This window comes from Ranitomeya variabilis, chromosome 2, assembly GCF_051348905.1.
Source record: "Ranitomeya variabilis isolate aRanVar5 chromosome 2, aRanVar5.hap1, whole genome shotgun sequence".
NCBI lineage: Eukaryota > Metazoa > Chordata > Amphibia > Anura > Dendrobatidae > Ranitomeya > Ranitomeya variabilis.
In genome coordinates this window covers 1,017,398,801-1,017,470,889 of record NC_135233.1, presented here as the reverse complement: position 1 = coordinate 1,017,470,889, position 72,089 = coordinate 1,017,398,801, and the positions used below count along the sequence as shown (strand labels likewise).

At 45.8% G+C, this 72,089-nt stretch overlaps 1 protein-coding gene across 2 annotated transcripts; it reads left to right on the top strand.

Annotated features, from left to right (window-relative positions):
* The first annotated feature begins 12,379 nt into the window (after positions 1-12,379).
* PCCB (propionyl-CoA carboxylase subunit beta) lies at positions 12,380-62,294 on the top strand. Of its 2 annotated transcripts, XM_077291308.1 has the most exons (15): positions 12,380-12,610; positions 13,583-13,702; positions 23,391-23,459; positions 23,560-23,616; positions 24,029-24,142; positions 25,111-25,221; positions 28,392-28,500; positions 28,799-28,919; positions 29,611-29,692; positions 39,298-39,421; positions 42,128-42,235; positions 42,982-43,082; positions 55,789-55,887; positions 58,033-58,132; positions 61,184-62,294. In XM_077291308.1, the coding sequence occupies exons 1-15, from the start codon at positions 12,422-12,424 to the stop codon at positions 61,303-61,305; spliced, it is 1,626 nt and encodes a 541-aa protein (XP_077147423.1). In that variant the 5' UTR covers positions 12,380-12,421; the 3' UTR covers positions 61,306-62,294. The 2 variants fall into 2 exon arrangements, with proteins under 2 accessions (XP_077147423.1, XP_077147424.1); XM_077291309.1 differs by lacking the exons at positions 12,380-12,610; positions 13,583-13,702 and adding an exon at positions 14,747-15,628 and having other exon boundaries at positions 22,830-23,459.
* The last annotated feature ends 9,795 nt before the right edge of the window (positions 62,295-72,089 follow it).

The following is a 72,089-nucleotide window of genomic DNA, read 5'->3' as shown; positions in this document are numbered from 1 at the left end:
TGGAGAGATGTCTCCAGCGACTAGGAGAAGGAGGATAGAAACAGTGAGCAGATGGTTAAGTGATTTGTGAGAGCGTCTTTTGTGTTGGATGGTGGGACTGAATGGATCTGCGCTGTTAAGCAATGTGAACAGAGCATGAGTGCTATACATAGGAGAGGAGAGGACAGAGGGGCCGATATGGATGGAGTTTAAAAAGTTTATGCAAGGGCGGTGAGTGAATGCAGCAGCCAGGATATAGATTATACAGATACATATGGTGTGTATTTGTTCTGTTTCAAGTGAATAGGGAGTAGGTTTAGATTGTCTTACCTGTCTCCTGCCCTGTCTAACTGCCATGTTATAACTGCGTCATACTTAGAAAAAAAATATACTTTGAAAAAAAAGTACACGAATAATAGTGCACGGATGCCACCCCTGCATGAATGCATCCCCAAGTTATGTCCACATAAGAGTAATCAAACCACGGTATAGATAGATGTCCACTGATCTAATGTCTAGTCCTTTTGTCTCCTCTTCTTATTCGTAATACACAGTAGTGGATTCTTTGAAGCAATTCAACCCATAAAGGACTGCGTCTCACAGACTCCCTTGGACAGTTGATATTGCTATGTTATTTGATATCTGTGCATCATTTATGAAGGAAATCTGAGTTACTGTCAATTTGTTTTCGGCGGCTGCTGAACTTATCCTCTGCAGCAGAGGTAAAGTGTTTGGTGGCCTTTTTCTGAAGCAGACTTCAGAAGAGTCAGCGTCATAATAATTGATGGTTTCATGACTGCAACTGAGGATACCTTCAAGGTTCTAGCAATTTTCCATTCCTTACAGTAATGATGGACTGTTATTTCTCTATTATAGGATTGGTTCTTGCCATATTCTCTGTCTTAGTACAGTTATAAAATAGAACAGAGCGCTGTGTAGAAGCAACACAGCCTCTGCAATATGCACCTGATGATTGGAAACACATTCTAGATGCTGGTGACTCCACAAGTGGAATTCTTTACCGAAAAAATAGCTTTGGAAGTCACTCGTACACTGGTGGTATTATACCAGTTACTGGAACTGTCAATACAACCTGTAAAGACCATTTTCCATTAATTAATAGCCTTCAAAGTTTCCAAGCTCGATTGGATGGAGTATGTACAGAGGTACCCTCCCCTAGAAGCATTAATTGTAGAAAAATATATTTCTATAAACATGAGCCTCATGTAGCCTATTGAGGAGGGTTCCTTTTGCTCTCCTCAAAGCCCGGCAATCGCAGTTTCACGCCTTCCGTATTCTACCAGCACTACAGCTGCTGGAACTTCCATTTTCTCACTTCCCAGCATGCATTGCACCTGTGTCTCGCCTGCTCTGAACTGAAAGCCCTCCCCGTTGCACCTATTCGCAGTTTGGTAGACAGGAGAGCAAGAACAGGTGTTTTTTATCGTTATATCATCCATTAGAGGAGTCAAAGCTTATTTTTTTGGTAGCTAGAATAGTATAAATCTGCTGAATATTACTCAGTAGAAGAAAATAAAAACTTATTGAATCTCTTTAACGCAAATGAGATCCATTATAATTTCTGACTTGTTGGAGATGTGAACAGTGGCTAACCAGTTCTGAAACAATGGGCTTACAGATCTTGGTGAAACTTGACACTGGAAAAGGAGCTGTCCAGCGTCTCAGGTGCAAGTAATGCCGGAGGGGAAGACGTTAGTCAAAATGAAATGGAGGATTGGATTTCGCAAACTTTCCCCCTGTACTATCTAAGCATAGTACAAAGGATTGTCTGAAACCAGGCATATCCCTCTGCTTTATAGGATAAGGATCCAAGATATTAAAACACATCGCAGCTGCACAGACAAACGTGCCACCACAGCAAACTGGTGGAAAGAGCAAAGGTGCGGCCTCTATGGTTCCACTTGGACTCCTATTGTGCAGAGGGGCTGCACAAGGACCTGATTGTGACAGCCGTGACATTATTAGGGCAGTTTACCCCTATGTGTAAGGCAGCTATAATCTAGCGAGCATGACGGGAATCCGTGGGCACAGAGTCAGAGCCCACCAAACCGCCTCATACCCGGTGAAAGCCCCAATGTGGCCTCATTGATGCAGAACAAAACACGTATGATGTCGTGCTGGGTCTATTAGAAGAAGCACTGTGGATTCTGGCAGGTAGGAGGCAAGTCACAAAGTTCTGGCCATGCAAAACCCATATGGCTGCATACCAGGGTCCTGCAAATGTTTTTGATCATCTCTACAATATATGATGTGCAAAAAAGGGTAAACCCAAACCATAATATCCATGTAGGACAAACTTTGGTTCCAATCAACATATGGCAGTATATCTATATAAACTCCATTTGGACAAGACAGCTATAATAAAAAAAAATCATTTACGTTTACAAATGGACAAAAGCAATTAAAAAGGTGAATCTAACTAAAAAAAAACAAAACAAACAAAAAACCCGAGGCATCAGACACCTGGTTATAAAATAATCAAAATACAGCACCCCTAAAAGAGCATACATACATAATGTTCCAAATTATTATGCAAATGATATTTTTCTCGGATTTTCCTAAATGGTTGGTGCAAATGACAGTCAGTCTAATAAAAGTCATCACCCGATAGAGTATACATCGAATTTTATTGAAGAAACCTCCCAATGATAACAGTATAATCTCCAAGATGAATAAAACCTTAAAATGCACTGTTCCAAATTATTAGGCACAGTAGAATTTCTAAAACATTTGATATGTTTTGAAGAACTGAAAATGCTCATTTGTGGAATTTGCAGCATTAGGAGGTCACATTCACTGAACATAAAAAAGCTATTTAGCTCCAAAACATCCCAACAGGCCAAGTTACATGTTAACATGGGACCCCTTCTTTGTTGTCACCTTCACAATTCTTGCATCCATTGAACTTGTGAGTTTTTGGAGAGTTTCTGCTTGTATTTCTTTGCATGAAGTCAGAATAGTCTCCCAGAGCTGCTGTTTTGATGTGGACTGCCTCCCACCCTCATAGATCTTTTGCTTGATGATACTCCAAAGGTTCTCTATAGGGTTGAGGTCAAGGGAAGATGGTGGCCACACCATGAGTTTATCTCCTTTTATGCCCATAGCAGCCAATGACTCAGAGGTATTCTTTGCAGCATGAGATGTGCATTGTCAGCATGAAGATGATTTTGCTCCTGAAGGCACGTTTCTGCTTTTTATACCATGGAAGAAAGTTGTCAGTCAGAAACTCTGTATAATTTGCAGAGGTCATTTTCACACCTTCAGGAACCTTAAAGGGCCCTACCAGCTGTTTCCCCATGATTCCGGCCCAAAACATGACTCCTTGACCTCCTTGCTGACGTCACAGCCTTGTTGGGACATGGTGGCCATCCATCAACCATCCACTACTCCATCCATCTGGACCATCCAGGATTGCTCAACACATCAGTAAACAAGACTGTTTGGAAATTAGTCTTCATGTACGTCTGGGCCCACTGCAACCATTTCTGCTTGTGAACACGGTTTAGGGGTGGCCGAATAGTAGGTTTATGCACCACAGCAAGCCTTTGAAGGATCCTACACCTTGAGGTTCGAGGGACTCCAGAGGCACCAGCAGCTTCAAATAACTGTTTGCTGCTTTGTAATGGTATTTTGGCAGCTGCTCTCTTAATCCAATGAATTTGTCTGGCAGAAACCTTCCTCATTATGCCTTTATCTGTATGAACTCTGTGCTCTGTTTCAGTCAAAGATCTCTTCACAGTATGATGATCACTCTTAAGTTTTCGTGAAATATCTAATGATTTCATACCTTGTCCAAGGCATTGCATTATTTAATGCTTTTCGGCAGCAGAGAGAACCTTTTTATTTCCCATATTGCTTGAAACCTGTGGCCTGCTTAAGGGTATGTTTCCACGTTACGGATGGGCGGCGGTATCGCCGCAGCGGCGAAGCCGCTCGGCGCTAAGCCCCGCCCCCTTAATGGGACGCGATGGTGCCGGATGTGTACAGTACACATCCGGGATCATCGCACCCCTCGCCATAGGGCCCTGTGATATGCCTCGCGGGGATGCTGCGTCCCCGCAAGGTGTACGGACATGCTGCGATCTGAAAAGACGCGCAGCATGTCCAGAGTCGCAGGGCCGCCGCGTGCAGGTTTACACGCATAGTGGAGACGGGATTTCATTATATCCCCTCCACTATGCTGGAACATCTGGACGCTGCTTGTTTGACGCTGCAGCGTCAAACAAGCAGCGTTTACTTACCGTGGAAACATACCCTAATAATGTGGAACATCATTTTTAAGTAGTTTTCCTTTAATTAGAATCACCTGGAAAACTAATATGTGGTTAAGATTGATTTCAGTGATCCATTAAGCCCTGAGACACAATACCATCCATGAGTTTATTTGAAAAACAAAACAATTAAATCTTTATGACACTTAAATCCAATTTGCATAATAATTTAGAATATGGGGTACACTTCTACTCCAAGATCCCTCTGGGAGGCTTGTAGAATGAATAATACATAGTAGTAAATACATTAAGAAAGTAATAAGATAAATCATTCAGAATGCTACAAAATGGCAACCAGTAGGCAAGAGTAGTACGGCATTCTTAATACAAAAAGTGAAACTCCTATATTATATAGTCGTTACAAACAGAGTGATCTATTTCAAGTGTTTAATTCTGTTAATATTGATGAATATTGCTTACAGCTAATGAAATCCCAAAAATCATTATCTCAGTAAATTAAAATAAGTAAAAAAAAAACCTACAAAGGCTTCCTAAGCATTTAAAAAGGTTCCTTAGTCTGTTTCAGTAGGCTTCACAATCATGGGGAAGACTGCTGACTTGACAGATGTCTAGAAGGCAGTCAATGACACACTCCACAAGGAGGGTAAGCCTCAATAGGTCATTACTGAAGAAGCTTCACAGAGTGCTGTATCTAAGCATATTAATGGAAAGTTGAGTGGAAGGAAAAAGTGCGGTAGAAAAAGGTGCAAGAGCAACCGGGGTAACCGCAGCCTTGAAAGTACTATTAAGAAAAGTTGGGGGAGATTCACAAGGAGTGGACTGCTGCTGGAATCATTGCTTAAAGAGCCACCACACACAGACGTATCCAGGACATGGACTACAAGTGTCACATTCCTTGTGTCAAGCCATTCGTGACCAACAGACAATGCCAGAAGTGTCTTTCCTGGGCCAAGGCGAAAAGGAACTGGACTTGCTCAATGGTCCAAGGTGTTTTCAGATGAAAGTAAATTTTGCATTTCATTTGGAAGTCAAGGTCCCAGAGTCTGGAGGAAGAGTGGAGAGGCCACAATCCAAGCTGCTTGAGGTCTAGTGTGAAGTTTCCACAATCAGTGATGGTTTGGGGAGCCATGTCATCTGCTGGTGTAGGTCCACTGTGTTTTATCAAGACCAAAGTCAGCGCAGCCGTCTACCAGGAAATTTAGAGCACTTCATGCTTCCCTCTGTCGACAAGCTTTTTGGAGATGGAAATTTCATTCTCCAGCAGGACTTGGCACCTGTCCACCAATACCAATACCTGGTTTATAAACAACAGTATCACTGTACTTGATTGGCCAGCAAACTCGCCTGACCTTCACCCCACAGAGAATCTATGGAATATTGTCAAGAGGAAGATGAGAGACACCAGACCCAACAATGCAAACGAGCTGAAGGCTGCTATCAAAGCAACCTGGGCTTCCATAACACCTCAGCAGTGCCACAGGCTGATCGCCTCCATGCCACGCCGCATTCATGAAGTAATTGATGCAAAAGGAGCCCCGGCCAAGTATTAATAATAATAATAATAATAATTTTTATTTATATAGCGCCAACATATTCCGCAGCGCTTTACAACTTATAGAGGGGACTTGTACAGACAATAGACATTACAGGTATTGAGTGCATTTACTGAACACACATTTCAGTAGGCTAACAATTCAGTTTTTAAAATAATTTTTTCAAGCTGGTGTTATAAAGTATTCTAATTTACTGAGATAATGAGTTTTGGGTTTTCATTAGCAGTAAGCCATAATCATCAACATTAACTGAAATAAACACTTGAAATAGATCACTGTTTGTAATGACTATAAATAAATATACAGTGAAGGAAATATAATTTATACAATGTGATTTTCTGGATTTTATTTTTGATATTCTATCTCTCAATGTTAAAATTAACCTACCCTCAAAATTATAGACTGCTCATGTCTTTGTCAGTGGGAAAACTTACAAAATCAGCAAAGGATCAAATACTTATTTCCATCACTGTTTAAGTTTCACTTTTTGTATTGAAGACCTGAAATAAATCAACTTTTTGATAATATTCTAATTTAGTGAGAAGCACCTGTATTTGTTGGTAGAAATTATAAGCTGATCGTGTTAGGAGGTGAATAGTGATTGCCATTGTTGATGAATGATTAGCGGTAACAGCAGATGTAATGGAATAACGTGCGCTGTATTTATGTCTAGGGTATTGTTCTAATTTATTTGGAAAACCTCCGAACGGCAGACGGCCATTACCGATACTTTTGTCTGTTTACAAACGCACAGCACTTTTCTTTATTTGTGTGTGGGAGGTAAAAAACCTGTTTATTGAAGTAGACATGACTGCCGCATAACACAATATATTCCTGCATGATACTTAAATTGCCATGTGCTGCAAAAAACATATACATATACATACACACACACATTAAAAAGGTAATCGTCAATTTATATAGACCCTCTTCTCCCCCCTCATAGCAAATCTGACCATGGATTCTTTATGCTTAGACGAGACTATCAGGTATAGTTACATTTACATTGTATAGTCGCATTGGGTGGTTGAGGGTCACTAACTTTTTTGTTATAGCAAAGATTGGTCCTTTGGAGGTACTTTAGGGACAGTTTTCTTTATAGTTTTTAATAGTCATGTTTAGAAAAGTCGCCTATTTTTTCTTAATGTGAACCACAGCTGATTGATGCTGCCTGAATAAAAACACGTCATAAAAAAAAAAACAGTTAAAAATAACCTGGGACCATGTAGTTATTTTTACAAGAAGTCAGTACCCGGCTGCTTCTGTCCACTCCTTCAGTGACAGCTCTCCCCAATATGTAAGGAGAGACCTGTCACTCAAGGGGAGCTGGGAGGGGAAAAGCCACCTTGGACTAATCACCCAAGCATTTCATAGTAAAAGAAGATGCCAGATTCCGATTCATATACATCACTATAACCGTTTAACCGGTCACTCTTTCCACCAGAGAAACCAGTGAGCCCGGCGTAAGGCAGAGTTCAATAAAGGTGTCCAAGACGCTTCACATAAACAGATAAAACACAACTTTACTGCATCAACGATCTGTAGCGCAGAATCCACATCATCCTTCTTTGTCACACTTCCAATGTTGGTGTATTCTTCCAATTATGTTGACATTTGTTCTGCTGACACCAGTATTTCCACAAGCAATCAGAACCAACAATATTGTTCTTTAACCCCTTCATGACCTTGGGATTTTCCATTTTTTCCGTGTTAGTTTTTCGCTCCCCTCCTCCCCAGAGCCATACATTTTTTATTTTTCCATCAATATCTCCATGTGAGGGCTTATTTTTTGCAAAACGAGTTGTACTTTTGAACAACATCATTGGTTTTACCATGTCGTGTACTAGAAAACGGGAAAAAAAATTCCAAGTGCAGTGAAATTGCAAAAAAAGTGCAATCCCACACTTGTTTTTTGTTTGACTTTTTTTGCTAGGTTCACTAAATGCTAAAACTGACCTGCCATTATGATTCTCCAGGGCATTACGAGTTCATAGACACCAAACATGTCAAGGTTCTCTTTTATCTAAGTGGTGAAAAAAAAATTCCAAACTTTGCTAAAAAAATATAAATAAAGTGTGCCCTTTTCCGATACCCGTAGCGTCTCCATTTTTCAGGATCTCGGGTCTGATGAGGGCTTATTTTTTGCATTCCAAGCTGACGTTTTTATTGATACCACTTATGTGCAGATATGTTCTTTTGATGCAATGTCGCGGCGACCAAAAAAATAGTAATTCTGGCGTTTTGAATTTTTTTTCTCTCACTACGCTGTTTAGCGATCAGGTTAATGCTTTTTTTTTTATTGATCGGGTGATTCTGAACGCGATGATACCAAATATGTGTAGGTTTGATTTTTTTTATTTTATTTTGAATGGGGCGATTTAAACTTTTATATATTTTTTTTCACTTTTTTTTTTTACTTTTGCCATGCTTCAATAGCCTCCATGGGAGGCTAGAAGCTGGCACAACTCGATCGGCACTGCTACACAGCAGCAATCATCAGATCGCTGCTATGTAGCTGAATTTCAGGCTTGCTATGAGCGCCAACCACAGGGTGGCGCTCACAGCTATCGGGGGATCAGTAACCATGGAGGTCTCAAGGACCTCTATGGTTACTATACAGATGCATCGCTGACCCCCGATCATGTGACGGGGTCGGCGATGCGCTCATTTCTGGCCCGATGGCCGGAAGCGATGGTTAAATGCCGCTGTCAGCATTTGACAGCGGCATTTAACTAGTTAATAGCGGCGGGTGAATCGCAATTTCACCTGCCGCTATTGCGGGCACATGTCAGCTGTTCAAAACAGCTGACATGTCCCGTCTTTGATGCGGGCTCACCGCCGGAGGCCGCATCAAAGTGGGGGATCTGACCTCGGACGTACTATCCCGTCCGAGGTCAGAAAGGGGTTAAGGAAAACTTGTGAGTAGTGTTGGCGATGATTGCTTGTGGACTAATAGCAACATTGCTGGATGAACACAGCGACACTGGAAGCGAGAGGGTCCGGATGACGTGGATTCTGCTCTAAAGATGGTTGATGTGAGAAAGTTTTCAACTCCGATTAATGGTTCTCATGGTTTGGGCAGTATGAATGAGCGGTCATATTCTTTTTACATAAATAGGCAGCCACGAGAACCACACATAGGCATTGATGGGAAGGCAAGTACATACGTACTATCATACACACATACAAGTGTATCTAGGTTTTCTGGCACCCGGGGTAAGAATTCAGTTTGGTGCCCCTACCTCCCCTAGCACATAAGCTATTTGCACACTCAGTCACGCACCGACGACCTGCTCACCATAATTCAATGTTCAGTGAAAAACAGAGGAGCTCATTGTCACGTAACAGCTGAGTATTATAAGCGCACATGAGTGAAGAGGCCATGTGATAACTCCTAGAACCTGCAAACAGAGCTGAATCCTGACTGAGTACATTTTAGGCTGTTCGGATTGGCTGCAGGGCTTCATGTTATAATTAAAGGGTGCGTTCAGGATTGTGATGAAAATCTGCAGTGACTATAGATGGCTGCAGGCTTCTGAATTCTCATAGTGAATGCACTGCTCACTTCGGGTTCTCCCTTGCACAAGCATGTGATTTGTATACTTCTGGCCACATTCCGACTAGAGGTGCCCGGCCTCGCTCAGTTCGTTTTCACTGAGTGAGGCCACACATGTCTAGTCAGCACGTGACCGCATGTATGCAAATCACCAACACGAGAGAATCCTGACAGCGTGCAGTGCGCACCGTAAGGGTATGTGTCCACGTTCAGGTTTGCTTCAGGCTTTGGTCAGGATTTTATGCAGGTAAAATCCTGACCAAAACTGCACCTGAGGTCACTGGCAGGTCACCTGCGGTGTTCCTGCGTGTTTTGCTCATTGTAGCAACATGCTGCGTTCTGAAAAAACGCAACGCATGTGCGTTTTTGCGGGAAAAACGCATGCGTTTTTTAATGCACAGTGGAGACGGGATTTCATTAAATCCCCTCCACTATGCTGTAACATCTGGACGCTGCGTTTTTGACGCTGCGGCTCAGCGCTGCGTCGAAAACGCAGCGTTTCCTGAACGTGGACACATACCCTAAAAATTCAAAACAATGACTGCAGACTTATCACAACCATGGACTGCACCTTTAATATTTCTAACAACTAAAAATGTTAGTATCACAAAAAACATTTACATCCAGGTACCTTATAGTTGACAGTCTCTGGAGTGGTTCTCTCCTTTTTCTTCACCTTGTCCAGACTCCATGAGTTCTCATGCACAGCAGTCTCTGCAGGCTTCCATCTTCTGCAGCACATAACACCCTTAAAAATAGCAGTGTCATCATGCTCCCAAAGAAAAATATCTGCCTACACTGAGCCACTGAATAAATAATTGCCCCTCACTATATTCCCTGCACAAAATATGACCCCACACTGTCCCTCTTATGGTACACGCTCTCCACACTGCCCCCTCCTTTCCATACAGGAAAGGTTCCTCACGTTTCCCTCTACCTCCTCATACATTTACTCTCTCACTTTCCATACTGCCTCTTCATACATCCCTCCGACTCCCCATACTGTGTCCGCACCCATCACATCACCCTCACTCCCTATACATTTTCCCTTTGCTCCTCATACGGAGACTGCACCCATCCCCCCATACATGCCCCATCTCATACCTTCCTCCTCACATTGTGTCTTCAGATTTCTCCTGCTCCTCATTTGGTGCATAATCTTGACTGTCAGTGGTAGGATTACCATTTTAGTTGCATAGGTTAAGAAGAAAACTTGTGCATAGTGTGATAACTCATTCTGCAGCCAGCAATAGACAATTAGGACTTTTAAAAAGTTCAGTTTGTTGCTAAAGTACCCCAGCTCCCTCTTGGAGTGAAGTTAGGTGCGCCATTTCTCTAAACGTTTGACTTTTTGTGGTAAAAAAAAGTTGCATAATAGATTTAAAAAAAAAAAAAAGTCAATTTTTGATTATTCACAAGATACATAAACTGCGTGCATCTTTTTGAAGAACTTCCCTAACATGGCAATGAATACCAGAAGACAAATGACAAGGAACTTAAAACCTCACAAAATAACACATTGGGCCCATAGAGTTTAGTGAATGTCAAATATTACGGAAACATACGGCAGAAATGGTTTTCATTTTGCTAAAAGTCTTATAAACTAAACAAAATGATATCCTTAAAAAACAAATAAATATAGGGAACAGATCACAAATAACATTCTGAATGAGGGAAGATACTGGAGGAAATGTACCAAATGAAAGCTTTGAGCTCTGTGAAAAAAACAAAGCGTAGTACAGTGCGCGGGGGGGATTTCTTGTGATTTACAGGTTTTTTTTAAAGTATCTTGAAGTGCTGTAAAATGCAAGAGAAATATTCGTCCTTTCCAGACTTATGAGCGCCAGCGAACAGACAGAAAAGGGCCTCCTTGGAGCACAAAAAAATGCAAAATTCCACATGCTTTGGAGGTAAAAATGGCCCCAATGATAGGACATAATAGTGTATAACATGTCAGGGGTTAGCATACAGCGGGCTCAGGAGCGGAGCCTGCTCCACAGTTCTATCGCTGTCTCACAAGCCCAGTAAGTGGCCTGTTCAGGGTCCACCAGGTGCTGATAGCTTCCACGGCAGCCAGGGGTCTGCTGAAGAGGCCCCCTCAGTCACTGCCATCTTGGTCCTCCTGCTAAGCCCGGACATTGGCCGAGCTTCAGAAGAAACACAAGTCCCTCAGGAGAACTACAAGATAGAATGTTAAAAAACAAATAAATATGGATTCCAGATCCCGTCCTCCAGCAAAGAAAGACATAACGGTATCGGCTCATCCGTAAAAGTCAGATCAGTCCAAACAGAAAATTATTTAACCCTTTTAATAAATGGAATTAGGGAGAAAAAAAAATAAGAAAACCCAAATTGCTGGAGCTTCGTCCAAACAACAGCGATAAAAGCAATCAGAGCATGCGAAATAGCACAATACTAACTACAGCTCACCAAGGAAAAAGGAGCCCTCACCCCACTCCGTCATCAGGAAAAGAGGCGCTGCAGCGCCCAGGAAATTATTACTTTTATTACAAATAACTATTTTTCCACCAAAACTAGGAAGTCATGTGACCCGGTAACTTACCGCACAACCGCCACAGTCACCACAACACATTATTATTTTTTCATTTGACACTTTTCATCCTACGTTACAGTTTTTGCTGATTTCTCAGTACATTACATGGTAAAATGGACGAGATCATTCATAACTACAAGAAGCCGTCACTGCGGCCAGCCACTCATACCCGCGCCTCTCCACACCTGCCGTGTGCGCCCCGGGCAGCTATTAAGCAGCATACTGTATTACCGGTGAACCAGGCGCGGGCTTTTATAATATCTTACAGGGTCACGTGACCGACACCCTGCTGCCTCCAGAATGGTACGTTCAGTAACGCAGCTCGTGATTGGTTTCCGACCCTCACCTGTCCTGTACGCACTCAGTTCTATGCTGTGATTCGGCCACTGTCATCTTGTGCTCTTCCGATTGGTCAGTTGTCAAAGCACCGCTCTGCTATTCGTCGACCTTTTCACATTGCTGATTATGATTGGCTATTGGGTCTTAGTAGCGTTTTATTGGCTGAGGAAGGAAGAGAGGATTAGTCATGGCGGCCGTCCGCGGTGTTTCCCGGCTCTTGGCCGGGTTCTTGTGTCCGGGCGCCCGGTGGACGAGTCGAGTCCCAGGTCGTCTGTACTCGGTCAGTCACCTGTCCGTGCCGGAGAGGATAGAGAAGAAGCGGAGAGAAGCGCTGCAGGGCGGCGGAGTGCAGAGGATAGAAGCCCAGCACCGAAGGGTGAGAAGGGCACAGTGTCACCTAGGGGCTGCCTGTAGGGGGCAGCACTGTGTCCACCTGCCTGGGACATGGAGCTGTGACAGTGAGGCCTGGATGGTGCTGGATATATATATATATATAGCGCTGTGGAGCCATGTACAGAGGCAGGAGGGAGACAAGTGGCCACGGAGTGTCCTGTACATGACCCTGCAGGCGGAGCCGTGCGTGAGGAGCGCCGCAGAGCCGTGCGTGAGGAGCGTGGCAGAGCGCAGAGCCGTGCGTGAGGAGCGCTGCAGAGCGCAGAGCCGTGCGTGAGGAGCGCTGCAGAGCGCAGAGCCGTGCGTGAGGAGCGCTGCAGAGCGCAGAGCCGTGCGTGAGGAGCGCTGCAGAGCCGTGCGTGAGGAGCGCTGCAGAGCCGTGCGTGAGGAGCGCTGCAGAGCGCAGAGCCGTGCGTGAGGAGCGCTGCAGAGCGCAGAGCCGTGCGTGAGGAGCGCTGCAGAGCCGTGCGTGAGGAGCGCTGCGGAGCCGTGCGTGAGGAGCGCTGCAGAGCGCGGAGCCGTGCGTGAGGATCGCTGCAGAGCGCGGAGCCGTGCGTGAGGATCGCTGCAGAGCGCGGAGCCGTGCGTGAGGAGCGCTGCAGAGCCGTGCGTGAGGAGCGCTGCGGAGCCGTGCGTGAGGAGCGCTGCAGAGCGCGGAGCCGTGCGTGAGGATCGCTGCAGAGCGCGGAGCCGTGCGTGAGGATCGCTGCAGAGCGCGGAGCCGTGCGTGAGGAGCGCTGCAGAGTGCATGAGGCAGCTCCAATGTTCCATGGAGGACACTTCTCGGTACATCTCGGTGTGAGCTCCGTTCTGGCTCTCAGATGTGCGTTGAGCTCTTGTGACGTAACTCCTGACTTCCGGTCAATCAGAAGTTACAGGCACAAACTGGCGCTCTGTCCATACTGTCAGGGTTACTGAATTGTTTGCACATGCCTGACTTTTCTATGTCTTCCAGGGGAAGTTGACGGCGCGGGAGAGGATCAGTCTGCTGCTGGATCCCGGCAGTTTTGCAGAATATGACATGTTTGTGGAGCACAGATGTGCAGATTTCGGGATGCAGGAGGACAGGAACAAGGTAACGTGTTCAGAGCAGAGGGGTTTAGTGAGCGGCGAATCCTACCATACCATAGTGATTGTTAGGTGTGTCCTGCTACCTGCAGAAGAGCTCCAGTCTGGGATATACTGCCGGGATCAGAGTTGACCTCCCATCCTGGTTATTTAACCCTTTAGCTGCCGTGGTCAGTAGCCACAATGGCAGCTAAGAAGTATTAAAGGGGAATATCCGACTTTCTCCCTGTTAATTATAATCTGAGATATTTAATGAAGCTGCTTATTGGGTTTCTACAGCGTTAGATTAAATGGTTGATTTCTTCCAAAAACAGCACCAAATCTGTCCCAGGTAGGATATAATAGTGAGTCCAGTCCTATTCATGTGAGTGGATCTGGACTGCAATACCACAGACAGCCTGTAAACATGTGCGGCACTGTTCTTAGTGTTAGTCAGTCGGACCAGGCATGTGATCTCATAGTATGTAGCTTATGCCACAAAAAAAAAAAAAAAGCCGTAAGTCATCACCTCCATTATTTGTACGTCTCGAGTTGAGTCCTCTGTGCTCTTGGCAAATTTGGAAAGTGTCTAGAAAAACCATCTTGGCTCTGATTAAGTGGTTTTTGGGTTCAAGACCGATTTATTAAAAGAGTCTTGCTGTTACTTCTCAATAGGATTTTGGTAACTTCCTGATCCCTGGGGGTCCGGTCGCTGTGACCTTTACAGATTTTGAGAACTTGCTTCCACAGAGCCCCATCTGGATGGAGTGGTGGTCAGATATCAACTCCTCCATCCTTCTCTTTCCTCATCTATCCATCGCCATCCCATAGAGAATAAATGGAGCCTGTCTGACCACCAGTTCATTCAGATGGGACTCTGCAGAGCTCGGGATCGGCGGGGGTCTCAGTGGCCGGACTCGTGGTGATCAGCCAGTTGTCACCTATCCCGTCTGTCTTATAAGAGCCGCAAGACATTATAATAGAAACCCTAAAGGCGACACTCATACAATGGCGTTCTTACATGTCATCGCTCGTCCCATGACGGTGCTGGTGTGCAGCCTGATAGCGCTTATATAAGAGCACTGAGGGCGGCACTCACCCGTCACACAGTGATCTCCGCAGGGCAGGAATGACAGCTCTATGCAAGGTTTTATAACGCAGAAACCTCTGTTGTGGAGCTTTATAGCCGATTTATGAGGTCTGTGTCTCCAGTGTTATAGCCTGACCTAAGTAACAGTAGAAATATCCATATATCGGCAAAATAAAAAATCATCCCGTGTGCAGGAAAGACCATATTGCTGTCTATTGTTTAAAGGGAATGTGGCATCAGAAAATGGCCTTTTTAAATGTTAGGGGTTTTTTAGTTATATAAAATATATAAAAACAAAAACAAAGTTTTCACACTTTAATTAACTTCTATAATTAACTTCTGGGTCATAGATACATTAGGAGAAGTAGACAGACCCTGTCCCTATTAAATTGGATTTAATAAGCATGCTGTCATCAGGAGACAGGCCATTGAGGGGGAGGAGGTGAGCTGTAATACTTTCTATTGTGAATGGCAAACCCTGTGTTTTCTACTTTATACAGAAGTGTTATCTTTTAATGTAATCCTGTCTGTGATGACAATGAGACTCCTGAAAAATATATATAGACAGGAAGCATGAGTCTAAAATAAGGCCAAGTGGCCAGTGGGAAAGGTTTTATTTTTTTTATATGCGTAGTTATCAAAAAAGTTGAAAAATATAAAAAAATTTTCTTTAAAAAAATGTATTTAATGGAGTTTTCTAACCACAAGATACCGATGACCTACCTCTTGAATGAAAACTGTTCTGTACATTCAATGGAGGTTTGTGGTCCATCTATGTGTTTTAACCCAGCCGCCACGGCATATAGCAGTCGGTTGCAGCTAAAAAAAAGAAACATTTTGGTGCTCGTGTAGGGTTGATATAAGGTGTTGAGTCCTCTCCGTCCCTGGCTTCCTGGATGGGATCCAAATAAATGACACGCAGCACAAAGGTTGTGTGTTCATACATAGGGATGGCCTCAGAGCACGCCTCTCCTCACTGGGCACGATCCCTTCTTTATATAGATAAAAAGTTTAGACATTTTTCAGACATGCGCATAAGCGCTCATATTTCATAATCACTTACAAAGCAAGTCTATTCTAGTGTAGAGTTACAATTATTTGGTATGTGGATAAAAAAGCTACAATTTCAAGGAGGAATGCGCGCGTGATTACTAACAAAACAAAGAAGATGTCAAGTTTGCAGAAATATACTTCTTGCTGTATCTATCAGATTTCTCAGGAGGAAGACAAAATGGATTCTTTGGTTCAGTCTGATCTCTACAATTCCCCCCTTTGACATATTCTTTTTATATATTACCACAGGGCCAAAGAAAAAGCCTTTATTTTTGGTATTACACATATATACGCTTATATTTTAATAAGAGAATCAAATCTAGTAGTAATTCTTCTATCGCAAATTATTTTCTTCTTTAGCAGTATACTAAAATATAAAAACAAAAATTAGTACGGTAATATTAATTAGAATCACTAGAGGATAACATAAGAATAAAGAAGAAAATTTATACTCTTGCATCTATTACACAAAATTTATCTGTGCATACTGAGATACCCTTGAGCACAATCTTGAATAATACATATATAATTACAATAATTATAGCTATATGTATTATGCTCTGCATAATCCCAGCAATCCACCCACTGATCCCTCTGAACCAGTTGGCTGGGTTAAGAAATGAGAAGGTATCAGACCACCAGCTATCCTTGTTCTGGTCATTGTCTTTGTCATACTGATCTCTGAGCCGTTGTACGTCTTTTAATTTAAATGTCATACTCATAATACTATTCGGGTCTATATAATGACAGCAGGTGGGTCCAATGATTTGACACATACCCCCTTGTGAGGCAGTTAGGTAATCCAATACCAGAGTATGTTGGTTGATGACTATTATAAGCTGATTCTGTACAGCTATACTAGTGTTTAGTATATCCAATATATCCCAAATTTGATCATCTAGATAATCCGTGGCTCTAACTAATTTATCCCACATTTGTGTTAACATAGGATAAATAAAAATGGTACTAGCAATTTTGTTAGAAATTCCCATCTGTACTATATGTGGCCTTCCCGAAGGACGTGGTGAATTGTCTGCAGCTCTTTTATACAGTGTGTGCTTGGGCACGGCTTGCATATTCACTTGTTTATTTGAAATTATGAAAGTAGCCGGTGTTAGGCGTCCTAATGTACAAGTACCCTTTATACCTACGGGAAGCCATTTATATGCTCCTTCTCCGCATATCCAAAATGTACCTTCAGGCAGATCCCATAAAGCTGAGTGCTGTAATACCAATCTATGAGCCAAATCCACAAAACTAGATACATTCTGAAGCATACACCAAGAGGGTTTTTGTCCCAAAGGACTACAGTACCTGGCTGCGGGATTCCCACATACAGGCATTCCTTTGACATACTCATCGGATTCATTACAAATCAGGTTCCCTGGCTTACTTGTACAACTGTTTGCATCACCTTGGGGGAACAACTCAGAATGTTCCCATTTTCTATTATGTATGTATCTTTCCAATACTACAGGTTTAAAAGCATCAGAGGAAGGGACGGTTGTACTGAAACTGAGCTGTAGATTTTCTGTGGGGACCTGTCCTAAATCAGTTAATCTAGTCTTATCTCTAGGTACCCATTTTCCTCCCCTGAATGCTAAATATTGTAGATGTGTATTACTCCCTGAGAGATTACCCTGCCACCAAGGAAATTCTACCCATCCCACAATTGGTATGGCGATTGTAGTATTCCACAGCCTAGTATTACCAGTTTGGTGGTTGGCCAGTTTGTCTGAACAATCAGGCCAAGCGAATATTTCTTCTGCTGACACGGGAACTGCTAGAAAAGGTATACTTGTAGCTGATACTGGTGAATGGGTACAGATCCAACAATCTGCCAAAGGTTGCATATTATTTAACAAATCATGCACTAATTTTCTATGATGTTGTACGAATCTATTGTTCAAAGGGGTTAGAGAATTTAGTCTTTCCCATGCCTTCGTTGTGGTTAATACTATTAACATCAATATCATGAGTTTTATACTGCTCTTTTGCAATGGCTTGCATGTATCCATGATGCCTTTCCTTCAAGCTTGACTGATGTAGGTGTTGTCAACAGGACTTGGAAGGGTCCGTCAAATCTTGGTTCAAGAGCCTTTCTGGTGTGTCTTTTTACATAGACTTGATCACCTGGTTCCAACTTGTGACTTCCTTCAGTGTTGTCAGGATCTGGAAGGGAAGCAAAAACTTGTGCATGCACCTTAGTTAATTGTTTCTGAAGATTTTGTACATAAGAAGTCAATGACTCAATATTTAATACAAGTTGTTGTGGAAAATAACATCCTAAATTGGCAGTCCTGCCAAATAAAATTTCATATGGAGACAGTTTAGTCTTACCCCTTGGGGTATTGCGTATTGAGTACAGGGCCAGTGGAAGGCATTCTGTCCAAGGCTTTCCTGTTTCAGCCATGGCTTTCTGTATTTTTAATTTTAAAGTTCCATTCATGCGTTCCACCTTACCAGAACTTTGAGGATGATACGGAGTGTGTAACTGACTTTCAACACCCAACATTTTCAGTACATTTTGAAATATTTCTCCAGTAAAATGAGTACCCCTATCTGACTCGATCACTTCAGGGAGACCGTAACGGGGTATCAGTTCGGCAACTAGCTTTACAGCAGTGTTTTTAGCTGAAGCCTTCCGAACTGGATAGGCCTCTGGCCACCCTGAGAACATGTCCACACACACCAGCACATACTCATACCCATTACTTTTTGGCAGCTGGATAAAGTCTATCTGTAATCGCTGGAACGGGTAGAGAGGTCGGACGTGGTGCTTCATAGGGGTCTTTGTTGTCTGTCCGGGATTATGTGCCAGGCATATAGCGCATGCAGCACAATAGTCTCTTGCATAGTTGCCAAAACCTGGAGCCAACCAGACTTGCTTTGCCAGCAGTGTCATTGCATTTGCAGACACATGAGTAGGGTGGTGCAGTCCACCAACTACAATCGGGTACCAGGCTCTAGGTAGACATATTAGTCCATCTTTCTTCCAAATTCCTGCTTGTTCTTCTGCCCCTTCCTTTTTCCACCTGTCCCTCTCCTCTTCTCCTGCATCTTCCTGTGCTTGTCTTAGTCTATCTTCAGTATTTTCTGTGGGGTTTACAGTATGGACCTGTTGTAAGGGTTTAACTGCCGCTGCTTTGGCTGCTTTGTCAGCCCTATCATTTCCCCTAGATTCCCTAGTGTCGAGTCTCACATGTGCAGCTACCTTAATTACTGCTACTTCTTTTGTTTCTTGTGCAGCCTCTAAGATCTGTTTGATCAGAGAAGCATGTTTTACAGGTTGTCCTGACGCTGTCATGTAACCTCTAGCTCTCCAGATTACTCCAAAATCAAACACAATACCATGTGCATACCTAGAATCAGTGTATATATTAGCTGTCTGATTCTCAGCTATTTTTAGTGCTTCAATCAATGCTGTTAGTTCTGCTTCTTGTGCAGACTGTTTCGGTGGAAGCGGTTCTGCTTTGAGAGTTTCAGATTCTGACACAACTGCATACCCTGTATGGAAGTTACCTGTGTCATCTGCAAACCTACTACCATCTATAAACAGCTCTAAATCTGGATTTTGAAGTGGTGTTTCGGATACATTGGGTAAGCCTACCGTTTCTTGTAAAATGAGCTCTGTACAATCATGTGTGTCTGTAGGGAAAAAATGTGCGTGTGGATCAGTGTCCTTATTCCCCCCTTCAGACTCGAGAGGTAGCAGTGTTGCTAAATTAAGAGTCTGAAGCCTTGCAAATGTGATAGTAGAGGGGAGCAGCAAAGAACACTGTAGCCGCAAATGTCTGGCCATGGAAATGTGTTTTGGCTGGACCTGGTTTAATATCCCATAAACATCATGCGTAGTTTGAACTGTGAGTGGATACTCTAGGACAATTTCTGATGCTTTGTCCAACAATAGTGAGACAGCAACAACTACACGTACACAGGTTGGCGCTGCCCTAGCTACTGGATCTAACCTTGCTGAAAGATATGCAATTGGTCTTTGTTTCCCTGCATGCTTCTGAGTAAGAACTCCTGTAGCATGAGAATCAACTTCTGCAGCCATAAGCTGAAATGGTTTGGTGTAGTCTGGTAGCCCTAACGCTGGAGCTGAAACAAGGGCATCTTTTAATTGTTGGAACGAAATCTGACCTTCTTTTGTCAACAAATAAGGTTCACTTTTTACACAGTCATACAGTGATTGCATTAGTTGACTGGCATGTATAATCCATTGTCTACAATGAGACACTATTCCTAGAAATGCTCGTAGCTGTTTATGATTTCTAGGCTCATTCATCTTGTCTTATTGCTTCAGTTCTTTGAGGTGTAAGATGCTTTTTACCTTGAGAAATGCAATGACCTAGAAAGACCACTTTGATCCGACAAACTTGTAGCTTTTGTCTATTCACTTTACACCCTTCTTTTTCTAGAAAACATAGTAAACTTACAGTGGACCTTTCTGCGGTTTCTAGATCTGGGCAGCAAAGTAGTATGTCATCCACATACTGCAAAATTACTACCTGTGGTTCGGGTTCAAACCTCTGAAGGACTGTTTGTAGGGCATTTGAATAAAGAGTAGGGGAGTGTATCATTCCCTGTGGAAGGCGTGTCCACGCCAACTGTTTGCCCTTAAATGTAAATGCAAACAAATGCCAACTATCTTGGTGTAAAGGAACCGAGAAAAATGCATTTGAAAGATCTATTACAGTAAACACTTGAGAACTGGCTGGTATCTGTGATAATAACGTATGAGGATTGGGTACAACTGGGGTGATTGGATCTAGAACCTTGTTTATTTCTCTTAGATCATGTACCATACGATATTTGGGTGTAGAACTCTTATCAAGAGTTCTCTTCTTGACTGGATACAGAGGAGTGTTAGCAGGTGATTGTATCTCTACCAAAACTCCTTTCTCTCTATATCCCTCTATCTGTTTTGTAATCGCTAGTTCCTGTTGGGCACTCACAGGGTATTGTCTGAGCTGTGGGAGAACAGTTCCTGGTTGCACAGATAATTTTACAGGAGAGATATGCAATAATCCCACATCAGTGTCACCCTGTGCCCACAGTGTTTCTGGGATCATTGAGAGGTCTAGATCTGTGGTGTATTCTTTCTCTTCCGTAAAATCCTCAAAAGCCTGAATTCTGACATATTGTTCTAATGATTCTGCATCATCAGGGATAGTCAACATAACTGTGCCATCTTTCCTAAAATTGATATTAGCTTCTAATTTCTTTAGGACATCAGTTCCCAACAAACATGTTGGGGCACCTCTGGCATACAAAAATCTGGATGCAAAACATTTAGGTCCTAATGAGACCTCTAGGGGCACAGTATATGGCAGTGTTCGAATTACCCCATCATAACCCTCAGCTATTCTGACAGGCTTATGATTTTCTTTTATATCCATGGCTATTCCTAAACATCGTTGTTTCACAATATTTGGTTGTTCTAACGTCCTCCAGTCTGGAGTAGCGGCTTTGAACTTTTCCTTTTGTTTCTCAAACATTGTAACAAAAACTTGGCAAAATGCCAAATGCTAATTTTTTGCACGAAGAATTATCAATCAAAACATATCACTTTGATAAAAACAGAACTTCAAAATTATGTTCAGACAAAAAGTTATAAGGATTTCTAAAAAATTGGCTTTGCGCCAAAAAGAAATAATCTTCCAGCAACTTAACAATTTCCTTTGTCTAGACAATCAAACTTACAAAAATCCATCTATTACCTCGTTCCTTGCTCATTCTTTCCCATTCTGTGCTGAACACAAGTGCTTCTGAAATTCCCAATTTTTCTCTTACCCTTCTAATCTGTCTTCTGACTGTCTTCCCACATCTTTCCTGTATGATATCTGCTGCTTCCACTTGTCCTAAGACAGTTTTTGTCTGTTTATTTCCCATTTTTCTTTTCAATATTAGCTATGACTACCCTAGGTGACGTTTGGACAACCACTTACTCTGTGGTGATGTCTCGTTGCCTTCTCTCCTAGGGAGCTAAAATATTGAAAGGCTCGTCTGCTCCGTTTCTTCTAATATGCAGGACGTACTTGAGTGCTATTGCACATGCAAACAGACTCAGCAACACCATACAGATCACAAAACTTTCTGTCTCAGTTAGCATACTTGTCCCAGGCTCATGAAACCGCGTCCTGGGCTCATTCTATCAAACCTTATCCAGAAATGAAGGAGGTTAAGCACTTAATGAATAGTCAAGCATGGGCGGAGGTCACATGACCCAGTTAGGCTGACTTCCGTGTATAAGGCTTATACCCCAACTATTTCGGCTTATTTTCTACGTACTTTTGCTCTTCTTTCACAACATGCCACAACCTTCACACTGTTCACACACTGCCAGGGACAGGACTTATAAATCTATACAATATGGTAACCCGAGTTTTATAGGTATCTACTCACTACTAGACTAACCCAGCGTGACACGGCTCATAGAGATCTTTCGGATAATACAGGGCAGATAAAAGAGAACTAATAATGTCTCTTACCTGGCCAGGTTTTTCAGTTCATTTGCCGTCCATTATCCCAGATCTCCGTTGTCCGTATCCACAGGTGAATCTTGAGTAGATACTCTCGCCTCGGGTCCCTGTTCAGGCGCCAAAGAATGTTGAGTCCTCTCCGTCCCTGGCTTCCTGGATGGGATCCAAATAAATGACACGCAGCACAAAGGTTGTGTGTTCATACATAGGGATGGCCTCAGAGCACGCCTCTCCTCACTGGGCACGATCCCTTCTTTATATAGATAAAAAGTTTAGACATTTTTCAGACATGCGCATAAGCGCTCATATTTCATAATCACTTACAAAGCAAGTCTATTCTAGTGTAGAGTTACAATTATTTGGTATGTGGATAAAAAAGCTACAATTTCAAGGAGGAATGCGCGCGTGATTACTAACAAAACAAAGAAGATGTCAAGTTTGCAGAAATATACTTCTTGCTGTATCTATCAGATTTCTCAGGAGGAAGACAAAATGGATTCTTTGGTTCAGTCTGATCTCTACATAAGGGAAATGTTACTTCTTAACTTTTTTTGTGTGTGTGTGGTGTGACTATCATACTGTATCTGGATTTTAGGTATAAACATTCCAAATGTGAAAATCGCTACTCTTAAAAAAAAAAAAAAAAAAAAAAACGCCAAATTTCTGGCATTTTCATAAGTAATAGCAAAACCTATTGACCAACATTTACCACTATCTCGTTAAGTATGATGTGTCATGAAAAGAAAACCAGTCTTAATCGCTGGGATATATGGAAGCATTGCAGAGTCATTACTACATGTCAGATTTGAAAAATTTGGCTTAGTCATTAAGTAGTTAAAAACGTTTCACGGCTTGAGTTCTTCTACAGGATCTGTTTTCCTGCACATGTAAGATTGATGTAGACTGTGGTCACAAATCAGCTGAGAGGAGCTAAGAAAAAAGACAGATAAAAGAGAGAAACTGCTGGTCAGACTGTTAGAATGAGCTCACTGACATATTTTCAGTTGACTCATTCTGCAGCCATCAATTGACAGTGAGTGTGAGTAATAAATGTTCTCTAAATGATGGCTCTTCCCCGTTTATTGCAGTATCCTGGAGACAGTGTGGTTACCGGACAAGGCCGCATTAATGGCAGGCTGGTCTACGTGTTTAGCCAGGTAATCGACACACACAACTATATACATAGCGAGTATCCAGACGTTCATGGTTTGTTTTTTCATGTTCTTATATTTTATTTATATATTTTTTTTCTAACAGGATTTTACTGTGTTTGGCGGCAGCTTGTCTGGAGCTCATGCTCAAAAAATCTGCAAGGTATCAAAAACCTGATAAACCATATACTCGGTGGCATCAAGTGGATATCATCAGACTAACCCTCCTCCTATAAACTGTGCAGATCCCTGCATATAATATCTACCAGATCCTAAAGCCCCGGGGATCTCCCGACTGAACGGCCTCTGGGGGAGTCCTCCCGACTGAACGGCCTCTGGGGGAGTCCTCCCGACTGAACGGCCTCTGGGGGAGTCCTCCCGACTGAACGGCCTCTGGGGGAGTCCTCCCGACTGAACGGCCTCTGGGGGGGGGGGGGGGCACGCCGATGAGGTCTCCTGACTGATGATACTGGTAGTTCTGATCCATTAATATTGTAGCTATGAAGTGATCAGAATTTTTTTTTCCTCCGGTGGCTCTGAGTTGTCTCATGCGATTTCCTTGCTTTTTCCTTTAGATCATGGATCAGGCGGTCCTGGTGGGAGCCCCCGTGATTGGACTTAATGACTCTGGCGGAGCTCGTATCCAGGAGGGTGTGGAGTCCTTGGCCGGCTATGCTGATATCTTCTTGGTAAGACACATGTAACGTATGGATCATTACCATTAGGGCTAATTAACACGGCCTGATAGTTGGGGTCACAAGACTTGCTCCCAAGTAGGTACAGCTCGGTTGCTTTTCTCTACTGTGATAAACTGCAAAGTACATGGGTGCTTTGGGGGCTAAGAAAATAGAGTATAGACTATAAAAATGTACAAAAAAACAACTTTAATATTTGCATCGCCAGCTCCCCTCACCCTTTTCTAATACAGAAAGAAGTAAAAAAAGCATATTTGGTATTGTCACGTTCTGTAAAGTCTGATGTATACAATTATTTAACCCATACATTAGACGCTAAAAAGCTGGAAGATTGAAACGTCAAAGTTTCCAGTTTTTGCGGTAACAATCCCCAAATCAAAATGCAATAAAAACCTCCTATCTACAAAAAATGGTATCTAGAAAACACCAGTCGCCACCCGAAATATAAGTCCTTACACAGCACCCTGGACAGAAAAATAAAACCATTATGGGCCATTGAATCTGGTGACACAAAGCAGAATTTTATTTTTTTTTACCAGCAAAGGAAAATAAACTAAAACTATACAAGTTTGGTATTGCTGTATGAGTGCTGACCTGGAGGTTATTTTTACTGCTGCAAAACAATGTCAAATTGTTTCTTCCTTTTTTTTTCTTTTCACCTAATATAATTTTGTCCCATTTTCCAGTAAAATTGTCCTCCCAGGAAAAATAAACCCTCATCTATCTGTCAATGTAAAAAATGAAAAAGGATATGACTCTTGCAAGTAGGAGAGGAAAAAAACTAAAGCAAAAATATGAAAATTGTCTTTGGGTTTAAGGAGTTAAACAGCTCCAGAGAAGGATGTGTGCTATAGATATGTATAAGGGCCACTGCCTATAGAAATGCTGCAGCTTTACAGAAGACGCCACATTTTAGCGAAAGTTGTGTCTCCAGTTATGTAACGTAGTTTCTCCATTGTCAGAGGAACGTCCTGAATTCGGGAGTTGTGCCGCAGATCTCTCTGATTATGGGACCGTGTGCTGGGGGCGCAGTTTATTCCCCAGCACTTACAGACTTCACTTTCATGGTTAAGGTAAGACATCTTCTTAATAAAAGTGGCTTTTTTTTTCTTCAGAAGTAGCACCACTTTTGTGAGTGAGCTGAGTTTGAGATTCCAAAATCAGACATGTCTATAAAGATTCTGTAAGGTTACAAATGGGGATTAGTGGACCCAGGGATTCTGGTTCTGGTACCCAACCCCTACGTTATTCCAAAGTTCGGTTGTGGTATCAGAAGTGTATACTAACTTGAACCAGAACCGAACCCCATTGAAAACAATGGGAACCCAAACTTTTGAGCTGGGAAAAATAAAATCTCTTTCGTATGAGGGTGTTTAAAGAGGTTGTCCGATTTGAGACATTTATGACCTCCACACAAGAAATATCCTAAATATCCCTCTGGGACCCGCACCAGACTCTAGTACGTGGCCCTGTGTCATCACCTGGAGATGACAAGGTGCTTGTACATGCGCAGTTTTCTCTGTACTTCTACGACAGTGTGAAAAATTGGCAAGAACAATTTCTTAAAAATTTTTTGTGGATATCCCATGAATGTCCAAGATGAGAACAACTCTTTAAATCTTTCTTTAAAAAAGCACCAAATCTACAAGCTGAGCCCCCATCAGATGATTGTGAGTCTAAGTTCCCTGAGAGGACGAACAAATACAGTGAAAAGTAAAAGTTTTTGAAAAATAAAAAATATATAAGTTCAAATCGCTCCCCTTTTTTTTTCTCCCCTTTAAAAATGAATAAATAAATTGCACATTCTTGGTATTGCTGCATAAAAGTACGACCTATAAAACAAAAATCATCTACCCCAAAATTATATCAATAAAAACATCAGGTGCAAGAACCAGGCTTTTACACAGCTCCAAAGCCCGAAATTGTAAACGTTACAGGGCTCAGAAAGTGGTTACCCCATAGCTGTGCCATATAGTGCTCTGCACCATTGCCCCATAGCTGTGCCATATAGTGCTCTGCACCATTGCCCCATAGCTGTGCCATATAGTGCTCTGCACCATTGCCCCATAGCTGTGCCATACAGTGCTCTGCACCATTGCCCCATAGCTGTGCCATATAGTGCTCTGCACCATTGCCCCATAGCTGTGCCATATATATAGTGCTCTGCACCGTTGCCCCATAGCTGTGCCATATAGTGCTCTGCACCGTTGCCCCATAGCTGTGCCATATATATAATGCTCTGCACCATTACCCCATAGCTGTGCCATATAATGCTCTGCACCATTGCCCCATAGCTGTGCCATATAGTGCTCTGCACCGTTGCCCCATAGCTGTGCCATATAGCGCTCTGCACCATTACCCCATAGCTGTGCCATATAATGCTCTGCACCGTTGCCCCATAGCTGTGCCATATAGTGCTCTGCACCGTTGCCCCATAGCTGTGCCATATAGTGCTCTGCACCATTGCACCATAGCTGTGCCATATAGTGCTCTGCACCGTTGCCCCATAGCTGTGCCATATAGTGCTCTGCACCGTTGCCCCATAGCTGTGCCATATAGTGCTCTGCACCATTACCCCATAGCTGTGCCATATAATGCTCTGCACCGTTGCCCCATAGCTGTGCCATATAGTGCTCTGCACCGTTGCCCCATAGCTGTGCCATATAGTGCTCCGCACCGTTGCCCCATAGCTGTGCCATATAGTGCTCTGCACCATTAACCCATAGCTGTGCCATATAATGCTCTGCACCATTGCCCCATAGCTGTGCCATATAGTGCTCTGCACCGTTGCCCCATAGCTGTGCCATACAGTGCTCTGCACCGTTGCCCCATAGCTGTGCCATATAGTGCTCTGCACCATTGCCCCATAGCTGTGCCATATAGTGCTCTGCACCATTGCCCCATAGCTGTGCCATATAGTGCTCTGCACCATTGCCCCATAGCTGTGCCATATAGTGCTCTGCACCGTTGCCCCATAGCTGTGCCATATAGTGCTCTGCACCATCCATTATTGCCCCATAGCTGCTGCTGCAATAAAAAAAAAAAAAAACACATACTCACCTGTCTTGCTTGCAGCTCCTCGGCGCCATCTTCCCAGCGTCTCTCTGCACTGACTGACCAGGCAGAGGGCGGCGCGCACACTATATGCGTCATCGCGCCCTCTGCCTGCACAGTCAGAGTGGAGAGACGCCGGGAAGATGGCGCGACGCCCGGCGTGTGGAACGCGGACAGGTGACTATGAGATACTTACCTGCTCCCGGCGTCCCGCTCCTTCCCCCAGACAGCTGGTCTTCGGTGCCGCAGCCTCTTCCTCTATCAGCGGTCACGTGGCACCGCTGATTAGAGAAATGAATAGGCGGCTCCGCCCCTATGGGGGGTGGAGCAGCCTATTCATTTCTCTAATGAGCGGTCCCACGTGACCGCTCAGGGGAAGAGGCTGCGGCACCCGGAGACCGTGGGACGGGCAGGGGGAGCGACAGGAACGCCGGGACTAGGTGAGTATATGACAGTGCTCACCCGCCGTCCCCACCACCGATCATGACTCGAGTATAAGCCGAGAGGGGCACTTTCAGCCCAAAAATTTGGGCTGAAAATCTCGGCTTATACTCGAGGTATATACGGTATATATATATATATATATATATATATATATATATATATATATATATATATATATATATATATATATATATATATATATATATATATATATATATATATATATATATATATATATAATTTCATTTTATCCCAACCAAGAAACAAAAGGCAAGAGGTTATTGCTCAGGGATTAAAGGGAAGGAAAAAAGAAAACCAAATCGCCCGGTAACTTAAGGGGTTATGTATGAGACAAGAACAGAGTAAGCTTTTCATTTATACTTGGAATCCTGGTTCTCTAGGTTGCTGAGAACTACAATTCTGGCAGATTTGAAAAGGCATTTCCTTTTAATGAAAAAAACAAACAAAATTTCTTGTGAGAACGAAGGAACTTTTGGGAGCGAAGGCTATTTGGGTGCAATACCCGACAGGTCTGCAGAGTTTATGGAAGTAGCGGGAGATGTAATGGCAGCCATATACGATATGATTTCTCATGAACAGAACCTCATGGCAGTACAGGAGGTCTCTGGCACTTCTCGTAGGTGGACATCCTTTGTAATATCCCTGTATAATATATTATCTAATATGTCGGAGTCGTTCTGCTAAGCCCATGGATCAGCCGCTGTCCCTGCTCTTGTCTCCCCAGGACACGTCTTACTTGTTCATTACTGGTCCGGATGTCGTAAAATCTGTCACCAATGAGGATGTGACACAAGAAGACCTTGGAGGAGCCAAAACCCACACTGCACTGTCAGGTTATTATCTCTTCTACTCCTCTCTGCCCTGTAAGTGTGGCTATAACGATGCAGTACTGAGACGTCCGTGGGTCATGGTCTGTAGTTGGGCATCCGTGCTGTAACATCAGGGCCACCTCAGGAGCACACAAGACCTTTGGCCTCGATTTCCATTAAGCACAGGCTGGAGTTTTGTCTTGTGAAAATGTAACAGGATTGAAGCCATCCGTCCTCCAGAAGGAAGAAGGCCGTCTGTCTCCAGTGATGCCTTCATGGCGGTGGCTAGCTCCTAAGTCCGTGTCTGACTTGTGCCTTGCAGGGGTGGCTCATCGAGCTTTTGAGAATGATGTTGATGCTCTATTAAACCTGCGTGAATTTTTTAACTACCTCCCACTGAGCAATAAGGATCCAGCACCTATCAGGGAATGCCACGACCCAAGGTGAGTGTTTTGAAAAACTCACATTCCCATTTCTGCCTATCTAGGCCATGTGCTTCAAAACGAAACCTGTATATGTTCGCGCTCCTTCAGACGTCCGAATTTCTCACGTACTAGAAAAACAGACCAATGTTAATTTTTTTTTTTTCCCCTTCTTCACATACATAGATTTGTATTACCAATGTTTATCAGACCCTCTGATCAAAATCGGACATGTCTCCTCGGACAGCATTCGTACGAGAGCTTTGGACATACGAGTCCTTCCATATACTCTGCCCGATCCATATCACCCTGTATATCCTAATAGGAAATATATGCATGAAATTCACATTCTGACACGTGGGTCATACTGAGGGAGGGAGTTCCCACAGTGTTGGATTTGAGAAGCGTCTTACACCGCTGTTGTACTGCAATTTTTAGTGCAAAACTCGCAGTGTGTATGTGTGTGTGTATATATATATATATATATATATATATATATATATATATATATATGCATTTACAGCTGATTATATCTGTCCGTGTAACCGAATACATATGATTAACCCCTTAGCGACCATAGATTTTTATCATGGTGAGGCCTAATGCTTAAAACATATCCAGAGTTCTCTGCAGCTCAACAAAGCTCACTTGTTTTATTCATTTTACAAATTACAATTTTAATTTCTTTTATTTATTTTTTTTTGTGTCGCAGTGATCGCCTCGTCCCCGGATTAGATACTGTAGTTCCCATGGAATCCACTAAAGCCTATGATATGCTGGACATCATTCATTCGGTAACTTTTTCAGTGTCTTAAATCTTGTTAAAAAAATAAATAATATGGTATATATTACACTCCAGAACATTGAAACTGCAACGCCAAGAAGGAAAAAACGTGGTGTTATAGACATGTCAGTGAGCTGCCATTGATGAAAGATTAGAAACAAAATGTTCAAAACCTCTCGATCTATCCAGTATGAAGTAAGAGTGTGATGTGCAGAAATCCCCGCACTTACTGCCCCGGCTGCTGTCAATGAGATTATAAGAGAACCTGTCATCTGATTGTGCATTACCCAAACCTTGAGCAGCCTGAATCACAGCCATGCTGCACAACTGCAGCCAGGTATATTGTCCTCTGAAATGCTCCAGTATTTCAGAGAAAACATACTTTAAGGCTCCGGGTAATGATCATGGACGGAGACAAGACTTTTCCGGCTGGCTCTTCTAGCACTGCTAGACGTGATGCCTCATGAGAGACCTGGCAATCTTCTAGAGAGGCACTGGGAAGAGATGGCCGGTGGCAAAGCTGGATTGGTCTCGTCTCTATGGTCCTTTGCTGGATATTTAAAGTATATTTTCTCTGACACTTCAGAGTATTTCAGAGAAAACATGATTGCAATCATGCTGCCAGGCTGTGATTCATGCCGCCTGTGGTTTGGGCAGCATGAGTCAGGAGAGTGGTTCCTTTGTAAAGGTTGTCTGACTGCCCTTGGACTAATCATCAAAATCTGCTGCTGTCGGCTCCCTTTGCAATTGCTGACCAATGATGTGTTCAACGGTTTCCAAGTACAGAGTTGCTGCAGGCCTTACAGGCTGCTCACAGTAGCACTAACAACATGTGGCCCAGCGTGGTCGTGTTGTAAAGTGGCTCCTGGCCATAAGAATGTATTGTTGGACACAGCTAGTGACACAGTATACAAAAGCTTTATAAGATTCTCAGCACAGCAACATCTATCTTCATTACTCCGAGATGTTATTGTACCTGTGATGAAGACTAAATGTTGCTGTATTCTGTGTCACTAGTCGTATCCAACCATCTAGAGATGCTGCAGCTCATGGTCACACACGCATAGCGAGGGGAGGCAACCACAAGTGACTACCGATGTCACGGGCAGGGCTGCTTTCAGCGGCTTCTTTGTATGAGTTTTCTCATTTCCCTACTTTTTTTTATTCGGACTACATTCCCTCTACTTTTCTGTTTTTTATTTATTTTTTTGGGGGGTATTTGGCTTTGATAGATCTCGGATACACTCAAGTGTGCGGATTATGTTTTTTTTGTTTGTTTTTACCTGCAGATTTTTGGCATTTAATGCAATTCTTTGGGGAAAATCCACACAAAACTCAGTGAACCCGCAAGAGAAATTGGCACATGGATATGAGATTTCTGTAAATCCCATCCACTTTGCTTAAACTTTAAGATGCTGTATTTTTTACATCAAAAACTCATCATGGAAAGTTGGACTCAAAGCAGACTGCATCTGTTCCATCACTGGTCCTGTGAGGTCCTCTGTATAAATCAAGTGGTGAAGTACGAGATCTTGGCCCATCGGACACCTACACTGAGCATACACCTCATCATTACAGTAAAGGAGACGTTCAATATTCCGGTGTAGTAGTGTGTTCGTTTAGTCCGCTGGTGAAAAGAACAAGCTAGGAGATGAGGAACGTTGTCATTCACTCAGTGACGTCTCGGGTTCAGCTGTAATAATGTGCTGTGTGCTCAGTTTAGGTGTCTGGCCTGCTGAGCTGCCAAGTCACTGACTTATCTAAAGGAGCTTGCAGGACCAGTGAAACAGAAGCATTCACTCTTCCAAACAAGCAGCTGAAAGAATCCTGAAGTGGCATCAGTATATTCACTCATGTTTCCTCCCCTTGTCAATAGTGATGTATAGTGACATGTAAAAGTTTGGGCACCTCTGGTCAAAAGTACTGTTTTTGTGAACAGTTAAGCAAGTTGTGTGACCACCAGCTGCAGCATCTCTACATGGTCGGACATGGCTAGTTACACAGTATACAGCAAGGGAGCCCTGATTACTTTTTTTTTTTAAATTCCATTTCTCCTTCGCCACATTGGGGGACACAGGACCATGGGTGTTATGCTGCTGTCACTAGGAGGCTGACACTAAGGGTACCGTCACATTAAGCGATGACGCAGCGATATCGACAACGATGCCGATCGCTGCAGCGTCGCTGTGTGGTCGCTGGAGAGCTGTCACACAGACAGCTCCCCAGCGACCCCCGGGTAACCAGGGTAAACATCGGGTTACTAAGCGCAGGGCCGCGCTTAGTAACCCGATGTTTACCCTGGTTACCATTGTAAATGTAAAAAAAAAAACAGTACATACTCACCTTCTGATGTCCGTCAGGTCCCTGGCCATCTGCTTCCCGCACTGACTGTGAGCTCCGGCCGGCCGTAAAGTAAAAGCAGAGCACAGCGGTGACGTCACCGCTGTGCTGTGCTTTACGGCCGGCCGGCGCTCACAATCAGTGCGGGAAGCAGACGGCCAGGGACCTGACGGACAGCAGAAGGTGAGTATGTACTGTTTTTTTTTTTTTTACATTTACAATGGTAACCAGGGTAAACATCGGGTTACTAAGCGCGGCCCTGCGCTTAGTAACCCGATATTTACCCTGGTTACCATTGTAAAACATTGCTGGCATCGTTGCTTTTGCTGTCAAACACCACGATACACGCCGATCTGACGACCAAATAAAGTTCTGGACTTTCAGCAACGGCCAGCGATATCACAGCAGGATCCAGATCGCTGCTGCGTGTCAAACGCAACGATATCGCTATCCAGGACGCTGCAACGTCACGGATCGCTATCGTTATCGTTGCAAAGTCATTTAGTGTGAAGGTACTTTAAGTTGAGACAAAAAAGGTTAGCTCCTCCCCTGCAGTATACACCCTCATGCTGGCTTCCAGAGACCCAGTTCAAGCTTAGTGTCCGTAGGAGGCACACTGTATTTAACACTTTTTTTTTTCTTTTCTTTTTTTTTTTTACCGGACGAAGGGGGGGCGGAACCTTTCAAGGTTCCGATCTCCCCGAACCAACAACAGTCGAGCACGGGAGTTTTACCTCTCCGTATCCTCTCCTGCGACGTGGGATGCCACTGCCTGAGCTGATTCTTTGGGGGCGACGGGCCCCTTTCAAGGGACCGATCTCCCCCCTCCTTACAGACGAGCACATGGAGTGTCCTCCACGTATCCTCTTCTGCAGCCAGGCCTATTGCCGGACATTCTGCCCTGCCCACCAGGTTTTACCCTCGGCTGTTCAGAGGCTCCTTTTCATTGTGGCGTCTGTGCAGCCCCCACTGCATCACAACTGAGAAAGCGGATGATGGAAGGAGGCGGACGGTTCCTCTCCACCCACCTCTTATGGGGATGGTGGATAGCGGCTCCCCCAACCCTGCACCGTCCTAACCACCCCGGGCACAGCTAACCTGCTGCAAGCTGCTCTGCAGTCTCCCTCCATTCGGGGTAAGTGCCACCTGGGGGGGGGGGTCGGTCGTTTTGGCGGTCTCGGAGGGCTCTTTTCTCAGGGTCTCCACAGGGCTACTAGGCGCCGGCGCTCTGCTGCCGCGAGCCGGGCCGAGGCCATAAATTTAGTCCCCGGCTTCGGCCTAGTGCGGGCCGCATCCCGATAGGCCCCGCCCACTGTTCACATCATCATGCGGCTCCGCCCCCGGTCCTGGCGCTTCTCGCTCTCTGTGAGATTACCCTCCCAACCCCCGGCGGCCATCTTTTTACACTGCACACCGCAGCTCCATCCACAAACCTGCACGTGCTAGCGTTTTTCCTTTCTGGACGCCGGTCGTCTCTTCCATCAGCGCCGCCTCACCTCTTGTGGGACACAGGACCCGAGTAAGGAGATCGCATTTAGGTGCTTCCCTGCAGCGTTACCCTCGCTTCCATATTACTTATATTGGGGTACATCATGTCGCAGTCAAGGGCCAAAAAGATCACCAAGGTGCATACTACCTTTTTCACTGCGTGTACCACCTGCCAGGCTCCACTCCCTCGGCCTCAAAGCTCCCCTCTCTGCTCAGCCTGCGATGCCCTAGGTACCCAGGAGCCCTCCGCCGCCACCGACCCCAGTGTATCTAGCCCCCCTGTGTGGGCCACGTCACTGTCACAGTCCATGGATTCTTTAGCCAAAGCGATTAAATCCCTTCATGACCCCTCTGGGGAGCGAGGCACTCTTTTTCATGGGTTAAGAGATCCCTCCATAACAGGGGAATCGTCGGCCAGCAGGGGCCGCTCTCACCGGAAGGAGGCACGGTCATCCAAAAAACGGATCCGCACTACCTCTCCTGAGCATTCACCACGTCATTCAGCCTCTGGTAGCTCCACTTCTCGCTCACCCTCTCCAGGGGCTCGCAGAGATCACGACTCTGAGTATGAGTCTGATTCATCCTTAGATCGGGATGCTCCGGAGTTTAGATCTACTGTTGACTTCCGAATCGAGGCAGTCAATCATGCGCTAAAAGTGGACGACGACCCTAATTCTGCTCCGGACCATTCTGTCTCCTTTACGAGAACCAAGCTTTCCCATAAGGTGTTCGCCCCTCACCCAGATTTCCTGGATATAGTCCGGAGACACAGGGAGCGTCCGGATAAGCGTTTTACGGGCAAAAAGGCCCTGGAGTCTTAGTATCCCTTTTCTGCAGATCTTGTTAAAGATTGGACGGACCCTCCACTAGTAGATCCTCCGGTATCGCGCTTGGCTACCAAAACGCTCTTATCCGTACCTGATGGTGCTTCAATTAAAAATCCCACAGAACGCCAGCTAGATTCCCTAGGTCGCTCAGTGTACGAAGCCTCAGGTTCCTCTCTATCTCCTTCCTTCGCTGCGGCTTGGGTTTCCAAAGCAATGGTTTTCTGGGCAGATGCTCTTGCAAAATCCATTCAGGAACAGGAACTCCCGCCGGAGGCGGCAGACCTTGCCAAACAAATTGCCATGGCTGGAGTTTATGTGATGTATGCGTCTTTAGACGCAGCGGACTGTGCAGCAACTGCGGCTTCAAACGCCATCACCATTTGGCTTAGAGAGTGGCGCTCAGATTTCTCCTCAAAAAGTCTCTGATTTCCCTTCCTTTTCAGAGTGGACACCTCTTTGGAGAAAAATTAGACCAGTTTATTTCCGATGCTACAGGAGGGAAGAGCAAGTTCCTCCGGCAACACAGGCCTAAAGCTACCTTTCAGCGCCAACAATATTTTCGTTCTCGGCCCTTTTGCAGTAGCCCATTCTGGTCCAATTCCACTGCCTCGTCCAGATCAGAACGATCCTAAGGCACAGACAGAGACTCTCGACCTTCATACAAGCCGAATCAGTCCTGGCGAGGAAAGCCTAGGCAACCCAGAACCAGAGGGTCCAGACCTGCCAGATTCCCTTCGCAATGACTCGGGGACAATGCCAGTCGACACCTCCAAAGTAGGCGGACGCCTGCTTCTTTTTCAACAAGTCTGGCTTTCCGTTGTCCACGACGAATGGGTCAGAGATCTGATGTCTTCTGGTTACAAAATAGAATTCTCCACCTCCCCTCCAGCAAGTTTTTTCCCCTCTCGTCTCCCAAGTTCGGGGGCCCAATCTCGAGCTCTTCACCGCGCCATCGAATCCCTCCGCCACAACGGGGTCATTGTTCTGGTCCCAGAGCACCAGAGATTCAGAGGTTTTTACTCAAACCTCTTCGTCGTTCCGAAAAAGGACGGGACGGTGCGCCCTATTTTGGACCTAAAGTTCCTAAACAAGTATGTAAAAGTTCGACACTTCAGGATGGAATCCCTGCGGTCAGTCGAAATTTTCCTAAATGGAGACAGGCAAGTTCCTAGCATCAGTAGACATCAAAGATGCCTATCTCCATATCCCAATCTTCCCGCCACATCAAAAGTTCCTCCGTTTCGCCATCCCAGAGGACCACTTTCAATTCACGGCCTTGCCACTGCGCCCAGGGTATTCACAAAGGTCATGGCGGCCGTCATGGCCATTCTTCACTCCCGAGGAGTGGTCGTGTTGCCATACTTAGACGACCTCCTGATAAAAGGTCCGTCTTATCAGGCCTGCGAAAGAAGCGTCCGCATTACCTTGGATTCTCTTTCGCGCCTGGGCTGGTTAATCAATTTGGACAAGTCCTCCCCCGTTCCTGCCCGACGGATCTCCTTCCTAGGCATGATCCTGGACACGTCAAAGGGACTGGTCTTGCTCCCTCGGTCCAAGGCCTAAGAGCTTCAGCAGGGAGCTCGGACGCTCTGTCATCCTCGTCCACGGTCCATTCGGTTTGCCATGAAGATCCTGGGGAAAATGGTGGCCGCAATAGAAGCGGTTCCTTTCGCTCAACTCCATCTCTGCCCCTTACAACAGGCTCTGCTGGACAATTGGGACAGGAGTCCCTTATCCCTCGAACGGCCATGTCCTCTGTCCCCACGGATCAGGGAAGCCCTCACATGGTGGACTCTGGGATCATCTCTCCTCCAGGGGAGGTCTTTTCTCCCGATCCGCTGGCTGGTGGTAACTACCGACGCCAGTCTCCTCGGTTGGGGAGCGGTGTTTCGACACTACACTGCCCAGGGGCGTTGGACAATTCGGGAGTTGAGGCTCCCTATAAACATCCTGGAGATTCGAGCGATCAGACTCACCCTGAGACGTTTTCACTTCCTGCTCGCGGGTCACCCAATTCGAGTTCAATCGGACAACGTCACAGCGGTGGCGTATATAAACCATCAGGGGGTACCTGCAGCAGGGCGACGATGCAGGAGGTCTTCCACATTCTCCGTTGGGCCGAGGCCAACCACTCCACCATTTCCACGGTGGACATTCCAGGCGTCGAGAACTGGGCGGCGGACTTTCTCAGCCGTCAAGGCCTCACCTCGGGGGAGTGGGAACTCCATCCAGAGATTTTCCGGCAAATCTGCTTTCGCTGGGGAACTCCGGACGTGGATCTGATGGCGTCCAGACTGAACGCCAAAGTTCCCAACTTTATAGCACGTTCTCGGGATCCCCAGGCCATCGGAGTGGACGCACTGATATCCCCGTGGCATCGGTTCCAACTCCCGTACGTGTTTCCTCCGCTTCCCTTACTACCGAAGGTGATCCGAAAAATCAAGACTGAGGGGGTTCCGGTGATTCTTGTCGCCCCGGATTGGCCACGTCGCGCATGGTATGCGGAGCTCGTTAAACTCGTATCCGACGTCCCATGGCGGTTACCAGACCGTCCAGATCTGCTTCGCCAAGGGCCGATCTACCACCAGAGCTCAGGGGCCCTACGTTTAACGGCGTGGCTGTTGAAACCTGGATTCTAACTCAAGCTGGTTTCTCCCAGCAGGTCATTCCCACCAAAAGTGCTCGCAAAGCATCTTCCGCTTGCATCTATCACCGCACCTGGAAAACCTTCTTCTCATGGTGCAGGCTCCGAGGTCGCCCTCCGCTTGTTTTCTCAATCCCTGCCATTTGGGATTTTCCACAGTCCGGCTTGGATTCCGGCCTGGCGCTCAGTTCCCTCAAGGGTCAAATCTAAGCGTTATCTGTGTTCCAACGTAAGATTGCTGCCAACTTGCAAGTCAGGACCTTCATTCAAGGGGTCTCCCATGTGGTACCCCCCTACAGAATGCCGTTAGAGACCTGGGATCTCAATTTGGTTCTGAGCATTCTTCAGGAACCTCCGTTTGAACCTCTGCAGGACGTCCCGCTAACTGTCCTATCCTGGAAGGTTGCCTTCCTTGTGGCAGTAACATCTATCAGATGGGTCTCAGAGTTGGCCGCTCTATCCTGCCGGGCGCCTTTCCTTGCCTTCCACCAGGACAAGGTAGTCCTACGCCCATCTCCGGCCTTTTCTCCGAGCCACTCATTGGGGGACACAGCACCCACCCTGTTAGCCTGTTCAGCTCGTTACCTTTTTGGTTCTTGACTTTCTCTGACATGTTATACGCTAATGTTATGTAATATATTGTTATTAATCTCCTACTGCTTTTGTACTGAACTGGGTCTCTGGAAGCCAGCATGAGGGTGTATACTGCAGGGGAGGAGCTAACTTTTTGTCTCAACTTAGTGTCAGCCTCCTAGTGACAGCAGCATAACACCCATGGTCCTGTGTGCCCCATTGAGTGGCTCGGAGAAAAGGATTTTACGGTGAGTACAAAAAAATCCCTATTTTGGAACTTCTTAGTATTATTATTATTTATTATAGCACCATTTATTCCATGGCACTTTACATGTGAGGAGGGGTATACATAATAAAAACCAAGTACAATAATCTTGAACAATACAAGTCACAACTGGTACAGGAGGAGAGAAGACCCTGCCGGCGAGGGCTCACAATCTACAAGGGGTGGGTGAGGATACAGTAGGTGAGGAGTATTCCATGATCTATTGATGAAATGTATTTTTGTTTGTGGGACAACCCCCTCTTTAATTAAATTCTGATTTGGAATTGGAGGCAGTTGTGCTCCCGTGGTAGGTGACATTCCTGCAAACAGTAGTGGTACTGTTAGTAATTGAAACTGACTTTGCTGAGGAATTGGAAGCGTTAATTGGAGGCGTTAAGGATAGCTTGGAGGGGTTCGAGTGTTAGTTGGGATGCCAACGAGGAGGCTATTGCAAATGTACTAACATTTTTTTTTTTTTAATTATTATTATTCAGAATTGAGGAGAGGGTGAATTTTGGAAATATTTTTGAGTTGAAGGTGTCAGAAGGTCATAATTGCTTGGGCACATGGTTTGAAGGACGGCAGAGACAAAGGGAACATGCAGGCAGGGGACTTGTGACATGGGACAACTCGGAGTCATTTACTGTGGTAGGTCTTGTAAGGGTTGAGTGAGATGAAGCAAAGATGATGAGTTCAGTTTTATCCACATTGAGCTTTCGAAAGTGTTATGAGGAAAAGGAGAATATGACTGACAGACTCCGGGGTTCTGGACAGCAGAGAGGTGGATCAGAGTGTACTACACTCATCATGTAGTTGGTACTAGAAGCTGTGGGACATTGAGTTGTCTAAGGCATATACATGGAGAAGAGTGGGGGTTTAAAGGGAACCTGTCACCTGAATTTGGCAGGACCAGTTTTGGGTCATATGGGCGGGGTTTTCGAGTGTTTGATTCACCCTTTCCTTACCTGCTGGCTGCATGCTGGCTGCAATATTGAATTGAAGTTCATTCTCTGTCCTCCGGAGTACACGCCAGCGCAAGGATATTTGCCTTGCGCTGGCGTGTACTCCGGAGGACAGAGAATGAACTTCAATTCAATATTGCGGCCAGCATGCAGCCAGCAGGTAAGGAAAGGGTGAATCAAACACTCGAAAACCCCACCCATATGACCCAAAACTGGTCCTGCCAAATTCAGGTGACAGGTTCCCTTTAAGGGTCCCAAGATAGAGCCTTGAGGGACACCAAGAAGAGAGAGGGTGGGCTGAGGAGGTAGTGTGGGAATCGTGGATGGTAAGTGTGCAGTTAGTGGTGTATAAGGAGATCCAGGAAGGGGTCACGTCTGTGAAGCAAAGGGCTAAGAGGATTTGTAATGGGATGGAATGGACGAATGCATAGAAGTTATTGAGCATAAAGAAATATTAAAGAAATACTATTTCATAAGAAATCATTATGTTGTACTTTTATGATTTCTGTTTCTTAGATTGTTGATGAGCGAGATTTCTTTGAGATTATGCCAAACTATGCCAAGAATATTGTGGTGGGCTTTGCCAGAATGAATGGAAGGACAGTTGGAATTGTTGGGAACCAACCAAAAGTTGCATCAGGTACTGGGCCTAAAAATAAACTAGATGTGAAGAATCTAAAAACAATGTGTCGTCCGAATATGACCTATTGCTTAAAGGGAACCCGTCACCAATTTTTTAGTATCCCAACAAATGCCACCACCTTTTTCTGCTGTTAGGCATTTCACAGATGACTACGCTGCCTCCTGACTCTCCCAGCACACTTCAAAAATACCATTTGATTTGGTCTCTCGCTGTGTTTAAAAGCTGGTCCGGTCCGATGGGTGTCCTCCTTGTGGTGTCTGTTCCTCCTCTCTGCTAGAAAAACCTGTTCTGTGGGTCTGATTGATGTGGATGACGTGTCCTGCGCTATCCACATAGCTGAACGAAGTATTGCGCAGTAGCATCGCCGGCTGCTCACGCGCCCTTTGCTCTTCCCTACTGCAGGCATGCACATTGATGTCCTTTGCTCTGCCCACAGTAGGGCAGAACCGAGTGCGCCTGTGCGGTCAGCGGTGCTACTGCGCAGGCACAACACTGTGTTCAGCTATGTGGATGCCGCAGGACACATCATCCACATCAATTAGAACCGGAGGACGACTTTTACTAACAGATAGGAGGAACAGATGCCGCATGGAGGACGCCCCTGTGACTGGACCAGCCTCCTTTAACCCCTTACCGACATCGGGCATAATAGTACGCAGATGTTGTTATCCCTCCCTTTGATGTTGGCTCTGGCGGTAAGCCAACATCTTTTCTGGGACATGTCAGCGGTATTGAACAGCTGACATGTGCCCTCAATAGCCGCGGGTGGAATCGCAATCCACCCGCAGCTATTAACTAGTTAAATGCCACTGTCAAACTCTGACAGCGGCATTTAAATAGCGCTTTCTGTAATCGTGCCGGAAATACGCACACCGGTGACCCGGGGGGGGGGTGTATGTCATCCGATAGTCGGCATGACAACCAGAGATCTCCTGGAGACCTGTATGGTTGTCAGTGCCGGATTGCTATGAGCGCCACCCTGTGGTCGGCGTTCATAGCAAGTCAGTAATTCAGCTACATAAAGGCAACCTGATCGTCGCCTGTATGTAGCAGAGACGATCGGGTTATTGCAGCTTCTAGTTTCCCATGGAGATTGTTGAAGCATGCCAAAAGTTTAAAAAAAAAAAAAAAAGTTTTAAAAAAATATATATAAAAGTCCAAATCACCCCCCTTTTGCCACATTTAAAATAAAACAGTAAAAAAAATCAAACATACACATATTTGGTATCGCCGCGTTCAGAATCGCCTGATCTATCAATTTAAAAAAAAGGATTAACCTGATTGCTAAATGGCATAGCGATAAGTCAAAACACCAGAATTGCGTTTTGTTTTTTGTCGCCACGATATTTAATTAAAATGCAATAACGGACAATCAAAAGATCATTTTGGAGCAAATACGTTATCATTAAAAACGTCAGCACGGCACGCAAAAAATAAGCCCTCACCAACCCGAGATCACGAAAAAAAAATTTTATTTCATTTTTTTTAAGCAAAGTTTGGATTTTTTTTTTCACCACTTAGATAAAAAAGAACCTAAACATATTTGGTGTCTATGAACTTTTAATGATCTGGAGAATCATAATGGTAGGTCAGTTTTAGCATTTAGTGAACATGGTAAAAAAGCCAAACAAAAAAAAAAGTGTGGGATTGCACTTTTTTTTGCAATTTCACCGCACTTGGAATTTTTTTTCCTGTTTTCTAGTACACGACATGGTAAAACCAATTGTGTCGTTGAAAAGTACAACTCATACCGCAAAAAAACAAGCCCTCACATGGCCAGATTGATGGAAAAATAAAAAAGTTATGGCTCTGGGGAGGAGGGGAGCGAAAAGCGAATATGCAAAACCGAAAAAAGCTCCAGTCATGAAGGGGTTAAATACAGTGCAAGACCAAGTCAAATGGAATTTTTGCTGTTACGGAGGGAGTCAGGAGGTAATGTAATCATTTGTGAAATGCCTAACGGCAAAAAAACTGGTGACAGGTTCCCGTTAACCTCTTACCAACATGTGATGTTCTGGTGCGTCACATGCCCATCAAGAAGGGGATAAATCATGTTTGTTAAAAAGTAATCATAGTTTTAATTTATTTCATGAATTAATAGTACACATGATAGAAACTTTGTAATGTATCTCATCAGAGAAATCAGCTTCTTTCTATCTCAGGACTGGTCGTTCAGTCTCAAAATTCTCATTTCACAGGTAAAATCTGTTGTTAATGTAGACAGATTGTTACTTTAGGGGATGGCAGTTGTTTACTTATAAGATTTTAGGAAGAGTTGAGAGGCGGTAGAAATAGAGGTTTTCTTTTATTGATGTTAAAAAAAATCCTTTCCTCATCTTAGCCTAAAATGAATACTAGACGTTGAGTCTTCCACCATGCTACATTCTGGGCTGGTTTTTGTAGGGTTTCTCTGGTTGATCTCCTCATCAACCAGTGGCTTGGTATATTGAATAACAAATGCAGTGACTCTTGGGTACGACACTTTCCTGGATCCAGTGCAGGCCACTCCATGTTCTGCGTTTACACCAGAAGAGAAATGTCGCCACTTAGGAACTGGGGCCTCGGGGCCCTATGACTGGCTGTAGGGGTCTGGTGACTTCAGCAGCGCGTGACAATGTCAGTCTGTTACATTTGTGTTGTAGGTTTTGCTTTACCTTTCCTGTGTAAGAACCTAACTGTAATCCCATGTTGTCTACCACGCAGGCTGCTTGGACATAAATTCATCAGTGAAAGGAGCTCGCTTTGTCAGGTTTTGTGATGCCTTCAATATCCCCATCATCACTTTTGTCGATGTACCAGGATTTCTGCCAGGTAATTGTAGCTTTACTTGAAGGGTGTTCATTTACGTTCAATATTTTGACGCCTGTCTCCCCCCAATATCCACATGCAGATGTGCCCTTTGTTACTTTTCTGCACAAACTCCAATATTTCCTGGTAAATTAAATTGAATACCTCATGGCAACATGCTATCAAAGCCGTCATCAGACAGAAGTCCACATCACGTGTTCTGGGCGGCAACATGTAGCATGGGCATCTCTCAGAATTGTGATAGTATTATTATTAGCATAAAAAGTAAAGTATATAGGTAAATTTTATACAATCTACACTGGTACCAATGTCTGTTCTTGGCGGTGCAGCCAATCTGTGTGCTCAGCTTCTTGTGCCGTCAATTCTGGCCAAGCCGCTAGTCTGAGATTGATAACTGATGTTGGCTGCATTGCTGTCAGTGACATCAGAGGTACGGACAATAACAGACACCAGGAGCAGTGGTGGAGACTCTTCTCTGGACCCAGGGAGGGTGAGTGAAGCGCAGTTTGTTTTTTAAACACACACTGGCTATTAAAACTGGGGGAAATGGGTTTTGGAAAACCTCTGACTGTGACAAAGTTCAGATGTCTGTTATTTTGGGACCCTGCTTGTCACCAGATATGTGGCACGTAGACGTACGGCTGTGTTTGGTAGCTTTTAGGAGCTTCCTGTAGCTGGTGATGTGGTTATGATCCCATGTTTTGTAAAGAGGTGAAAACCTAAAGCTGTACATTTTTGTCATTTTTCAGGCACTGCTCAGGAATATGGAGGTATTATCAGACATGGGGCAAAACTTCTGTTTGCCTTTGCAGAGGCTACTGTTCCCAAGATCACCATTATTACCAGAAAGGTAAGATCAGAAGGTGTCTAGAATAATCTATTGGGGCAGATTTACTAATCATGTGGGATAGATAGGCTGATATTTAGACTTTACAGTTTTAAATATGTACCAAACTTATCATACTGGCTCTTGCTGCATGGTGAGACACTTCTTCTCTGAATTTATACCCCTGGATGTTGTACTATTTGCACCCAAATTTGCTGCACCTCTTGCAGCTGACTGAAAAGCAGCAAGATTAAAGAAGCCTCCTCCTCCCATTATAGTTTTTATCCTCTTAATATATTTCAATCATCATATTATTTGGCACGTTGGGGGGCACAGGACCATGGATGTTATGCTGCTGTCCACTAGGAGGCGACACTATGCATAATCTGAAAAAGATTAACCGTGGCTCCTCCTGTGCAGTAAACACCCCTGGACGGCATCAGCCTTCTCCAGTTTTTGCTTAGTGTCGCATAGGAGGCACACCTAAGATTTTTTTACTCCGTTTTTTTTTTTCTTCCGACGGATTACAGATGAAGAAAAGTGGGTCTCCTGTGAGACTCCCGGCATGGCTCCTTCCTCGGCCCCCTATTACAGGGTGCCCGGTTGAAGTAGAGATGGCTATTCCCCATGTTGCTCCTTCCCCAGTCCCTCGGGTGCTGGTTCGAAGTCGAGACCCCCCCCTCCTTCCCCAATTCCTCTTGGTTTCTGGGTTGAGGTCGAGGCGAGGATAAAGGCCCCTGAAGGTGACAACAGCACCCTCCCTATTCCCCCTCTGGGGGCATTAGGTTGAGACACCTCAGGTAGGGCCTGTACAGGCAGCACTCTGCAGCTCCCAGCAATGGGCCAGCACACTGCGCCTGCATCCAGGGACCCCAGCCCAGCTAAGGGCTCTTGTCGGGGCCGGGAGGAGTGCAGGCAGGCATGGCACATACAGACACAGGGTTCCCTGCGCCCCTGTCTCTGCGGCAGCACCAGCTCTATACTGCCTCAGGGGGACCCCTCACAGGGCCCCCCTTCCGCTTATAGCCCCACTGCTATCCTGCCTTTAAATCAGGGGGGGGGTCAGGTTCAGATCCGACACCCCTCCCGGACTTCCGCGCCGGCCTAGAGCCTTTCTGGGCATCAGGCATCTAATTTGGGCCCCGGCTTGGGCCTAGCTGAAGCTGCCGCCTCCTCTCCGCCCCCGGCTCGCCCCGATGACAAATATGACACTCTACAGTGTCATAGAGGGGGTGGATCGAGACAGACAGAGCGCGTTTTTACACAGCTTTGCTGCCTTTTTTCTCAGCTCTCCGCCCCCTTCTCCCCCTGCCTCTTCTCCTCGGCGGCCATTTTTACTGCAGCAAGGCTTAACCCTGCATCTCCCGGTCAGCAGGACCAGGCCAGCCAGTCTCCGGGGGGCACAGGACTGTGGATCTTCGGCGCTGGACCTAGGGGCAAACTGGTGGGGTAAGATCACAGCTGGGTTGTTTTTACTCGGCTATGAATCCATATTCCCTATAAGGCTCCCCTATAGGGTCCTCTGCATAGCTACCCCTGTAAGGTCCTCTGCAGGTCCTTCTGCACTCTGTGCACTATGCCGGGCTCAAGGTCCAGGAGAACCAGGCAGGACTGCTATTATGCATTCTGCACAGCCTGCAGGACCGCTCTCCCCAGTGGCAGCACGTACGCACTGCCAGGACTGCATCCAGACTACTGCGTCAGAGCCCCAAGAAGCCAATGCCTCGGTGTCTAATGCCACGCCGGAATGGGTCACTCAGAGGTCGCAATCTATGACGCAGTCTATAGATAACAAACATCCACATTACTTCAGGCTCTGCAGAGTCATGCCTTGGCTATGACCGTTACCCAGCAAAGGGAGAGCTTGACTCAGGACCAGAACGACCTGGCTCATCCACGTCTAGGTCAGGACGCAAGCAGACCCATAGGTCAAGTCCATCTGCGTCATCCCATAGCACACGGTCATCCCCTTCTAGGGAGATACACCGTAGTTCCAGGTCAGTTCCAGGTCATCTAGACCGTCCCCTTCCAGGGGCAGACAATGCAGATCTCCGCAATCCCCGACCAGAGAAGGCCTCCTCCCCAGCTCACCCAGCAGGGGACGCCTCAGTGATACACAGGATTCGGAAGGCATCTATGACTCCGACTCAGACAGGGAAACGGAGGGGTCCCTTATCCCAATCCCCCCTAGCAATACAGCGCTAGTCGAGGACATAATCTCTTCCATCCATCGGGTGCTGGACATTTCTAATCTGCCACCAGAGGCCCCAGAACAAGATTTCCTTTGAAGGACCTCTGAAGCCACCTAAGGTTTTCTCTAACCACCCAGAGTTTAAAGCGATCCTTAAAAAGCAGCTCTCACAGCCTGAGAAAAAATTCGCTAATCGCAAATATCTGGAGGTAAAGTACCTTTTCCCACAGGAAAAGGAATGGACAGATCCACCCGAAGTGGACCCCCCCCTCAGTCTCTAGACTAGCAGCAGAGACCCTCTTTTCACTGCCAGATAGCTCAACCCTCAGGAACGCAGCAGACCGGCAGGTAGAACGCATGGCTCGTTCAATTTTTTCGAGGCGGCAGGGGCCTCCCTGGCTCCCGCGTTCGCTTCAGTTTGGGCTGAAAAATTTACAAGCTGGCCTCCAAGCATCTGCTCCTGAGCTGTCGGACCAAGCGGTTCAAACAGCAGTTGTAGCAGATTACATGCTTCATGCAGCTCTGGATTCAGCAAGGGGTGTAGCGGGGATAGCTTCAAACGCCATCACAATTCGGCGTTCAACTTCCAACCCACCGAACCGATTCTTCCTCTCTGTTCCCCCAAAACCGCCAGCCAAGGCTAGTGCCTTTCACCAAGCGGTTTCCTCGCTTCTTCAAGCAGGAGTCATAGTACCGGTTCCCGCGACCGGGTGCTTCCGAGGGTTCTACTCCAATCTATTCATAGTCCCCAAGAAAGGAGGCAGAGTACGGCCCATACTGGACCTAAAACAACTCAACAAATACGTACGTGTTCGTCACTTCCGCTGGAGTCCCTTCGGTCCATCATTGCATCCATGGAGAAGGGAGAATATCTCGCCTCCATAGACATACAAGACGCATACCTGCATATACCGATTGCACCTGCCCATCAGAGTTTTTTCTCAGGTTCGCAATCGACCAGGACCATTACCAGTTCATGGCTCTCCCGTTCGGACTCGCCACGGCTCCCAGAGTGTTTACCAAGGTCATGGCAGCCACCATGGACGTTCTGCACTCCAGAGGCATAGTAGTCGTTCCATACCTGGACGATCTACACATCAAGGCTCCTACCTTCAAGGACTGCGAGCTCAGCGTCTCAATCACAACCGACACTCTGAGTCGCATGGGCTGGTTAGTCAACCTACAAAGGTCATCACCAACCCTGAGTCAGTCTCTGACCTTCCTGGGAATGCTATACTACACCTCCAGGGGTCTAGTGCTCTTTCCCAGGGACTCGCATCCTCCTCCGCAAACCCTGTCGATCTCTCCGGTTTGCCATGAGAGTCCTCGGCAGGATGGGGGCAGCAATAGAAGCGGTCCCATTTGGCCCAGTTTCACCTCAGGCCTCCAACTAGCCATTCTAAAGTCCTGGGACAGGAATCCTTTTTCCTCTTGACAGGGAATTCCAGCTATTGTCGTCAACCAGGAGGTCACTGCACTGGTTGCTCAAGCCAACCTCGCTAGCAAAGGGGAAATCCTTTCTCACAGGTCAATGGAAGGTTCTGACCAACGATGCGAGCCTGACGGGTTGTGGTGCAGTGCACCTACACCACAGGGCACAGGGCAAGTGGTCCCCAGTGGAAGCGACCATGCCCATCAACATCCTGGAAATTCGTGCCATCCTCCTGGCATTGAGGGCCTTCCATCACTTACTGGCAGCCTCTCACATCAGAATACAATCGGACAATGCCACGACTGTGGCATATGTGAATCACCAAGGGGGGACCCGCAGTACCCAGGCGATGCGAGAAGTGTCACACATCCTCCACTGGGTGGAGGGCACAGGCTCGGTTCTCTCGGCGGTCCACATTCCGGGTTTGGACAACTGGGAAGCAGACATCCTCAGACGACAAGGAATAGATTCGGGAGAGTGGTCTCTCCATCCTGAAATTTTTTGCCAAATCTGCCATCGCTGGGGGACCCCAGATGTGGACCTAATGGCATCCCACTCCAATGCCAAGGTCTCCAACTTCATGGCCAGAGCACACGATCCGCGGTCACTCGGAGCAGACGCTCTGGTTCAGGACTGGACCCAGTTCCAGCTTCTGTACATTTTTCCACCTCTCCCCCTGTTATCCAGAGTGGTGAGGAAGATCAAGCAAGATGGAGTTCCAACCATCTTAATCGCACCGGTCTGGCCCAGACGTACATGGTACGCCGATGTCGTACAACTTTCAGCAGATGCCCCCTGGCGCCTCCCCGACCGCCCGGATCTTCTATCACAAGGCCCGTTCTACCACCAGAACTCAGGGGCTCTCAATTTGACGGCGTGGCCCTTGAAACCTGGGTTTTAACCCAGGCAGGGCTTTCGACGGACGTCATTAGGACCATGATCAGGCCACGGAAGCCAGCCTCTGCCAAGATCTATGACCGTACCTGGAAAGCTCTCTTTACCTGGTGTGAATATCATGGCCAGACCCCATTCCCTTCTTCCCTCCCCCAAACTACATGTTTTTTCTCCAATCGGGTCTGGAGGCCAGGCTGTCCCTGGGCTCGCCTAAGAGCCAGGTGTCAGCCCTCTCAGTGTTTTTTTTTTTTACAAAGGCACATTGCTACCAAGCCGCGAGTAAGGACTTTTCTTCAGGGGGTTTCCCGATTGGTTCCCCCTACAGACGACCACTAGAAACGTGGGACCTCAACCTGGTCCTGACAGCATTGCAGGAACCACCCTTCGAACCCCTTAAAGAGGTCCCGCTCCGCCTTCTCTCCCAGAAGGTGTTTTTTTTCCTGGTGGCAATCACCTCGCTACGCAGGGTGTCTGAACTGACAGCACTCTCCTGCAGACGGCCCTTCCTGGCTTTTCACCAGGACAAGGTAGTTCTCCGTACGGTCCCATCCTTCCTTCCGAAGGTTGGGTCCAACTTCCACCTCAATGAGGAAATTTTTCTGCCTTTCCTTTGTCCGGTCCCGGTTCATAGAGTGGAGAAGGCTCTGCATGCGCTTGACCTTGTCAGGGCATTGCGTATATATGTGTCTAGGACTGCGTCCTTCCGGAGGTCTGATCCCTTTTCCTTCTTCCGGAAGGCGGCCGCAAGGGTCTGCCAGCTTCCTAAGCTACCCTTGCCAGGAAGATCACATCCATCATACAAGAGGCCTACCGCCTTAAGAATTCTCCTCTTCCAGCCGGTATTACGGCACACTCTACATGGGCGGTAGGGGCCTCCTGGGCCATTCGGCTCCAGGCTTCGGCACAACAAGTGTGTAAGGCGGCCACTTGGACTAACCCACACTCGTTTACTAAATACTACAGGGTTCGTACCCAGTCCTCAGCGGAAGCAAGCCTGGGTAGATGTGTTCTGCAGGCGGCGGTGCCCCAAGTATAGGGGCCTGTCTGCACAATATTCGTCCATTGCTTCCCACCCAGGGACTGCTTTGGGACGTCCCATGGTCCTGTGTCCCCCAATGAGGCGACAGAGTAAAGGAGATTTTTCTGTACTCACCGTAAAATCTCTTTCTCTTAGCCTCTAATTGGGGGACACAGCTTCCACCCTGTTGCCCTTTTCGGGCCGTTGTTACTGTTGAGTTCTCATATTGTTCTTTGAGCTCGTACATAGTGGCCTTCTTATAGGCATGTCTATATTATTCATGTTACATTCCTCCTACTGCTTTTGCACAAAACTGGAGAAGGCTGACGCCGTCCAGGGGTGTATACTGCAGAGGAGGAGCCACGGTTAATCTTTTTCAGATTATGCATAGTGTCGCCTCCTAGTGGACAGCAGCATAACACCCATGGTCCTCTGTCCGAATTAGAGGCTAAGGCTACTTTCACACTAGCGTTTTTTGCAATACGTCGCAATGCGTCGTTTTGGCGAAAAAACGCATCCTGCAAAAGTGCTTGCAGGATGCGTTTTTTCACCATTGACTAACATTAGCAACGCATTTGCGACGCATTGCCACATGTCGCAACCGTCGCGCGACGGTTGCGCCGTGTTGTGGCGGACCGTCGGATGCAAAAAACGTTACATGTAACGTTTTTTGCTGCCGACGGACCACCATTTCCGACCGCGCATGCGCGGCCGGATCTCCGCCCCCACCTCCCCGCACCTCACTATGGGGCGGCGGATGCGCTGGAAAAATGCATCCGCTGCCCCCGTTGTGCGGCGTATACAACGCTAGCATCGGTAACCTCGGCCCGACGCACTGCCACGGGCCGAGCCCGACGCTAGTGTGAAAGAAGCCTAAGAGAGAGAGATTTTACGGTGAGTACACAAATCTCCTTTTTGCCCTTCTACCCAGCTGATTTCTTCTCTTTTCTATTAGGTTTATGGCCTCTCGTGATTAAACAGTGACTAGCTGAATCCTTCTAAGCTCTATGTAGAAACAGGAGGTCAATTTTGTCTGCACAAGTCATGAGTCACTGCATACAGGGAAGATGTATATCTTTGTACAGTGTTAGCCAGTAAATAGAAAAATATTTAGGTTTGAGTTCTCAGTGGTTGTTACCATCTTTTCAGTTAGCCATTAAAAGGTATCAATCACTGAGGCCTCTCAATTCTAAATATGAGTCGCTGCGAAAGTCAATGGTGGATGGAGGAGCTGGGTCAGGGGTTGAAGAAGGGAATGATAAATATAGGGCCATGAAACTTTCTGTTTCTGCGTAGAGCAGAGAAAAGAGTAGAATTATCTGGGTAGACAGGAAAACTGAGCAATTGTAAGTGCACAGTGCCGTATAATATGGTTGCAGTATATTAGTAGGGCCCTGGGCAGCCCGATGCTCTGCATTACAGTCACAATCTAGTAACTACTTTGCACCTGCTTCTCTGAGATTCAGATGCTCACGCTGAATGGTGGAAGAAGGAGCCCACAGCTCCCTGTTCCGCCATGTTAATCAGTGGTAATGTGCGTCTTGACAATGCAGATGACATAGAGACCCTGGATAAAGGAGCAGCCATATGGTGCAGTTTCAGGAACAGCCTAAGGGCAGGTGAGGCCTGTGGGCCGTATTGTGTTCAGGTCTGGTCTAGATGAACAGCAGGTGTATTCACACTTGTCGCTTTCTAGTGAACAAACCTTTTTAGGAACTCTCGTGTCCCGCTAATCATCCAGTGTAAACAGTCTGCCAATTGCCTGAATAACAATTATTTGCCAGCTGGCATGATTTCTAAGTTTAAAGGGAGGGTGCCGTGGTTTTAGTTTTTGTATTAATAATTATTGATTATATAATCAATTATTTTCAATACAAAAGTAAATGTACCTCTTTCATACTTTTTTATTTATTCACTTTTACTTTCACCACTGGAGGCCGCCATTTTCATTAGTGTGGGTGTAAGTGTCTGGGCACGACACTTGCACATCTCACTTACGGCAGCCATGTACATAGGAAACTGCAGTCGGGCCCCGACCGCATCTCTTTCATTGAGGCCGCTCCTCCTGCCTCTCAGCTGTGACTTGGCCACGCCCACTGAGCTGCCTCGTCACAGCTGTGAGAGGAGATCGCGGCCATTTTGTTTTTCCCTCTGCCATCGCACACACAGCTCAGTGCGTGCGATGGCAGAAGCTGCTGCTGGGAAGCGAGGGTCCGAGGTGAGTATCTGCAGCAAGGAGCTGTGATTGCAGCCTGTACTTAGTATTACAGTACAGGCTGCAATCACTGCTCACTACCGACCTGTTCAGAGCAGAGCAGGGAGATCGTCACACTGCTCTGCCCTGAACATGACTCAGCATTTCCTGAGAGAGGATGGAAGGTAAGTACAGGGTTTTTATTTTCTTATGCACCTACCACTGCTACCAGCCCCTATATACCACCTAGCACTGCCTGCCCCTATATACCACTGCCTGCCTGCCCCTGTATACCACTGCCTGCCTGCCTGCCTCTGTATACCATTGCCTGCCTGCCTCTGTATACCACTGCCTGCCTGCCTCTGTATACCACTGCCTGCCTGCCTCTGTATACCCCTGCCTGCCTCTGTATACCACTGCCTGCCTGCCTCTGTATACCCCTGCCTGCCTCTGTATACCACTGCCTGCCTGCCTCTGTATACCACTGCCTGCCTCTGTATACCACTGCCTGCCTGCCTCTGTATACCCCTGCCTGCCTGCCTCTGTATACCACTGCCTGCCTGCCTCTGTATACCACTGCCTGCCTGCCTCTGTATACCACTGCTGCCTGCCTCTGTATACCCCTGCCTGCCTCTGTATACCCCTGCCTGCCTGCCTCTGTATACCCCTGCCTGCCTGCCTCTGTATACCACTGCCTGCCTGCCTCTGTATACCACTGCTGCCTGCCTCTGTATACCCCTGCCTGCCTGCCTCTGTATACCCCTGCCTGCCTGCCTCTGTATACCCCTGCCTGCCTGCCTCTGTATACCACTGCTGCCTGCCTCTGTATACCACTGCCTGCCTGCCTCTGTATACCCCTGCCTGCCTCTGTATACCACTGCCTGCCTCTGTATACCACTGCCTGCCTGCCTCTGTATACCACTGCTGCCTGCCTCTGTATACCACTGCCTGCCTCTGTATACCCCTGCCTGCCTGCCTCTGTATACCACTGCCTGCCTGCCTCTGTATACCACTGCCTGCCTGCCTCTGTATACCACTGCCTGCCTGCCTCTGTATACCCCTGCCTGCCTGCCTCTGTATACCCCTGCCTGCCTGCCTCTGTATACCACTGCTGCCTGCCTCTGTATACCACTGCCTGCCTGCCTCTGTATACCCCTGCCTGCCTCTGTATACCCCTGCCTGCCTCTGTATACCCCTGCCTGCCTCTGTATACCCCTGCCTGCCTCTGTATACCACTGCCTGCCTGCCTCTGTATACCACTGCCTGCCTGCCTCTGTATACCACTGCCTGCCTGCCTCTGTATACCACTGCTGCCTGCCTCTGTATACCACTGCTGCCTGCCTCTGTATACCACTGCCTGCCTGCCTCTGTATACCACTGCCTGCCTGCCTCTGTATACCACTGCTGCCTGCCTCTGTATACCACTGCCTGCCTCTGTATACCACTGCCTGCCTCTGTATACCACTGCCTGCCTCTGTATACCACTGCCTGCCTGCCTCTGTATACCACTGCTGCCTGCCTCTGTATACCACTGCTGCCTGCCTCTGTATACCACTGCCTGCCTGCCTCTGTATACCACTGCCTGCCTGTATACCACTGCCTGCCTGCCTCTGTATACCACTGCCTGCCTCTGTATACCACTGCCTGCCTGCCTCTGTATACCACTGCCTGCCTGCCTCTGTATACCCCTGCCTGCCTCTGTATACCACTGCCTGCCTGCCTCTGTATACCCCTGCCTGCCTGCCTCTGTATACCACTGCTGCCTGCCTCTGTATACCCCTGCCTGCCTGCCTCTGTATACCCCTGCCTGCCTGCCTCTGTATACCACTGCTGCCTGCCTCTGTATACCACTGCCTGCCTCTGTATACCACTGCCTGCCTCTGTATACCACTGCCTGCCTCTGTATACCACTGCCTGCCTGCCTCTGTATACCACTGCTGCCTGCCTCTGTATACCACTGCCTGCCTGCCTCTGTATACCACTGCCTGCCTGCCTCTGTATACCACTGCCTGCCTGCCTCTGTATACCACTGCCTGCCTGCCTCTGTATACCCCTGCCTGCCTGCCTCTGTATACCACTGCCTGCCTGCCTCTGTATACCCCTGCCTGCCTCTGTATACCCCTGCCTGCCTCTGTATACCACTGCCTGCCTCTGTATACCACTGCCTGCCTCTGTATACCACTGCCTGCCTGCCTCTGTATACCACTGCCTGCCTGCCTCTGTATACCACTGCTGCCTGCCTCTGTATACCACTGCCTGCCTGCCTCTGTATACCACTGCCTGCCTGCCTCTGTATACCACTGCCTGCCTGCCTCTGTATACCACTGCCTGCCTGCCTCTGTATACCACTGCCTGCCTCTGTATACCACTGCCTGCCTGCCTCTGTATACCACTGCTACCTCTGTCCTGTGTAGCTAATCTAGTCCTGGGTAGCTAATCCTGTCCCGTGTACTGTGTCCTCAGCAGTCAGTATCACACAGGACAGGATTAGATACACGGCTCAGCAGTCAGTATCACACAGGACAGGATTAGATACACGGCTCAGCAGTTGGTATCACACAGGACAGGATTAGATACATGGCTCAGCTGTCGGTATCACACAGGCCAGGATTAGATACACGGCTCAGCAGTCAGTATCTAATCCTCTCCTATGCACTCTCCCCCCTGCGTGTCTTTTCCCATTGTGGTTTATTATTTTTGTTGTGGGAGATGTGGGAGTCGAGGATTATGCGTTCGGTATGGTTTAAAAAAGATTAATAAAGGACTTTATTCTGGCCGAGTCTTTATTTACAATACAACTATAGGATTAGTAATGGATGGGTGCCTTATAGACGCCTCTCCATTACTAAGCTGTGGGCTTGATGTCACCGGACAATATGAAGGTGACATTAACCCCACAAATATGAACCCCACTTGCTACCGCTACAGGGCAAGTGGAAATTGCCAGGCAAATCGCCAGAAAAGGCGCATGTAAAAGGCAGCTGAGAGCTGATGTTTTTAGCCTGGGGGGGGGGGGGGGGGCAGTATCCATGGCCCCTTCCTAGGCTATTAATGTAAGCCCGCAGCTGTCTGCATAATATTTCATGGTTATTAATTATAGGGGGCCCCACGTCTTTTTTGGGGGGCTGTCCCCCATTTTAATAGCCAGTAAAGGCTATAAGTATACAGTTGCGAGCGTGTGAGTGAGCACACCCTCCCACCCACAGACCAGTACACTGCTCTTCTGAAATACTGTGCTCCTGTCACCCTGCTCCTTCCACCATACGTCTCTCACCTCCCTAGAGCAGCACAATACCATATGGATCACGTATAATGCCTATATATATATATATATATATATATATATATATATATATATATATATATATATATATATATATATATATATAATCACATATACTCCCATAAAGACCACACATTATGCCGGGATATTATAATATACATATAATATCACACATTATGCCACCAAGTATTGTGTGATCTATGTGACGGTATTATATGTGATCTATATGGCAATATTATGTTTGCTCAGTGTTGTGGAATGATGTAAAAACTATATGACGGTGGTATATGAGAACTATATTGTGGGATTATGTGTGATCTATGTGGAAGTACTAGGTGAGAATTATATGGCGGTATTATGTGTGATCTATATGGTGGTATGTGAGAACTGTATGACAGTATTGTGTGATCTATTTGATAGTATTGTGTGTGATGTATATGGCGGTATTATGTGTGATCTAATGTGTGAGAACATTATGGCAGTATTATCTTCAGAAAGTGGACCCATTCTATGGTGGTTCTGGCTGAGCACCTGCACGTGGGTCTGGGGTAATAGAGGGGGCAGCATGACCTCCAGTTAGGTGCAGTCAGGGCTGGTGAGGCAGCTGAAGAGGGGTCTCATTTTTATCATTACTCTATGGCTACATTTCCCCCAGCGTCACCCCGGACTGCTCCTGTCGTCTCACTTTCACACATCGCCAGGACAGGATGGAGAAGACAGGATGTGAGGAGGGGAATGGGGTCTGCATGCAGAGTCTGGATCAGAACAGGCCATCAATCCACAGAAATGTTTCCTGGATTTCTGTAGAGCAGACGGCCCATCCATGTGTATAAAAGACAGCGCTCTATGTACAATCCCTGGCTGCACTGAACATGGTGCCCCCCCATAGACCAGCACACTGCTCTCCTGAAATACTCTGTGCTGCTGTCGCCCTGCTCCCTCCACCACATATCTCCCAGAATCCTTGCTGCCTGCCATCCTCGGTGACTGTCTACTTGTCAGTATAAGGCTGCCGTCACACTAGCAGTATTTGGTCAGTATTTTACCTCAGTATTTGTAAGCCAAAACCAGGAGTGGGTGATAAATGCAGAAGTGGTGCATATGTTTCTATTATACTTTTCCTCTATTTGTTCCACTCCTGGTTTTGGCTTACACATACTGAGGTAAAATACTGACCAAATACTGATAGTGTGACGGCAGCCTTACTCTGCAGTCACCAACAAAATGGCTGCTCACTGTGTTCCTGAATCCTCTCTTATCCCTTAGCAAACACATGGAAGGAGAGGAGACATCACACACGTCAGCAGACTCCGCCCATAATTACTGCAGTGCAGTAATGTGAGCTAGTTGTACACTAGGTTTTTCTGAAATTTCAGCAGCTGCTCCCCCTAGTGTTTAAAAGAGGAAATTGCAAAACTTTTCAAATTATTTACTAAATTATAAACAAATGAAAATATTTTTAAAGAAAATTTAAACATTAATTCTTTACATTTTTACAATTGCTGTAAAAAATTTTTTTTTGATGGCAACTTCCCTTTAAGCAGGACCAGCAATGCCAAGAATGATAGTCTGTGCTCTAAAAGGACTGTTAGATAACCGATGGCAGTCGTTATGGCTGTGGGTCATGCAGTATAAACAAATATTTACTCTTGTGTTAAAGATCCAGCATTTGCCTTGATCCTCTGTTGTCCTAACTTCTACCTATTGGGTGATTTCAGGCTTATGGTGGTGCCTATGATGTAATGAGCTCAAAGCATCTTCGAGGTGACGTTAACTATGCCTGGCCAACTGCAGAAGTCGCTGTTATGGGAGCAAAGGTAGGACCAAAACCCAATGTATCCTCTTCCAGATGTCCCCAACAGTCTGAAGGCTGCTTCATGTGTGGAAATAACCCCACCCCAGTGCTTTGTAGGGACTGCCCTATGAAGCCCCATTCAGACTCTTGGGGACGTCTACAAGAATGAATGTCGGGAGAAGAACAGGTGAGCGCTGCTATGACTCTTGTGTCATTACAACAGAAATGCATCCTGAGACCATTCATTTGTGAGGGCTTTTTATCCTTGGAAGGGGCTCCCTGAACAACTCCCCAGATCTCAATCCCATTGAGAACCTGTGGTCAGTCCTCAAAAAGCGGTGGACAAACAAAAACACCGAGCACTGATTAGACAAGAATGGGCAGCCATCAGTCCAGGATTGGACTAAATGCTGATACTCAGCTGCCAGGGCAAAGGGCAGAAGTTTTGAAAAATCCGGGTCAACACTGTAAATATTGAGAATTTATGTAAACCTGATGTATTTGTGAATAAAAGTTTTTAAAAACTTTATGTAATGTTTATAATTGTACTTCGGTAACCATAGGAACATCTGACTAAACATTGAAAAACTATGAAGCAACAAACTTTGAAAACAAAGATTTGTCTGTTTCAAAACTTTTGACTGTATATAGCAAAGCTGACTATAGTGAGCTATATCAGCCCGCATGTGTGCTAATGGTGAGCGAGTGCTCTAGTGGGCAGTCAAAATAATAAAAAAAAAATTCAACACACCCCTTCCTGACATTTGCAGTATGTATACGTCGTGCTTGGGAAGTACTTTTATAAAACTGTCACAAAAGATACCCCTTCAGTGAGCACCATAAACAAATACATTAAAAAAACTAGGTAAAAAAACAATGCTTTTTTTATCATGCTGTCGAACAAAAAAAAGGAATAAAACTCAATAAAAAAGACGAATGTAAATACAGATGTTACCGCTGAAAACGTCATCTTTTCCTGCAAAAAACAAGTCACCCTACAGCTCCATCCGCAGGAAAATAAAGTTCTAGCGCTCAGAATAAAATGATGCAAAAATAATTTTTTCTATAAAAGTTTTTGTGTAAAAGCAACAAAACCTAAATAATATAAATGTAGTGTCGCTGTAATCATAGTGACTTGAAGAATAAATTTGCCTTATCAATTTTACCGCACGCAGAACTGCATAAAAAATATATGTAAATTCCTGAATTGGCTTTTGTTCATTCTGCCTCCCAAAAATCGGAATGATAGCGTGAGCCCGCAGCTGTGACCGGAGGTAAAAAGTTTACTTTTGGGCACTGGTGTCGGCTGATGGGACTACTACTCCCATCAGCCTACGCCTTCTGCCGCTAATAACAGCGAGGGCAGATGGCGACTGATGGGTGTATTCATCAGCCTGCGCTCTAAATAAATTATTTTATTTTTATTTTTTTAAATGTTGTGGGATCCCCTGTATTTTTGATAACCAGCCAGGCAAAACTGACAGCTGCAACCCTCAGCTGTCAGCTTTAGCAAGGCTGGTTAGCAAGTATAGAGAGGTCCCCACTTTTTTTTTTTTATATTATTTAAAGTTTAAGCAGACAGCTGTGGGCTGATGTTCTGAGGCTGATAAGGGGCCATGGATATTGCCACCCCCACCCCAGCCTACAAATAACAGCCTGTAGCTACCCCACAAAAGGCACATCTATTAGATGTGCCATTTCTGTTACTTTGCCCGACTCTTGCCCTGTGGCGGTGGCAAGTGTGGTTCATATTTGTGGAATTGATTTCACCTTTGTATTGTCTGGCAGCATCAAGCCCAAGGTTTGCTTTTTTTTTTTTTTATTACTTTTTTAAAAATAACAAACGGGTATACTCACCTAACGCCCATTCCACTGAAGCGATTGTCTCCTGTAAAAACACAGAAGATTAAAAAAATAACCATATCTGTCACCTGTCCATTGTTCTCTCCCACGCTGTAATCCATGTCTGGGATAAAGTTTTCAACCTTTACGGTGCCAAGATGTGACTGGTGGGGGGAAAAAAAAACATTTTCAAGGAGATGTACATCAGAAAACTGGCAAAAGCTCCTTGATGAATCTGGGCCAATTCCTGATTTTAAAATTTTTTTGGATCAAAATATATGTAATAGATTCTATAGTATGAAATCATGGTGATGTCTTTTTGCAGGGAGCTGTTCAAATCATATTCAGAGGAAAACAGAATCAGGCAGAAGCAGAGGCCGAATATGTGGAGAAATTTGCTAACCCTTTCCCTGCTGCCGTTCGAGGTAAGACGCCTACACCTCCCTGTTCAGATTCCTTCAAGTATTGATGTGAGGATTGTGTAATGTACCACCTGCAGTGACCGTGTAGGGCCGGGTTCACATGTGCATGAAACATGGCCGCTGCTCAGACCGTAGTACTCTGCCCAACCACCAGGCAGTTAGCTCAGCTTAGGAGACCCAGCAGTCATCCGAGGTTCACAGTTCTGTGAAGTCAGCCCTCAGTTTTTGTAAAGTTTACTGATTCTAAAAAAAAAAAAAAAAAAAATCCAGACAAAACATTGTCCAGATTCAACACTTCTGTAGAGGGGGCATCATACAGGTAAGAGCAGTGCGGCTGTTTCAAAGTTTATTTTTAATAAAACCTAAAAACGTTTCACTTCTGAGAGCCCCATGTAGGGATAGATGATTGCAATGTTGATAATTTTTTCCAAACAAATCACTAAAGGGAACCTGTCAGCAGGATTGAACTCCGTAACCTACAGTGTCATGTTGGCGCCCGTTACATTGATTACAATGATACCTGGTGATGAAATCTGTCTTGTGGTTGTTGTGAAATCTGTATTGTAGTTTTCAGTCAATGAGATTCTGGTGGTCCAGGGCGGCCTGTGGAGGGCTTTATGTGGTGCTCTGGCCTCATCTTCATCATTGTGACCTAAATGACAGGTCACTCAACCATCAGTGACTAACCCCCTATTTTAAATGTTGCAGTTAATATTGTGGTCTTTGGAAAAAAAAAAAAAATTACCTCCAGCAAAATGGCAGTGGGGCAGAAGCATCGGTGACGCAATGCTAAAGGCAGCAGATGGGACAGTTACACGCTTTAGGGTGCTCATCTTCCCATACATGTTAATGTGGCTCATCTCTGAGAGAACTAAAGGATCGGCCACATCCAATGCTTAACTACCCTGACAGCCACTTGTCTGGGGAATGGTTGTGTGAAGAAATGTTCACTTGAGCAAGAAAAACAAGATCCGTGTTTTTCCTATTTCATTTTTAAGTCCCTGCTATAGGAGTTGGAACTGCAGTTTGATTGCTTGTTCTATAATGGCTTGCGAAAATATTCACCCCCTTGGATTTTTACCTATTTTGTTACATTGCAGCCTGTGTTTTAAATATTTTTGTAGTATGGTTTATGTGTGAGTGTGAGAAAAATACGGGCACAAATTATATGTATGGGATAAAATGCATACAAACTGGCATGTGCATATGTATTCAGCCCCTAAACATTTCTGGTGCAAGCAATTCCCTTCATAAATAACATGCTTTGTGAAAGAAAGTCCGCGAGTATGTAATCAAAGTGTCACATGGTCTGTCAGTATATACACTTTACCTTTTCTGAAAGGCCACAGAGGCTGCAACACCATTAAGCAAGAGGCACCACTAACCAAACACCATGAAGACCAAGGAGATCTACAAACAAGTCAGGGACAAATTTTTGAGAAGTAGAAGTCAGGGTTGGGTTATTTAAAAAAAAAATCCCAATCTCTGCTGATCTCCCCATCAAATATATTATCAAATGGAAAGAACATGGTACCACAACATGCCTGAGATGAAAGAGCCTCCCATCAAAATGCTCAGCCTGGGCAAGGAGGACATTAATTAGAGAGGCAGCACAAAGACCAAAGGTAACCCTGAAGACGTTGCAGATACCAAGCTTAGACTGGAGTATCTGTCCATACGACCTCAATAAGTCATACTCCATATAAGTGACCTTCATGGAAGAGTGGGCAAAAAAAATACTTTACTTAAACACAAAAACTGTAAGGATCGTTTTGATTTTTCCAAAAGATGTGGGAGACTTTCTGTATGGAGGAGGAAGGTCAGATGAGACTAAAATTGAACTTTTTGGCCACTAAGGTAAATACTATGTTGGGCCCCAAACCAACCCGGTTCATCACCCCAAGAACACCATCCCCACAGTGAAACACAGTGGTGGCAGCATCATGCTGTGGGAATGTTTTTTGGCATCAACGACAGCAAATATGGTCTGAGTCGAGGGGAAGATGGATGGTGCGAAATATGGGATATTCTTGAGTAAAACTTGTTTGTCTGTCAGTAATTTGAGACGGTGACGGAGGTTCACCTTCTAGTAAGATAATGACCATAAACATACTGCTAAAGTGACTCTTGAGTGGTTTAAGGGGAAACGTGTAAATGTTTTGGAGTGGCTCATAGAGACATATCCAAAGCAACTTGCAGCTCTAATTGCCGCAAAAGGAGGCTCTAAAGTACTGACTTTAGGGGGGTGAATAGTTAAGCAAACTGAAGTTTTCAGTTATTTTTCCTATTTGTTGTTTGCTTCACAATAAATAGAAAAACAAATGTTCACAGGTGTAGGCATGTTCTTTATATGAACTGATGCAAACTCTCAAACCCGCCCCCCCCCCCCCCCCCCCCAAAAAAAAAAAAAATAAATAAATAAAACCAGTGGCATTCTAGGTTGTGCGGTAGCAAAACGTGAGAAAATGGCAACAGTGGTTGGGGGAGCGAATGCATTCACAAGTCACTGTATCTACTGCAATACCACAGAATTGCAGTGTATAATATAAATGATGACCTCCAGAAAAGCCAAGCCTATCCCTGGGCTTTACAGGAGTACTAAGGTGTCAGCCATTGGTATTCCTCGATCACCCAAAATGATGCGACACCCGAATCTCTCGCCTTTGTACGCTGCTGTCAGATATTGACAGTAGATTTTATAGGTTAGATGGCAAACAAAGTTGGTGTCAGTTGCTGCTGTCAGAGGTAGATGTCGGCTGTATAGCATAATCATCATCTGCCATGTGTGATGGACTGAGGGTGATATTGTCTTCTATGCCATCTACTGGCTCCCCTGGACCTGCACTTGGGGTGACTGTCTCTGGGGTAAATCATGGTGACCCTTGAATGCGTAACTCTGTTATGAAAGAAAATCTTTCCCATATTATTCCGTGGACGTTGTGCACCGTGGGGTGAATGGAGTCTGGCTGCACTCCATTCTGGGTATTGAAATTAAAAGGGAGCATGGAGTTTGTATAAACCCGACTGATTTTTTTTTTTTTTTTTTCCCCTCAGGGTTTGTTGATGACATCATTCAGCCATCTACTACTCGGATGCGCCTCTGTCGTGACCTGGACGTACTCGCAAGTAAACGTCAAGTGAATCCGTGGAAGAAGCATGCAAATATTCCTCTATGAGGCAGCACGAGTCACCATCGTATACATTCCTGTCTGGAAATTAAAAGCTCAAGGACATTGGTTTGTGTCAAACTGAATGGCAAACACTACAATCTGGGGACTTCTGACCCAGCTCCTGCTACAATGAGGCTTTACAACGAGGGATAAATCGTTAGAAATGTGATTTCCTTCAAGAGGTTTTCCAGAATTATGCAAAGTTGATCCTAAAGTAAAGTGTTCCTAAGTGAAGAAATACCCATTACTTACCAGTTTGGTGGTCCCCGCCGACACCAGAAGTGCCACCTATCCCATCCATCAGTAACGTGATCACTGCAGCCAATCACTGGCCTCAGCTGTGATGGCATGTACAGCCGTGACCACTAAGGCCAGTGATCGGTGGATGCGACAATCATTTCCTGTAGCATCAGGCGATACATGGGGTAAGTGATGAGCCAATGTGCTTGGATAACGTGTTATCAGAGTACCTTGGGTGTGCTCGAATAATATGTTCAGGTCCCTGCGGCTGCATGCTTTGAGGCCATTAGGCAATTCCCGCATGTGTCGCCACTAACAGCCACAAAACATGCAGCCGCAGGGACCTGAACATATTATTTGAGCACACCCAAGGTACTCTGATAACACGTTATCCAAGCCCATTGGCTGCATGTTTTGTGGTTGTTAGTGGCGACACATGCGGGAATTGCCTAATGGCCTCAAAACATGCAGCCGCAGGGACTTGAACGTATTAATCGAGCACGACCAAGGTACTCTAACACCCGTGCACGTTCACTCATTACTAGTAAGTAAAGGTTTATATCCACTTTTTTTACATTCTCTATTTTAGGGCCAATGTTTTATAATCCAAAGTAATTATTGTTTGTTTTTTTCTATTATCATGGCTTTTAACAGTCCACAACTGTGATCTACATCAATTGTATTGTATACATGGCCTCTTATGGTGTCGCCTCTCCTGCCATGTCCCTTGTAGTAAATATTGTATTCCCCATTGATTACCAATTCTTCATCATCTTTTCTTTAAGCCTCTGCCGTTCCTCTGGGAAATATATGAATACACCAACAACTGCGTGTTACGTCTTTTGACAGTACAATGTCTCGCATACGTTGAAGGTTCTTGCACATCTGCTATTTTGATGCAATTTTTGAAGTCAATGTCTGGATTGGAACATAAAGAAAAGTCAAACTGCATCACTATGGTATTGTGATGCCACCAGCAGTATATGGAAAGTCTGTGTATAGAGACACATCCCTCTGACAAGAGGATTAAAGCCGGCCATACATATTAGACGGCTGTCAGCAAAAGATGCTACTGCCGATCATTCAACTGTCGGCCATCCATGCTGACATTCCCATACACAGGAGCACTCGATCAGCTGAGACTCCCATGTTCTCTATATGAAAGCTCACCGGCGACTCAATGGCAAGAGAATGTGATCGTCAGTCTAAAATCAGACATATGCGATTAACATCTCTCCCAACCACCAGTCAGCCGGTGCCCCATACACATACTAGTCTGTATGGGGGGCCTTTACACAGTCTTACATTTTTCTACACATTTCCAAGAGGTAAGACATAATGCAAAAGGATGCAGGACAGTGAGCATGGGCCAGGCACTGGAAGGCTGACACTAGGGAGAAAAAAGTGTCTGCTTGACCTGATGAGCAACACTCTTTCCTAGGACACAAGACAGCTCAGTTTTAGTCCTACTTCATCCTTTTTTTCCATACTATTACCTTTTTTTCTTTTAAGTTGTCCTGCTTTTTGTTAGGTAATGCACGTCGCTCACCTGGAGGCCAGCACATGGGTAACTGGCATTCACAGATGTTGGATAGGTGTGTGATCTGACCCTTGTTGTCTTTCTTCCCCCACACTCTTCATATCATGAAGCACCTTCACCAGGATTTATCTTCTGGTGCTGAATCTTTCATCCTGTTTGCTGCTTTTCTTGAGTCAGCACAGCTTGCCAGCTACACCATGGCCTACTCAGTGGCTGCTGATTGCTCCACTTGGCTCAGATCCTGGTCTGCAGACCTGGCATCCAAAAAGATCCTTACAGGGCTCCCTATAACAGATGATAGGCTTCTTAGTAAGCCTCTAGGCAAAATCACAAGGATGCCAAAAGTGCTCTGTTTCCACAGAATAGTAGAGATTTTCAGGCCCTCGCGGTTTTCTCTTTTCCTCTTCTGGAGGCAACTAGAAGTCCTCCTGGCCCACCAACAGCCCTTATTCTAGCCAAGCGTTCCTAGCACAATATTGTATCACTCCGGGTATTGTGACTGTCAAAGGTGTGCATAGGGTATTATCACTTTCTTGGGGTAAAATGTGGACATTGTTTTCTATGGCACTTGCACAGGGCAATAATATTTTATAGGTGGCAATTTTACCACCTAGAGGGCACAAAGGAGGCATTATTACTATGTAAGGGGCACAGTGGGGCAGTAAAAGCGATGTTATTGTGCCAAATGTCAGGTGCAGTAATATGGACACGTACGGAAACGGCTCAGTATTGAGGTATCAGCAGGATGAGGAGTTTGTGCAGGTGGGGGACAGTTCTGGGAATGTGAGAAGTCAAAACTGTCAATTGTAATCTCTGCCATAGAGTTGTGGCTGGAAGGGAATTGTCATGTCGGTCTGAGCAAGATGGAAAAGCCAGGAAGTGGACGACTCGATCAAAAAGAACGTAATCTGTAAGTCACTATATGTAACTACTGTAATCTCTTGCGTCTTCGGCAGGACTGGTATCTACCACTATATGGTCACCATATGGCGGTAATTTGTGTTTGTCTTTGTATAAAGATTTGTTTTCAGTATGAACAGGGTCATCTGCTGAGGTTCCCCTATACCTACAATTAGGGTACGCCACCACAGTTGTAATCCGGGTTACCGGTTAGGACCCACTCAGATATTTCGCCCTTCCTGAGCTGAACCTCTAGCTATATACCTCTGGCTCCCTACTCTGCTGCCTAGATCATGTTGAAGGCTTGTAAATCCCAATCTGTCACGGGATACCACCATACTGGGAGGTCCTACTTTTGCTGGCGTGAACTGTAGGATTATCTGTCCATCATTTTCTCCATTCCTATGATTTTCCTTTCTCCAGTCCTGTCTAGACACAAGCCCCAGGATAGTCTCCTTGAAGGGACAGGTTTCTGCCCTTTCCATCCTTAACTTACGTGTGCTTATGCTGATAAAGACTTTCCTCTGAATCTCCTCATATGCATCCAGTGGAACCTGGTGCTGTCTGCACTCAAAGATCTCACAGCATCTCCTGAAAGTTCCTTTCTTGGAAAACAATTAATATAAGGCAAAAAAAAAAGTAACTGAAAAAAACACGAGTTGGACCTCTAGCTCTCAATTTCACAACCTAATGCTTTAGTTAACGAAAAACAAATTTGTTGGATTAAATTTCTGGAGGTATGTAGTACTAATAGTAGGGTTATTTTTTTGGAGCTTCTTGTGTTCTGGTACCGCAGGACTACAGCCTGTAGAACCCTTCTCCCAAATGTGAAGTCAGAGGAGGCCGACAGATCTAGCCTACAGTGTTTATAGAAGGCGGACGGAGAGCAAATCTTGTCGATGGAGACATATGCCTTTTCTCTCAAAGATGCCGCCACGGCTCTTCTGGAATGGGCCTTCAGACCTTCTGGGTTAGCCCTACCTGCACTGACATAAGCCAAATTAATAGCCTCTCTGACCCATCTTGCTAATGTTCTCTTGGACTCCTAAAGACCATTTCTAAACCCTTGGAATGATATAAAAAGGGCCCTTTGTTTCCTCCGTGGTTCTGTGACTGACAAATATTGAAGTAAACATCTAACTAGTGATGAGCAAATTTGTTCGGAAAACTAATCGCTAAACATAAATTTAGCACGAAGATGGCACATTCGGATTCGTTATCGGAAACATGAGCAAAATTTTATAACATCAGTAACATTTGGTAAAAAGTGCGGGAAAATATGTTTGCGTTGTTACAAAAGTATTTTCAGTACATAAGCAACGATATTGGTGGTGTATCATGTGCGTTTGGCATGTGTTTGATGAGGAGGGGTTTGCAGAGCTCAGAGGCGCGGTGTTCTTGTAAACAGTCTTTTTTTTTCACCTAACTTTGTGTGCACATTGCGGCTAGCCAATCAGGGCGCATGAAATATAATGTCCTGACACAACGGCTTGTGTCATTGGCTGCTGAAATCACATGTCCCTATCCGTATAGAGGGCGGACATCTTGTTTTAGCACAATTTTGACACTGTAACAGCGCAGAGAAGCTGCTCCTGATGCTGGCACTGTTAGCAGCAAGATTTTAGCTAGTTAGCTAGGCGGTTGTATATCAGTCAGATACTTTAGGTAGCTAGTGTTAAATTTACCTTCCAGCACTTTTTTTTTGGCCATTACGGAGGTCCACAGACTAAGCCAGCAGGGCACATGTCCTACAAGTGTTGTGCACTGCTTCTATTGTGCACCGTGCAAGAGTATAGCATTCTAAATAATGTTTTTTCACTAGCTAAATGTGAAACAGTCTGCTGTATCCCACCTTGACGTTTTGTGCTGTGGTGATATGAACCTGTCTGCAGACCTAAGGCACATAAAAAAAAATATTTTTCAGTTGCAAAAAGTTAGCCCGCCATATCACACTTTGTAATTTTGTTGGGTCGAAATTAAGCTGTAGAGGCCTGATTCAGAGGCCACCCAAAAATTCTTGTGTTCCTAACGTCATACAGTAGGGAACCTACTAGTTTGCAGCATCTAGTGTATTATAGAGACCTTAGCTAGAGGTCACCAAAAAATTATTGTTTTCCTAACGTCGTACATTCAGGAGACCTGACTTTAAAATTGTAGCATATCTTCTTTGTCATACAGGCCTCACCCACACTCAAAAATTATTTCTGTGACAAACACAGTACAGCATGCCATATTTCACCTTGGAATTTACTGTCTCTGAAATTCATCTGTTTGCAGAGTTTAATGTCTAATTTCTTTTTGCTAATACTGTGCTCCTACCACATTAGCTGAGCAACATGACTGGGAAAAACTGAGGCCGTGGTGGAAGGGTAATTAGGCTTGCTGTTCAAGGGGTACGTGGGGTAGGTGGTAATGTTTGTGAAAGCACTAGTGTACCAACATCACGTCCTATGCAAAGACAACTGACAACTTCTGTTACTGGACAGGCTACTCCACTACCTTTCTTTGGCAGACGCATAGCTGTACGCCTTGTTGATGAGGCCCAGAAAGCATGTGCTCGAGTGGTTGGCAAGCCTAGTTTCAAGTCTCTTCCTCCACCACAACCTCACACCCAGTACAGTCCACAGAGGTGGCACCCAAATTACCCTTGCTTCCCCTTGCGTACCAACTCTCCAACCATTCAGCTGACTGTATAGAACCACAGATGGGTGAGTCTGAAGAGCTGTTCACACATTCTATGCCATGGTCATCAGAAGTGTACTCACAAGCTTCACAGAGTCCAGAGGAGGAAATCTGCACCGATGCCCCAAACATTTTTTTTAACTTTGATCCTGGGCAGGACAAAGTAGGGTCGGAACAGCATCCTGACCCTCGTCATCAGACGTTAACCCCTGGGGGCTGAGATGATCCTGATGAGACTCATATCTGAGGCTCACACGGACTGTACTGTGCTGTCAGGCCAGAAAAAGGAGGAGGGTGAATCCAAGGGCGAGGAATGTGATAACACAGGATGATGAAGTGTTGGGGGCTTTTTTGACACTGTGAAGGATGAGCCAACTTGCGCAATCTGCCAAGTTTGCAAAAAAAAAACTGAATCGAGGTAAAAAGTGCAATAATTTGACTACTACATGGATGAACCTTCACTTGAGCAATCAACATGCGTTACTCTGGGAATCCCACAGCTCAAAAATGCAGACCAGTGGACCTCAACAATCAGCCATCTCATCAATCGCGTCTGCTGCTTCCTCTGTTACCGTGCCAACTATTGAGACGCAGGTGTTCAACTGCAGAACCTCGGGTTCTTTACCTGCTCCAGTCACGCTGACTGAGAACCCACCATCAGTTGTAATGGAATCGGACATGCGTGCTGTTTTTGTCCAATCTCAGAGAATGAGCACACCACAGCTTTCTCAATCCACCGTAACATCTCTGCCTGCACCTCTCTCACGGTCCAGCAGTTTATCCGGTTCACCGTACTCCACCCTCTCAGCACTGCAGCCAGCCAACAGTTCAGTTGTGGTCACAAAAGATTGTTTCCTCCTACGCATGACAAAGCTAAGAGGTTGAACTCCACCATCTCCAATCTGTTGGCCATGGAAATGCTGCCTTTCTACCTGGTAGATGCAGACGGTTTCCGAAAGCTGATGGCCGTTGCAGTCACCTTGTAACAATTGCCCAGTCGCCATTACTTTTCTAAGAGAGCTGTGTCTGCGCTACACCAGCATGTTGCGGACAACATCACCAGTTTCTTAACTAAATCTCTCTGCTAGGGTGCATTTCACCACAGACACTTGGACAAGTAAGCATGGCCAAGGTGTTACGTCTCGCTGACTGGGTGACTGTGGGGGCTGGTGCTGCTCCACAAGTCTTGGAATCCCCAAGGTTTGCAGGACAAACCTCTACATTTAACACTTCCTCCACTGCTTCTGCCTTCTCTAGGGCCTCCATCTGCGCCTTCAACTTCTGCCTTAAGGCCGGGGTCACACTTGTGAGTAGTGTTGAGCGATACCGTCCGATACTTGAAAGTATCGGTATCGGAAAGTATCGGCCGATACCGGCAAAGTATCGGATCCAATCCGATACCGATACCCGATACCAATACAAGTCAATGGGACTCAAGTATCGGACGGTATCCCTGATGGTTCCCAGGGTCTGAAGGAGAGGAAACTCTCCTTCAGGCCCTGGGAACCATATTAATGTGTAAAAGAAAGAATTAAAATAAAAAATATTGCTATACTCACCTCTCCGACGCAGCCTGGACCTCACCGAGGGAACCGGCAGCGTTGTTTGCTTAAAATTCGCGCGTTTACTTCCTTACGTGAAGTCCCGGCTTGTGATTGGTCGCGTGCCGCCCATGTGGCCGCGACGCGACCAATCACGGCAAGCCGTGACGTAATTTGAGGTCCTTCAGGATTTTAAAATTACGTTCTGGCTTGTGATTGGTCGCGACGGGACGCGACCAATCACAAGCCGCGACGTCACGGGAGGCTGGACACGCGCGCATTTTAAAATGCGCGCGTGTCCAGCCTCCCGTGACGTCACGGCTTGTGATTGGTCGCGTCCCGTCGCGACCAATCATAAGCCAGAACGTAATTTTAAAATCCTGAAGGACCTGAAATTACGTCACGGCTTGCCGTGATTGGTCGCGTCGCAGCCACATGGGCGACGCGACCAATCACAAGCCGGGACGTCACGGGAGGCAGGACACGCGCGCATTTTAAAATGTGCGCGTGTCCAGCCTCCCGTGACGTCACGGCTTGTGATTGGTCGCGTCGCCCATGTGACCGCGACGCGACCAATCACAAGCCAGAACGTAATTTTAAAATCCTGAAGGACCTGAAATTACGTCACGGCTTGCTGTGATTGGTCGCGTCGCGGCCACATGGGCGGCACGCGACCAATCACAAGCCGGGACTTCACGTAAGGAAGTAAACGCGCGAATTTTAAGCAAACAACGCTGCCGGTTCCCTCGGTGAGGTCCAGGCTGCGTCGGAGAGGTGAGTATAGCAATATTTTTTATTTTAATTCTCTCTTTTACACATTTTTACATTAATGTTGTTTCGATACAGACACCCGATACCACAAAAGTATCGGATCTCGGTATTGGAATTCCGATACCCGCAAGTATCGGCCGATACCCGATACTTGCGGTATCGGAATGCTCAACACTACTTGTGAGTGCAATGCGAGAAACTCATGCAAGTCTCTTGCATGCATCGCCGGCACTCTGGACCGGATTGTGTGGCTGCATGTATTTCTATGCAGCCGCACGCTCCAATCCCGAGAGCCGGCGGCAGTGCCGGGTATTCATGCAAGAGACTTGCGTGAGTTTCTCGCATTGCACTCACAAGTATGACCCCGGCCTTAATGAGACACGCGTTCCAACAGTGCAGAGCGAGTCCCCACCAACTCCGTACTACGCAGCCAGGGCTCACCGCAATCAGGCAGTATTAAAATTGATATGCCTTGGAGATCGCAGTCATACAGGTGAAAAGTTGTGGACAGCTCTCCAGGCTGAGTTTGATCAATGGCTGTCTCGCTGAACCTGCATCCAGGGAAGGCCGTGTCCGATAACGGTACGAACCTGGTGGCAGCCCTACGGTGAGGAAAGCTTACACACGTGCCTTGCAAGGGTCACATCCTCAACCTGGTGGTAGTGTTTTCTCCACCACTATCCTGGCCTGGGTGAGCTGCTCCAGAAAGCACATAAGCTGTGATCTCATTTCCACCGTTTGCACCTCTCAGGTCATCGACTTGCATCGATACAGATGTCTTTTTCCATGCCAGCTTACAGGTTGATATGCGACGTGACGACACGGTGGAATTCCACTCTGCACATGTTGCAGCAACTGTGGCAGCAGCAACGAGCCCTGATGTAGTATGTCATGCGTATAGCATTTGCCAACACAGTACAGACGTGGCACATATCACGTTTATCGAGTGGGCACAGATTAAGGACCTCTGCACAGTTTCTAAATGGCTACTAAGATGGTTAGCGCTGACGACGCCATCATCAGCATCACTATTCCAGTCATCTATATGCTAGAGAAGACTTTGAATAGCCTGCAGGAGGAGATAGTGGTCCCAAAAGAAAAGGAGGAAGCAGAGGAGGATGCAGAAGGGACAACATTGTCTCTAAGTTCCAGACTGTTGTCTCACAGGTGGGTGCCAAGGGAGGGTGGATTACTGCGATCGAGGGGGGACTGGTGATAAGAGACAAACTGTTATCGAAGGTGCAAGATCCGAGGAACAAATGGAGGAAGAAGAGGTGATGGGCAGCAACTGTCAGGTGAAGAGGATAATCCTCCGCTCTCTGCTGTTTGTGGTTGGCGGGAGGGGACGGAAGAAATGAGCCTCATTGTTATCCAGCCACCAACACAGCATGGGCTTGGACCTCATGGAAGAGCCTGACATATGAGTGCTTTCTTGCTGCACTATCTGCAACATGATCCCTGTATAGTTATGATTAGGAATACTGCGGACTACTGGGTTGCCACTCTGTTAGATCCACATTATAAAACCAAATTTTGCCAGATGTTTCCCACCCTGGAAAGGGACCCACGAATGTTGGGGTATCGAAACACACTTTAAGGCTACGTGCACACATTGCAGATTTACCTGTGGATTTTTCTGCACCGAATCTGCATCTCTTGGCAGGAAACAGGTGCGTTTTTGATGCGTTTTTGAAAGCTAAATAAAGATATATTATTGGACGAAAAAAAAAATTCTGATGTCATTTCTTGTCCAACCTCCTCTTCGACATTTATCCAACCCACACTCCATTACACACACAGACAGATAGATAGATCTATAGATAGAAGGAATGAGATAGACAGATAGATAGATTATAGATAATAGATGGATATAAATATAGATAAAAAATAGAATGAATGAGAGACAGATAGATGACAGATAGATAATATCTATTGATCTATGTATAGATCTATCTATAGATCTATCTGTCATCTATCTCATTCCTTCTATCTATCAAGCAGGACCAGCTGCTTGGAAAGCATCACCAAACCAGGGATTCAAGCTTGAGGAGGATAATTTGCATATTCCAGGTGCCTTCTGGGAAAAGCAAAGAGTCTCCCTCAGCAAGAAGATCGTTGGGTACAGCCGGGACCAGCTGCTTGGAAAGCATCACCAAACCAGGGATTCAAGTTTGAGGAGGATAATTTGCATATTCCAGGTGCCTTCTGGGAAAAGCAAAGAGTCTCCCTCAGCAAGAAGATCGTTGGGTACAGCCGGGACCAGCTGCTTGGAAAGCATCACCAAACCAGGGATTCAAGCTTGAGGAGGATAATTTGCATATTCCAGGTGCCTTCTGGGAAAAGCAAAGAGTCTCCCTCAGCAAGAAGATCGTTGGGTACAGCCAGGACCAGCTGCTTGGAAAGCATCACCAAACCAGGGATTCAAGCTTGAGGAGGATAATTTGCATATTCCAGGTGCCTTCTGGGGAAAAGCAAAGAGTCTCCCTCAGCAAGAAGATCGTTGGGTACAGCCGGGACCAGCTGCTTGGAAAGCATCACCAAACCAGGGATTCAAGCTTGAGGAGGATAATTTGCATATTCCAGGTGCCTTCTGGGAAAAGCAGAGTCTTACGGCGCGCAAATTTTTGCCTGTAGGACATTATTGCAAGAAAGCTTGGCTGAGTAGATTACACAAGAAGGAAAACACACAGCAAAGTCAGCAGGATCTAGGAGCAACATGGCAGATGTGACAACCTACATGGTGAGCTGCAGCATGTGCTACATGTTCACAGATCGACCAGAAGAAGAATCCAATTTCACCTGTCAGAAGTGTAGACTAGTGGCCCTTTTAGAAGAAAAGGTGCGAGGTCTGGAAGAAAGAATAGCAACTTTGAAACTCATCAAAGAGAATTAAGACTTCCTAGACAGAACAGAAGCATCTCTACTGGTCACAGAAGGTGAAAAAAGTGTCAGAGAACCTCCAAAAGCAGATGAGTGGAAGCATGTGACCAACAGAAGCAAGAAGACCATGGAAAAATCACCAACCACACAACTGAAGAACCGATATCAAATCTTTGTAGAGGATGAAGATGGCACACCTAAGGATGAAGCAATACCAGCAAGCAAAAAAGAAAAGG

Excerpts from the sequence above, each read along its gene's own strand:
- PCCB (XM_077291308.1), top strand. The coding sequence starts at position 12,422 with ATGGCGGCCGTCCGCGGTGTTTCCCGGCTCTTGGCCGGGTTCTTGTGT. Across the intron at positions 23,617-24,028 it reads ATGCTCAAAAAATCTGCAAG|ATCATGGATCAGGCGGTCCT; the intron begins GTATCAAAAACC and ends TTTTTCCTTTAG. Across the intron at positions 28,920-29,610 it reads AGGGAATGCCACGACCCAAG|TGATCGCCTCGTCCCCGGAT; the intron begins GTGAGTGTTTTG and ends TTTGTGTCGCAG.